Raw genomic sequence first — 72,089 nt, 5'->3', positions numbered from 1 at the left:
AAATTGAGGCATAGTAAAAGGACTGATGGTAAAGCTGAAACTCCAATACTTTGGCCACCTCATGTGAAGAGTTGACTCACTGGAAAAGACTCTGATGCTGGGAGGGATTGGGGGCGGGAGGAGAAGGGGATGACAGAGAATGAGATGGCTGGATGGCATCACCGACTCTGTGGACATGAGTTTGAGTGAACTCCGGGAGTTGGTGATGGACAGGAAGGCCTGGCGTGCTGTGATTCATGGGGTTGCAAAGAGTCGGACACGACTGAGCGACTGAACTGAACTGAAAAAGTTTAAGAGTTTATTTGAGTAAATATCAATGCTAATTGGGCAGTGCCAAACAGGAGCAGCTGGAGGTCACTGCTCATACAAATTCAAAAAGAGACTTTCCATAAAGAAATGACAAAACAAAGTAAGGAAAATTTGATTAGCTATGGCTTAAAGCCAAGTTGGCTGTTTGTTATGGTTTTCATTTTCTTAATCCTGAGCCATTTACAGTGTTAAATGGAAAAAAAAAAAAGTACAATGTGAGAGTTGTGAGTTAAGTTTTTTCTTGGGACAAAATTAGAACTATAGCCTGGGAGACAGCATTTCAGATAGCTCTGAGAAACTGCTCCAAAGAGATTGGGGGGAAGATTAGTGTAATACAGTATATGATTTTAGTGAAGAGGAGTGTATGTGCTTAGTTGCTCAGTCGTGTCTGACTATTTGTGACTCCATGAACTGTAGCCCACCAGGCTTCTCTGTCCATGGGGATTCCTCAGGCAAGAATACTGGAGTGGGTTGCCATGCCCTCCTCCAGGGGATCTTCCCAACCCAGGGATCGAACCCAGGTCTCCTGCATTGCAGGTGGATTCTTTACCATCTGAGCCACCAGGGAAGCCCAGTGAAGAGGACTGCATACAGTTAAGCACACATTTTGGCTTGCTGGTAGTCACCAGGGGCAGATGTCACTGTTAATGATTTTAGTGCTTTTCTAGATATGTAGCAGCAAAGGCAATGGGAACCCACTCCAGTACTCTTGCCTGGAAAATCCCATGGGTGGAGGAGCCTGGCAGTCCATGGGGTCGTTAAGAGTCGGACATGACTGAGCGACTTCACTTTCACTTTTCACTTTCATGCATTGGAGAAGGAAATGGCAACTCACTCCATTGTTCTTGCCTGGAGCATCCCAGGGACGGGGGAGTCCGGTGGGCTGCCGCCTATGGGGTCACACAGAGTTGGACACAACTGAAGCGACTTAGCAGCAGCAGCAGCAGATATGTGGAGATGTAAGAATTGGGCTCGTAAAGTCTTCTCCTGAAAATATCTATCTAAAGGCCTGCTCTGCCAGTTTTACCCAAAGCATAGAGTGCCTCATTCTTTATCTCCACCTGAACTCCTTGCAGGGTGTATTGAAGGTCAGTGGTCGCAGCAGCTCATGGTTTAACCATTGTACAGGTAGATGACAATTGCCAATTTTTAGTTGGCACAAGTTTAGATTTGGGGCTTCTTACAAGGCTGCTAGGGCATTACATCCACATTAGTCAAATGACTTCCTTGTTTAATTAATTTAATCCTTCCTCCCTCCCTCTCACCCCTCTCCCTCCCTTCTTTTTTTCCTTTGTACTCTCCTTCCTTCTCTTTCTTTCTTTCCATTAAGTACTGAAGATTTCCCAAGAAGGATTCTCTCTCCAGGAATGAAGCACAAGTCAAGATATACATTTGATGATGTATCCTCACAAACACAAAAAATAGTTGCTCTTTTCCTTGTGCTGGCCAAGAAAATTGACTCTTCATTCAAACTAAGTTCCATCTTATCTAAATAGCATCACAGCTGGTGCTGCTTTCTGTCTAATGAAAAAGAACCTCAAGGTATATATGTTTATGGGTTTTCCCATATTTTTGCCAGCTAATTAAAAGCTGAAAATTTTCTACAGTTCAACGAGAGAAAGAACTAAAAAGGTTGACTCACTACGCTTTTGCATTCTTTGTATTTTTTTAATGTTTTCAAAACCTACTTTAAAATTTTGTATTTGTAAAAATGCTTGGAAATGCTTAGAAATCTTTTAAGTTCTAATATGCCAACTATCATTAGTAATGATCACATTGTCTATAAACACGTCTTAGATTGGGAGAGTCACCAAGTACATTATTTAAACCATCTAATGGTATATTGCTTGCAAAGGATCAAGGTTTATTAAAGCATTGTTTTTTCATTCACCACACAATTTGAAAGCCGTGAATCCATGATTTTGAAATATTCTTCCCAGCAAAAAAAGAAAAAAAAAAATGGCCTTTAAAAGGACTTTGGTGTTTGGTGGAATTTAAAACTTGGTTTAAATTTGATTGGTGACCTCGAGAAACAGAAAAAACAATCTAGTTTTGACTTCTAATCAGCAAGTAATTAGCATTTCAGACACCGTCTTAGCTGATCTCTGGTAGACTGGACCTCTTTGAACAAAGATTCAGAAGGGCTCATTAGAGCTTTATCTTCCTAAAAGTGAAACTGTTCTCCAGATATGAGAAAAGGTACACAAAGAACCCTGGGGAATATGTGGTTGCCAAGTAAGTTGCCAATTGATCAAAGACTTTAAATGAAGTTGATTGGTATATGGGAAAAATGCATTACATTAATAAATACATCTGAAATATTAGATACAATGGAGAATAATATGTGTTACAGGATATACTAGTACAGTATTTTTCCATATATTCTCAGGTAACCTTATTAAGAAATCCAATAGGAAAGAATAAATTATTCTTATTGTCTCTGACTATATGTCAGTCAATAACTAGACAACAAAGTCAACTTGAAATTTTGAACAAAAAAGTAATTTTGCATTTTATATTCTCTTAAACTTAGTGATAAAAGATTCATGTCTATAATGGGATGATGGAAATATACCACCTCTTCTAAAGATACAGTTTTGTTAGAGGGCTGATATCAACAGTGGGTTGCCCAGGTAACTCAGTGGTAAAGAACCTGCTGGCCAAGCAGGATTTACGGGTTCCATCCCTGGGTTGGAAAGATTCCCTGGAAGGAGGAAATGGCAACCCACTTCAGTATTCTTGCCTGAGAAATCCCATGGACAGAGGAACCTCGTGACGGTCGATGGGGTTGCAAAAGAGTCAGACACGAAAGTGACTAAACAACAGCATTATTAACAGGAGTAGGATCTAACTCTTCTGCATCTATGGCCACATAGAAGACCCTCCATTACTAGCAGGTAGGTCTGGCCCAGTCTCTTATGGGGTCACTGCTTTTTGCCCTGGGTCCTGTTGTGCAACACACTTGGTATGCCCCCTCCATGAATGGAGTTTCTTTTTCCCCCAATCCTATGGAATTCCTGTGATCAAACTCCACTGGCCTTCAAAGCCAGATTCCCCCAGGGCTCCTCCTCCCATTTTCAGATGCCAGCCTGGTAAGGCTAACCTGTGCTCAAGGCTTTCACTCCCACGTCAGAACTTCTCTGGTATAATTATTTTCCAGTTTAAGGGTCACCCACCCAGCAGGTATGGGATTTTATTTTATCAAGATTGTGCCCCTCCTACTGTATTGCTGTGGCTTCTTCTTTGTCTTTGAGTGTAAGATATCTTTCTTGGTAGGTTCCAGCATATTTTTGTTAATGATTGTTCAGCAGCTAGTTGTGATTTCAATGTTTTTGTTTGAAGAGGTGAGCTCACATCCTTCTTTTCTGCCATCTTGCTGACAAGCCCCCTGAAAAAATCACCTTTAATATTCTAAACAATCCACAGCAAAAGTCCTTTATTTCCATTCCAAGTCTCAGAGTCTAAATATATTTGGTACATAGGGTAAAAGATCACTTTATCTCTCTACTATAGCCTTGTTTATCAAATTTGTATGAAAAGGAAGAAGTGGGGGTAATAGTGAGAAGAGAATTTGATGAGTCATGCTTATTTGAAAGATCAATTCTAATTCAATTAAGTGGAAAGAAAAAGAACAATCAGTTGAATATAATACTATCTTACTAAAAAAAAATGATGGCATTAATAAAAATTAAGTACTTATCTTGGGCTTCCCTGGTGGCTCAACTGGTAAAGAATCTGCCTGCAATATAGGAGACATGGGTTCAATCCCTGGGTTGGGAAGATCCCCTGGAGAAGAGAAAGACTACCCACTCCAGTATTCTGGCCTGGAGAATTCCATGGCCTGCATAGTCTATGGGGTTGCAAAGAGCTGGACACGACTGAGCAACTTTCACTTTACTTTATAAGCACTTAGCATAGCATTTTCCATAGTGGACAATCAGCAGTAAAACTCCTACCTTCACTTTCCCTTCTCTAAATTCTATAGTTTCCAAAACTTGGACAGAGGTAAGAAGTTTCAACTCTACTGGAAAAATAAACAAAAAATGTGAAATTCATAACTTTGTGATAGTTGCAATATCATAGAAGACAAAAGAAATAATGCAAAAAACTCTTACATAGAATATTATTCTGTTTAACAAGCAAAGTAAAACAGGCTTAAGTCAAAGGTACAGGAACTGAGTAGGAATGACAAGATTGACTTGGAGTTCATGATAATAAGCATAGATAAAGTTAGATGTGGTTAAACATATAAATAGTGTAATGAAGTGAGAGTATGTGACTTTGGAGTCAGCCAGATGAGGAAAATGTATTTAATCTATCATTAAATAAATTTAAAGATTAATTTTATCTTTCATCAGTGAAAGAAGAATACCAACTTTTAACTTTTAAGAATACCAACTATAAGGATTAAGTGAGATACTGTTGGTAAAAGCTAGGTAATACCTAGCAAATACTAGTAAGTCAATTTATTTTACTTTCCCTTCAGGTTAGGAACATACATTTCAAATAGTTTAAAGAAAAGATTAGTATGGCACCATGATAAAAGATTTGGGAAAGAATGTGGCTTAGTCAAAAGATTCTGGAAAATGGCACTGGGGCTACACAATTTCAACTGATCCATGAGAAAAACAAAACTATTCAAAGAAATGCTGCAATTGTTCACAGAGCTGTATGATCAGTTTAAATTTTATACGGACATGAATAATTTGGAAGAGGAACAGAAAACTGAGAACACAAACAAAAGTTTGGCATTAACCTAGGAATTATTTGGAAAGATGAACACTCAAAATGATCTGAGACTTGGTGGGTGAAGCATTCGAAGAGAAAAGAAAACAAGACTTTTAAATCCACATTCTCAGCAGGATGCCTAACAAGGAAGAGCGGGATGTGCCTGATGCTTAGGGAACAGAATCTTGGAACATCAGATATCTGGGAGGATGCAAACCAGTAATCACCTTCAGGAATGTGAAGGGCCTTCAAACTAGGTGTGGAAAAACAGGATAAAGAGGAATTATACCTTAGGTTAAGAAAGGAAAATCTTGAGAAGTAACATCCCATTTTAACTTATTCTTAAGTAGATATTTATCCTCTACCAGGCATGTAGAACTGTGCTGTTAATAAAATGGAAACAAGGTAGTTATAGCTGCTGTTTCTGTGGAGTTTATAATCTAGTGGAAAAACAATAGATAAATAATCACATAAATAACTGTCTGAAAACTGCCTGGCTAAAAACATTTCAAAATTCTTTTTTATTTTTTTTATAAAGGCAATATATGTATATTCTGTATATTAAAAAGAAACAGAAAACAAATAAAACATGTCCTGAGACACACCCCGTAATCAATGACATTAAAGTTTCTCCAACAAAATGTAGGAATAATCACCAAAAATCAGATTAAAAAAATATAAACATTACTATAGTTTATGTATACAGAAATAGGGCTTCCCTTTTGGGTCGGATAGTAAAGAATCCACCTGCAAAGCAGGAGACTTGGGCTCAGTCCCTGTATTGAGGAGATTCCCTGGAAAAGGAAATGGCTACCCACTACAGTATTCTTGCCAGAACAAGAAATACTTGGACAGAGGAGCCTTGCAGGCGACAGTCCACAGGGTCGCAAAGAGTCAGACACAACTGAGCAACTAAGTGCAGCCTGATATAGAAATAAATGATAAATGGAAAAGATAGAGATGATAAGCATTTTATTGCTAATTCTAAATTTTTAAAGTTTTACACATATATAGATTCAAACTAATTAAACTCGTGCTTTATATTCCATAAATGTTTACAGTATCTAAATGCATGAGAGCCTTAAAGAAAGGGCTACATTCCGCTACCCTTCAGAATATGCCACCCCAAAATATGCCATTTTGGCATAAGGATTATTTTGAAATGGAAGCAGTTAAGGAGAAAAAGATACAAGAACAACCTTCTACCCTTTATTTGTTTAAAAGCAGAACATAAGGTATCCTCCCTTGCCTCTCTGCCATGAAGGACAAAAGCTAATCTTATCAGCCCAGGGACTGCACCAAAGGAATTTGCCTAACAAACTTCAGTAAATAGCTTTTATCTTCGATTAGTTCCCCCATATATTTACCTTCCCATAATTTGCCAAGTTAGAAACTCAAAGTCCTTTGTCATATCAATTTTCTAAAAAATTATTATTTTGCTGTTGTTGTTGTTATATAAGCCTGAGTTCTAACTACCCCGTTGAGTTACTCATCTCTGAGAGTTCCCATCTTCCTCTTTGCTTTTTCTAGTTAATTTGTCTTTTGCCAGTCTAACTTACAGGGAATCAGCCAATCAATCTGAGTAGAGAAAAAATATATTTTTCCTCTTCTTCAAGTGTCACAGTTGTTCATTAATATTAGTTTGGAGTGGGGCAGAGTAAAACTCTTGTAATCACAAGGCTGAATGCCTCGTTGAGAGAAATTAAATGTCAGAGTGTTTATTTTTACAAGAAGTTAGACGGATTTGTGTCTAGAAGTGATAAAATTTCAGATTTTTTCCCCCCAGGTTAGCTTTCCTGTAATGGTCTTTTTTTTTTTAGTTCAGTCACTCAGTCGTGTCCGACTCTTTGCGACCCCATGAATCACAGCACGCCAGCCCTCCCTGTCCATCACCAACTCTCGGAGTTCACTCAAACTCATGTCCATAGAGTCGGTGATGCCATCCAGCCATCTCATTCTCTGTCGTCCCCTTCTCCTCCCGCCCCCAACCTTTCCCAGCATCAGAGTCTTTTCCAGTGAGTCAACTCGTCGCATGAGGTGGCCAAAGTACTGCAGTTTCAGCTTTAGCATCAGTCCTTCCAATGAACACCCAGGATCGATCTCCCTTAGAATGGACTGGTTGGATCTCCTTGCGGAAAAAAAATATTTCCTGTCCACATAATAACACACGTGACTATGCCAAAGCCTTTGACTGTGTGGATCACAACAAACTGTGGAAAATTCTTCAAGAGATGGGAATAGCAGACCACCTGATCTGCCTCCTGAGAAATCTGTATGCAGGTCAAGAAGCAACAGTTAGAACTGGACATGGAAAAACAGACTGGTTCCAAATCGGGAAAGCAGTACCTCAAGGTTATATATTGTCACCCTGCTTATTTAACTTAGATGCAGAGTACATCATGAGAAATGCCAGACTGGATGAAGCACAAGCTGGAATCAAGATTGCTGGGAGAAATATCAATAACCTCAGATATGCAGATAACAATAACACTACCCTTATGGCAGAAAGTGAAGAAGAACTAAAAAGCCTCTTGATGAAAGTAAAGAGGAGAGTGAAAAAGTGGGCTTAGAACTCAACATTCAGAAAACTAAGATCATGGCATCTGGTCCCATCACTTCATGGCAAATAGATGGAGAAACAATGGAAAGAGTGAGAGACTATTTTCTTGGGCTCCAAAATCACTGCAGATGATGAGTGCTGTCATGAAATTAAAAGATACTTGCTGCTCCTTGGAAGAAAAGCTATGACCAACCTAGACAGCATATTAAAAATATAGACATTACTTTGCCAACAAAGATCCATCTACTCAAAGCTATGATTTTTCTAGTAGTCATGTATGGATGTGAGAGTTGGACTATAAAGAAAGCTAAGCACTAAAGAATTGATGCTTTTGAACTGTGGTGTTGGAGAAGACTCTTGAGAGTCCCTTGGACTGTAAGGAGATCCAACCAGTCCATCCTAAAGGAAATCAGTCCTGAATAGTCATTGGAAGGACTGATGATGAAGCTAAAACTCCAATACTTTGGCCATCTGATGCAAAGAACTGATTCATTTGAAAAGACCCTGATGCTGGGCGAGATTGAAGGCAGGAGAAGAAGGGGACAACATAGGATTAGATGGTTGGATGACATCACCGATTTGAGGGACATGAATTTGAGCAAGCTCTGGGGGTTGGAGATGGACAGGGAAGCCTGGTGTGCTGCAGTCCATTGGGTTACAGAGTTGGACACAACTGAGTGACTGAACTGAACTGAATCTCAAAACTTCCAAATATCTCATGCTGGCTTTCTCAGTCCTCAGCATCTTCACTTGATGTGTCCCTACAGCATTGCCTTCTAGGAGATTTATTCCTTTATACTACTGATGTTCTCTCATGGGCTATGTATAAGGTTTTTGTAAGAATGAGCACTAGTCCATCAGCATTATAAACTTGCTCAGGAAGCAGAGTTTTTTTTCCATAGATAATCTGTCACATCCATCAGTGTGATTTTCAGCTGCATCATAATTCATGTAAACCTCTTTCCAACAGATTTTTTGAAAGTTTATGCCATGACACTCTTAAATTTTGTTTAGACAGCTTTCTAAATATTCCTTTCATCTTCAATTTTCTGTTTCTCTTGTCTCATTCTAGTTTGTTCATGACTAATAAACTAGTTAAAGGGAAAGTATTGGAGGAACAAGTTGGTGGAGGAGCAGGTGGACTTGTAGTACATCTCTCTCCATGGATACATCAGGAATACAGCTTCAAACACAGAAGTGCATGCAGAAAACCTGGTGAGAGTGGACACGAGTACCTGAGCTGTGGAAAAGAATATATAGAACCATGCAAAACTCAGTAGGATGAAGGAACTAGGAGGAAAAACAGGAGTGTTAGTAGGAATGGACATGCCTTCCACAGGTGGGGGAACAGGGGCTGATCCTCACATCAGGGCAATTGTCTGAGTTAGAGAGTAACATTTAAGGCTGAGAGTGAAACAGCTGATCTGTGGCAGCCTAAATGGAAGGAGAATCAGACAGTCCTTGCCACAGGATGCAGATCCCCCAGAAGGGATCAAGGGGATGTGAGGGAGGAGATTGTGGTGGGAAATGCCTGTGGAGGAAAGCCAGGTAGCCATGGAAGCAATGCAATACTGCTGAGTCACATGTAGTGGGTGGAGCCATCACCATAGTCTCTCTCTCCCCATTCACCAGCATCAGCAGCTGAACAATAGAAAGCCTGGCCCATCAAATGTCTGACACATTGAATTACAGAGTAGGACCCCACCCAGTGTGCCCCTTTTAGTGCTCAATGCACCAATTTACAGAGTAGGACTCCAGCCACGGGGGCCCCTCTATGTGCCTGATGTGCCAAATATCAGAGAAGGACCCCAAGCAAGAGAGCCTCTATATGCCTGTACAGGTGGAGCTACGGAGAAACACTGGCCAAAGAGGCCTTCTGATTGACAGCTACAAGAGGCTTGAAAAAAGAGTCTGATAGGGCCATAACTCCTGCAGTGGAGGCAATCTGTGTCCCTGAACACTTGGTACCACCAGGATCCCTGCTAACCAAACAGCTGTGCCACCTTCATGCTCAATTATCACTGGGGCAGAGCTGCCACAGGCAAGAAAATGTCTTGCATCTATGCACACAGGATTGCTTCAGTGGCGTCCAACTCTTTGCAACCCTGTAGACTGTGACCTGCCCAGCTTCTCTGTCAGGGGGTTCTCCAGGCAAGAATACTGGAGCGTATTGCCCAATACTGGTTGCCATACCCTTCTAGAGCACTATATTTCCTGCTGCCCTAGCCACCAACTTCCCTGTGTACCTGGTGCTGCCAGAACCCCTGAGACTCAAGCAGCTGCACCACCTCCACACCCAGCCTTCACAGGGGCAAACCCAAATCCTCCAGGGCACTCTCAGGAGCAAACCCCAATGAATGACTCACATGCAGAGGTGCAAATAAAACCACAATTGAAACCCAGGGGCAGTGTAGCTAAGGAAGAAGACCCAAAACCGTCCCACCATCTGTGCAAGCTGCAGATTAAATCCACACGATCAACTGGGCAGACTTTGTGTCCATGGAATATGTATAAGGACATTGAGAGCTCCCACAAAAGAAAATGCACTAGTTCTGATAGCTATGGATATTGAAGGCAAGAAGACACAGGAGTATGACCAGATTAGAATCTGAGATGCCCCCACAGCAGGCCCAGAGATCAGCACAGTGTTGGAGGGCATCCTAGGGAGGTTAGGTGGACAGTGACTCCAAGTGAGGGAAGGACTCTGATAGCAGTGACTCAAGAAAAACATTTATTATTCTTATGCTTTGACTTGTTCTGTAGATTCTTTTGGATTTTTTTTCTATTTTCTTTCCTTTTTTTCCCCCCTCTGTTGCAGTTGTCAATTTTATTGGCACTATGAAATTTAATTAAGCTTTTAAACTTTTTCATTTCTCAGCCATATTTTTTATTGTTGTTATAAACCTCTGCTTCTATGTTGGGCTTTTGCACTTCTCTGGAGTTTTTCTTTTTTTTCTCTCTCTTTTTTATAGTTTTAATTATTTTTAAACCTATTATATTTTTTCTACATCTATTCCTTTGTTTGCCTTTTCTACTGGTCTTTTCCCCTTGCAGTTAATCTTTAATGTATATAAATCTTCTTCATCTACCTCTATTTAACTTTACATATCTAGTCTTTCTTTCTGTTCTTTCTTTCCTTTCCTCTCAACATATTTGTTGGTTTTATTTTCATTGCTTTATTCCCCACTTGGCACCTTGTTTAGTTTTGTTTTCCAGTTTGTGCTTTAGTTAGTTCTGTTCCTACCAGTAGATATAATTTTTGGTTTCCTTTTTTCACCGGGTCAATCTATTGTACTTTATTTTTGTTGGACTGTTTTGACTTTGCTTACGGGTATATGTGTATAAGTGTATATTCCATTATTTTAATTATTATTTGCCTGATTTTGTAACTACCATTTGTCTGGAGTTCATCTTCGGTTTCTCATTTAGGGGTATTTGTTTTAATCTCATTAAATGCCATAACAAACCACTTGTGGAATCTTTGTTCCTGACCAGAGATCAAGACCTGAGTTTTTGGAGTTGGAGCCCTGACTCCAAGACCCTAGACTACCAGAGAACTAAACCCTAGGGAGTATCAAATAGTGAGAACTCACACAAAGGAAACCACTTGAATACAAGACCCAGCATTTCCCAACCACCAGTAGCACCCTGTGCAGGACGCCTCATCTGAACAACAAGCAAATCAAAAATACAAACCCAACCATCAGTAGACAGGATTACCACCTCATTCAGCCTTGCCCATAAGAGGAATAACAAACAAATAAACAACAACAACAACAAAACTCAGCACAAATCTCACCCTATAGGAAGCTTACAAAACCACTGGACCAATCTTAGGAGGGAAGAAACAATTTAACATTGCAACCTGGGAAAAGAAGACCTCAAACACAATAAGTTAAAAAAAAAATAATGAAAAGGCAGAGAAATACTACACAAAAGAAGGAACAAACTGGAAACACAGAAGTCCAAATAAATGAAGAGGAAATAAGCAAACTACCTGAAAAAGAATTAAGAATAATGATAGTAAAGATAATCAGGAACCTTGAAAACAGAATGGAGAAAATGCAAGAATCAATTAACAAAGACCTAGAAGAATTAAAGAATAACCATACAGAGACAAACTACACAATAACTGAAATTAAAAATACTCTGGAAGGAATCAACAGCAGAATATCTGAAGCAGTAGAACAAATCAGTGAGCTGGAAGATAAAAAGGTGGAAATAACTTCTGAAGAGCAGAATAAAGTAAAAAGAATGAAAAGAACTAAGGGTAGTCTCAGAGACCTCTGGGACAATATCAAAAGCACCAACATTTGAATTATAGGGGTCCCAGAAGAAGAAGAGAAAAAGAAAGGGTATGAGAAAATTTTTGAAGAGATAATAGTTGAAAATTTCCCCGACATGGAAAAGGAAATAGTCACAAGTCCAAGAGGCACAAAGAGTCCCATACAGGGTAAACCCAAGGAGAAAAACACTAAGACTCATACTAATCGAATTAACAAAGGCTAAACCCAAAGAAAGAATATTAAAAGCAACAAGGGAAAAGCAACAAGTAGGCTCAGAGGTTAAAGCGTCTGCCTCCAATGCGGGAGACCTGGGTTCAATCCCTGGGTTGGGAAGATCCCCTGGAGAAGGAAATGGTAACCCACTCCAGTATTCTTGCCTGGAGAATCCCATGGATGGAGAAGCCTGGTAGGCTACAGTCCACGGGGTTGCAAAGAGTCGGACACGACTGAGCGATGGAACGTAACGGAACATACAAGGGAAACCACTGTATGTTTAAGAGCTGATTTTCCAGCAGAAACTCTGCAGGCCAGAAGGGAATGACAGGATATATTTAATGTACTGAAAGGGAAAAATCTACAACCAAGATTACTCTACCCAACAAGGATCTCATTCAAAATTGATAGAGAAATAAATAGCTTTTCAGACAAGTAAAACTTAAGAGAATTCATTACCACCAAACCAGCTTTACAACAAATGTTAAAGGGACTTATATGGTCAAGAAATACAAGAGAATAAAAGGATCTACAAAAACAAATCCCAAACTATTAAGAAAATGGCAATAGTAACATATATATCAATAATTACCCTAAATGTTCAGTTCAGTTCAGTTCAGTTCAGTCGCTCAGTCATGTCCGACTCTCCGCGACCCCATGAATCACAGCACGCCAGGCCTCCCTGTCCATCACCAACTCCCGGAGTTCACTCAAACTCATGTCCACAGAGTCGGTGATGCCATCCAGCCATCTCATTCTCCGTCGTCCCCTTCTCCTCCCGCCCTCAACCTTTCCCAGCATCAGAGTCTTTTCCAGTGAGTCAACTCGTCGCATGAGGTGGCCAAAGTATTGCAGTTTCAGCTTTAGCATCAGTCCCTCCAATGAACATCCAGGATTGATCTCCTCTAGAATGGACTGGTTGGATCTCCTTGCAGTATAAGGGACTCTCAAGAGTCTTCTCCAACACCACAGTTCAAAAGCATCGATTCTTCGGCGGTCAGCCTTCTTCACAGTCCAACTCTCACATCCATACATGACCACGGGAAAAACCATTGCCTTGACTAGACGGACCTTGGTTGGCAAAGTAATGTCTCTGCTTTTTAATATACTATCAAGGTTGGTCATAACTTTCCTTCCAAGGAGTAAGCGTCTTTTAATTTCATGGCTGCAATCAGCATCTGCAGTGATTTTGGAGCCCAAAAAAACAAAGTCTGACACTGTTTCCACTGTTTTTCCATCTATTTCCCATGAAGTGATGGGACCAGATGCCATGATCTTTGTTTTCTGAATGTTGAGCTTCAAGCCAACCTTTTCACTCTCCTCTTTCACTTTCATCAAGAGGCTTTTGAGTTCCTCTTCACTTTCTGCCATAAGGGTAGTGTCATCTGCATATCTGAGGTTATTGATATTTCTCCCAGCAATCTTGATTCCAGCTTGTGCTTCTTCCAGCCCAGCGTTCCTCATGATGTACTCTGCATATAAGTTAAATAAGCAAGGTGACAATATACAACCTTGACGTACTCCTTTTCCTATTTGGAACCAGTCTGTTGTTCCATGTCCAGTTCTAACAGTTGCTTCCTGACCTGCATACAGGTTTCTCAAGAGGCAGGTCAGGTGGTCTGGGATTCCCATCTCTTTCAGAATGTAAATGGATTAAATGCTCCAACCAAAAGACACAGACTAGCTGAATAGATACAAAAAACAAGACCCATACATATGCTGTCTACAAGAAACCCACTTCAGACCTAAAGACACATATAGACTGAAAGTGAGAGGATGGAAAAAAATATATTCCATGAAAATAGGAAGCAAACAAAAGCTGGAGTAGCAATCCTCATATCAAACAAAATAAACCTTAATATAAAGAATATTACAAGAGACAAGGAAGGACACTACATAATGATCAAGGGATCAATCCAAGAGCAAGACATAGCAATTGTAAATATCTGTGTACCCAAAATAGAAGCATCTTAATACATAAGACAAACACTAACAGATATAAAAGGAGAAATTGACAGTAACACAATAATAGTAGGAGACTTTAGCACCCCACACACACCAATGGACAGATAATCAAAACAGAAAATTAATAAGGAAACACAAGTCTTAAATGGTACATTAGATGAGATGGATCTCATTGATATCTTCCAGACAGTCCATCCAAATGCAGAAGAATACACTTTCTTCTCAAGTGCACATGAAACATTCTCCAGGATAGACCACATCTTGGGTCACTAATCAAACCTTAGTAAATTTATGAAAATTGAAATCATATCAAGCATCTTTTCTAACCACAACACTATGAGTCTAGATGTCAACTATAAGAAAAAAACTGTAAGAAACACAAACACATGGAAATTAAACAATACGTCTCTAAACAACCAACAGGTTATTGAAGAAATCAAAAGAGAAATCAAAAAATTTCTAGAAACAAATGACAATGAAAACATGACAACTAAAAACCTATGGGATGCAGCAAAAGCAGTTCTAAGAGGGAAGTTTATAGCAATACAATCCTACCTCAAGAAATAAGAAAAACATCAAATAGACAACCTAATTTTACACCTAAAACAACTGGCTGCTGCTGCTAAGTCACTTCAGTCGTGTCCGACTCTGTGTGACCCCATAGACGGAAGCCCACCAGGCTCTCCCATCCCTGGGATTCTCCAGGCAAGAATACTGGAGTGGGTTGCCATTTCAAATCCCCAAAATTAGTAGGAAAGAAATCATAAAGATCCGAGCAGAAATAAATGAAAAAGAAAGGAAAGAAACAATAGTAAAGATTAATAAAACCAAAAGCTGGTTCTTTGAGAAAATAAACAAAATTGACAAACCTTTAGCCAGACTTAAGAGAAAAAGAAAGAAGAATCAAATCAACAAAATTAGAAATGAAAAAGGCGAGATTACAACAGACAATACTGAAATACAAAGGATTTTAAGAGACTATCGTGAACAACTATATGACAATGAAATTGATAACCTGGAAGAAATGAACAGATTCTGGGAAAAGTTCAATCTTCAAGACTGAACCAGGAAGAAATAGAAATTATGAAGAATACAATTACAAGCACTGAAATTGAAACTGTGATCAAAAATCTCCCGAAAAACCAAAGCCCAGGACCAGGTGGCTTCACAGGAGAATTCTATCAAACATTTAGAGTGGAGCTAATGCCTATCCTTTTAAAACTCTTTCAAAAAATTGCAGAGGAAGGAACACTTCCAAACTCATTCTACGAGGCCACCATCACCCTGATACCAAACCAGACAAACACAACACAGAAAAGAAAACCACAGGTCAATATCACTGATGAACATAGATGCAAAATTCCTCAATGAAATTTTAGCAAACAGAATTCAACAACACATCAAAAAGCTCATACACCATGATCAAGTTGGGTCTATTCCAGGGATGCAAGGCTTCTTCAATATATGCAAATCAATCAATGTGATATGCCATATTAACAAATTGAAAGATAAAAACCATATGATCATCTCAGTAGATGCAAAAAAAACCTTTGACAAAATTCAGCACACATTTATGATTAAAACTCTTCAAAACATGGGCATAGAAGGAACCTACCTCAACAGAGCACAGACCATATATGATAACCCTACAGCAAATAGTATTCTCAATGGTGAAAAACTGAAAGCATTGCCCCTAAGATCAGGAACAAGACAAGGGTGTCCGCTTTCACCACTATTATTCAACATATTTCTGGAAGTCCTAGCTACAGCAATCAGAGAAGAAAAAGAAATAAAAGGAGTCCAGATCAGAAAAGAAGAAGCAAAGCCCTCACTGCAGATGACATGATACTGTACATAGAAAACCCTAAAGATAGTATCAGAAAATTACTAGAGCTAAGCAGTGAATTTAGTAAAGTTTCAGGATACAAAATCAATTCACAGAAATCACTTGCATTTCTATATACTAACAATGAAAAATGAGAAAGAGAAATTAAGGAATCAAACCCATTCACCATTGCAACAAAAAGAATTAAATATCAAGGAGTAAACTTACCTAAGGAGACAAAAAACTGTACACAGAAAATCATAAGACACTAATGAAAGAAATCAAAGATGACACAAACAGATGGAGAGATATTCCATGTTCCTGGGTAGGAAAAAATATTGTGAAAATTATAGTACCACACACAATCTACAGATTCAATGTGATCCCTATCAAATTTCCAATGACATTTTTCACAAAACTAGAACAAAAAATTTCACAATTCATATGGAAACACAAAAGACCCTGAATAGCCAAGCAGTCTTGAGAAAAAAGAACTGAGCTGGAAGAATCAACCATCCTGACTTCAGATTAAACAGTCATCAAGATACTATGGTACTGGCACAAAAACCGAAATATAGACCAATGGAACAAGATAGAAAGTCCAGAAATAAACCCATGCACCTATGAGTACCTTATTTTTGACAAAGAAGGCAAGAATATACAATGGGGCAAAGACAGCCTCTTCAATAAATGATCCTGGGAAAACTGGACAGCTACATGTAAAAGAGTGAAATTAGAACACTTCCTAACACCATACACAAAGATAAACTCAAAATGGATTAAAGACCTAAATATAAGACCAGAAACTATAAAACTCTTAGAAGAAAGCATAGGCAGAACATTCAATGACATAAATCACAGCAAGATCCTCTATAACCCACCTCCTAGAGTAATGGAAATAAAAACAAAAGTAAACAAGGAGACCTGATTAAACTTAAAAGCTTTTGCACAGCAAAGGAAACTATAAGCAAGGTGAAAAGACAACCCTCAGAATGGAAGAAAATCATAGCAAATAAAACAACTGAAAAAGGATTAATTTCCAAAATATACAAGTAGTTCATACAACTCAATACCAAAAAAACAACCCAATCACAAAGTGGGAAAAATACCTAAACATGCATTTCTCCAAAGAACACATACAGATGGCTAACAAACACATGAAAAGATACTCAATATTGCTCATTATTAGAGAAACGCAAATCAAAACCACAATATTTCACCTCACACTGGTCAGAATGGCCATCATCAAAAAGTCTACAAACAATAAATGCTGGAGAGGGTGTGAAGAAAAGGGAATGTTCTTGCACTGTTGGTGGGAATGTAAATTGATACCACCACTATGGAAGATGGTATGGAGATTCCTTAAAACACTAGGAATAAAACCACCATATGACCCAGCAATCCCACTCCTAGGCATATACCCTGAGGTATATGAATTAATCTCAAAAATATACAAGCAACTCCTAAAGCTCAAGTTATTTTTCCAGAAAAATAAACGACCCAATCAAAAAATAGGCCAAAAAACTAAACAGACATTTCTCCAAAGAAGTCATTCAGATGGCTAACAAACACATGAAAAGATGCTCAACATCACTCATTATCAGAGAGATGCAAATCAAAATCACAATGAGGTACCATTTCACGCCAGTCAGAATGGCTGCTATCCAAAAGTCTACAAGCAATAAATGCTGGAGAGTGTGTGGAGAAAAGGGAACCCTCTTACACTGTTGGTGGGAATGCAAACTAGTACAGTCACTATGGAGAACAGTATGGGGATTCCTTAAAAAATTGGCAATAGACATGCCACACGACCCAGCAATCCCACTCCTGGGCATACACACCGAGGAAACCAGAATTGGAAGAGACAGGTGTACCCCAATGTCCATCGCAGTACTGTTTATAATAGCCAGGACATGGACGTAACCTAGATATCCATCTGCAGATGAATAGGTAAGAAAGCTTTGGTACATATATACAATGGAGTATTACTCAGCCATTAAAAAGAATACATTTGAATCAGTTCTAATGAGGTGGATGAAACTGGAGCCTATTATACAGAGTGAAGTAAGCCAGAAAGAAAAACACCAATACAGTATACTAATGCATATATATAGAATTTAGACAGATGATAATGATAACCCCGTATGCGAGACAGCAAAAGAGATACAGATCTATAGAACAGTCTTTTGGACTCTGTGGGAGAGGGCGAGGGTGGGATGATTTGGGAGAATGGCATTGAAACATGTATATTATCATATGTGAAATGAATCACCAGTCCAGCTTCAGTGCATGATATAGGATGCTCGGGGCTGGTGCACTGGGATGACCCAGAAGGATGGTATGGGGAGGAGGTGGGAGGGGGCTTCAGGATGGGGAACACATGTACACCCAGGGCAGATTCATGTCAATGTATGGCAAAAACCAATACAATATTGTAAAGTAATTAGCCGCCAATTAAAATTTTTTTAAAAAAGAAAATAACAGGAAAAAAATGGAGAAAGACACTTGTATCCCATTGTTCACTGCAGCACTATTTCCAATAGCTAGAACATGGAAGCAACCTAGATGTCCACCAACAGATGAATGGTACATATACACAGAAGTATATATACAAAGAAGTGGTACATATACACAATGGAATATTCAGTTCAGTTCAGTTCAGTCGCTCAGTCGTGTCCGACTCTCCGCGACCCCTGTCCATCACCAACTCCTGGAGTTCACTCAAACTCACGTCCATCGAGTCGGTGATGCCATCCAGCCATCTCATTCTCTGTCGTCCCCTTCTCCTCCCATCCCCAACCCTTCCCAGCATCAGAGTCTTTTCCAGTGAATCAACTCGTCGCATGAAGTGGCCAAAGTATTGAAGTTTCAGCTTTAGCATCAGTCCTTCCAATGAACACCCAGGATTGATCTCCTTTAGAATGGACTGGTTGGATGTCCTTGCAGTCCAAGGGACTCTCAAGAGTCTTCTCCAACACCACAGTTCAAAAGCATCAATTCTTCGGCGCTCAGCTTTCTTCACAGTCCAACTCTCACATCCATACATGACCACTGGAAAAACCATAGCCTTGACTAGACAGACGTTTGTTGGCTCTCACATTACTCAGCCATAAAAAGGAACACATTTGAGTCAATTCTAATGAGATGGATGAACCTAGAACCTATCATACAGAGTGAAGTAAGTCAGAAAGAGAAAGATAAACATTGTATCCTAACATAGAGAAATCTAGAAAATGGTACTAGAAATCTAGAAAATGGTACTAGAAATCTAGAAAAATGGTACTGAAGAATGTATTTGCAGGTCATCAGTGGAGAAACAGACATAGAGAATACTCTTACGGATGTGGGCAGAGGGGAGGAGAGGGTGAGGTGTATGGAAAGAGTAACATGGAAACTTACTTTATCATATGTAAAATAGATAGCCAATGGGAATTTGCGGTATGGCTCAGGAAACTCAAGTGGAGGCTCTGTGTCTACCTGGAGGTTTGGGATGGGGAGGGAGACGGGGGAAGTTCAGAAGGGAGGGAATATATGTATGCCTATGACTGATTCATGAGGTCTGACAGAAGACAACAAAAATCTGTAAAGCAATTATTCTTCAATAAAAAAAATAATTTTGTTTTTTTAAAAAAGGGAAAGTATTAGTTGCTTAGTCACATGTGACTCTTTGAAACCCCATAGACCATAGTCTGCCAGGCTCCCCCTTTCCATGGAATTCTCCAGGCTAGAGAGGGTAGCCATTCCCTTCTCCAGGGGATCTCTCTGAACCAGGGATTGAACTTGGGTCTCCTGCATTGCAGGCAGATTCCTAACTGTCTGAGTCACCAGGGAAGCCTGATAAATCAGTTAATACCTATAGTTGTCTAATGTCAATCTCACTTGATACACAAATGGTTAAGATATTTTAGGTTTTGCCATATGCATTTTATTTTATTAGTTTTTATTTATCATGGACACTAAAATCCTTCAGCAACTTGTCTTTCTGTATTTTTTTAGTCTCATATAGTACCTTACTATTCAATAATATGCTTCATAGCTATACCACCCTGAAGCATCTACAGTAACTCCAATCTCTATGTGACTGATATTGACAGATGCTACTTTTCTTCTTCTCACTGTTAATCATGTCACTTAATGCAATTACACACAAAGTCACAAATTAGAAAAAAAGAATGCAACAAAATATTCATTCTCAACAAAGGCATCTGTTATATGGTAGTAGCCCTGAGTCAAAACTAATGGCTTATATCAGTTAAGATTAAAAGAGGAAGTTAGCACAAACTTTAAGAAAAAATTTAAGTAGTTCAAAGCCTTTTAGGTCTTGGGATTTAGGGATGCTATAGGATCTTTTAACCAAGCTGTTTACGTATCTAGGTCCATATGAATTATATCTTTTCAGCTGAAATAATTTCAATGCCATCTATGTTCACTATTTAGGATATTTGAAAAATAATAATTATTTATAATTAGGACTATAAATGTGCAAAAGTGTCAGTCTCTAAAAGGAGGAAAAATATATTGCAGAAAAAAATTACAGAAAAGAATTTTGAGTGTCTACTCTTGACCACACTCTCAGTTTTCTGAGGACCAACAAGTCCATGATCTCAGGGGATGCTGGAGCAGAAGCTGATTTGCTCATGATGTTTTGGACTCATCTCCAACTGAATGCTCCCTTCACTCTGCCCACTGTCTTGCTTCTGTCATTTTCTAGATGTGGACACTCTATTCTCCTACATCTTCAACCTCTTACAAACCACTGCATCGTTTCTGCAGTCCAGGTTATTCCTTTGTTTACTATTCATGTGTTTCAGACTGAATGATCACTGCTTAGCCCCAGGACTCTTCTTAGATGACTTTTCCCCCATTAACAGACCCAGACTTGAAGCCCATTGTGTCCTGACCCTACCGCTCCACTTAGGCTGCAGCTTCCAGTTGGTCCTATGTCAGAAAGCAAACACACTGACAGTCAGCACAAATGTGCTCAGGTACTCATACCAAACTCCCTTCACCCCTCTACCCTGTTCCTTTCTTTGGATTGCTATGGCATTATCAGGTGGCAGATCAAAGAACTGTGATGAAAATCAATGACAAATCATCTAAACTATCTTATAGAATAAAAGAGTAAAATGCATATTCAACCATTGTTTCCTTTATGGGTTTTCACATGCTACCCAGTTTAGAGTAACAACTGGAGCCCTAAAAATGTGACTACCCATGTTTATATCAATAACTTAAACAAGAACATAAAAACAACATTTATAAAGAATGCAAATGATACTGCTTACAGGACATGACAAAGTAAAGATTGGGCCGAAGTAATAAAATAACATCTAGTGAGGATAAATGTTAATGTTATTTGGTTCCAAAAATATGTATAAACTCATTAATATAAAAAAATAATTTAGCCCAGGCCCCATCAGACTAATTCATTCCCTGAACAGTATCTTCTGTCAGTAATTTTTCCACTGTTTAAACCATTGCTCACTATTGCCCAAAATAGCCTATGTCACTTTTGAAAAAAATCTAATTATAAGAGAATTCTTCCTATTATTGCATTAAATTTTGCCTTGTTTTAACATATAGTAGTTTAACTTCTACCTTTGGATATCAGCCATTCAAAGGTTTGAGGAGAGCTCTCAGAAGAAAAAGCTATCACATCACTTTTTCTTTATGCTTCTTCCCACTTCCTTTGACAGTTCCTCATAAGATATCTCCTTAAATCCCCTAAGTATTCTTGTCCTTCACCCCAGATACTAAAGTATATCACTACATCTCAAAGTGCAGGATGCAGAAATGAACACATGAAGAGGATGTGATTGCCAGTTAACCCAAGAGCTGGACTTGGACAGTGGGGATCTCTGTCCTTCCCCACCCCCGTTTCCTTCCCCATCCCCTGTCTTCCCCATCCCCTTGTCTGACCACTGTTATAGTCAGAGCTGCTTCAAGAATGCAGCCTTGAGAGAGTAGTGTGTTTTGACACCATCTGGTGACTGAACCCATTTAAGACCTCTCTGGAAGCAGAAGTGTTAGTTATTTCAGTCGTGTCCAACTTTTTGTGACCCCATGGGCTGTAGCCTGCCAGGCTCCTCTGTCCATGGAATTCTCCAAGCAAGAACGCTGCAGTGGATTGCCATGTCCTCCTCCAGGGAACCTTCCCCACCCAGGGATTGAACCCACGTCTCTTATGTCTCCTGCTTTGGCAGGTGGGTTCTTTACCACTAGCGCCACCTGGGAAGAGGCCAGGGAAGCCTATAAACATCAAAATAAAATTTCTCTTGTGCCCACCTAAGACAAGCCTTGTATGTAAATTCTTTTTATTGAAACGGCCCTCTGCCAATCTGGAGTGGTCTACCTCTTTCTTGTGACTTCCTTGCTGTCTATGTGGACCACTTTTAGATTTCACCTGGAGAACTCTCAAGGTTATGAACAAACACAGATACTTCAGGTGGAAGCTTATAAGCACATAATAGCACATAAACCATATCCAATACTTGATCTATTAATATAATCTTGGCAGCCCACTCCAATACTCTTGCCTGGAAAATCCCATGGACGGAGGAGCCTAGTAGGCTGCAGTCCATGGGGTTGCTAAGAGTCAGACACGACTGAGCAACTTCACTTTCACTTTTCACTTTCATGCATTGGGGAAGGAAATGGCAACCCACTCCAGTATTCTTGCCTGGAGAATCCCAGGGACGGGGGAGCCTGGTGGGCTGCCGTCTATGGGGTCGCACAGAGTTGGACACGACTGAAGCGACTTAGCAGCAGCAGCATGACACAGTAAGGCAGGGTAGGAAAGACCTAGTTGGTAAGTCACTTTAGTTGTGTCCAACTCGTGACCCTATGGACTGTAGCTTGTGGGATTCTCTAGGCAAGAATTTTGGAGTAGATTGTCATGCCCTTCTCCAGGGGATCTTCCTGACCCAGGGATCAAACCTACAACTCTTACATCTCCTGCAATGGTAGTGAAATGCTTTATTCTTTCCCTAGCACCCTCTGGAAAGCCTATATATAAATGAAAGTGTCTGAAGTTCTTGACTGACTTCAAGCTTACTGTGAGCCAATCCATGATACAGCTAATCAAACATTTAAGCAAATTCAATGGCTTTGATAGAGGTATGATATCTAGGCCTTCAGTTGAGTTCGGTTTAGTCACTCAGTCATGTCTGACTCTTTGCAACCCCATGGACTGCAGCACTCCAGGCCTCCCTGTCCATCACCAACTCCCAGAGCTCACTCAAACTCATGTCCATTGAGTCGGTGATGCCCATTCAACCGTCTCATCCTCTGTTGTCCCCTTCTCCTCCCACCTTCAATCTTTCCCAGCATCAGGGTCTTTTCAAATGAGTCAGCTCTTCACATCAGGTGGCCAAAGTGTTGGAGTTTCAGACTTCCAATGAATATTTAGGACTGATTTCTTTTAGGATGGGCTGGTTGGATCTCCTTGCAGTCCAAGGGACTCTCAAGAGTCTTCTCCAACACCACAGTTCAAAAGAATCAATTCTTTGGCATTCAGCTTTCTTTATAGTCCAACTCTCACATCCATTCATGACCACTGGAAAAACCATAGCCTTGACTAGATGGACCTTTGTCTAGGCCTTAGAAATCAATATTCTTATTATACACTGCATTGATTATACCATATCTGGAATACAGTTTCCATTCTTGGTAAATATTTACTGTTGTGATCTTGACAAACCAGCATGTATTCAGAAAACAGTATCCCAGAAGTTAGGGCAGTTTCATAACCGTGTGATCTGAAGACCTGCGATGTAACATGGCATCTCAGGTCAAGAGAAAAAGAACTAACCAGGGATGGCTGCTGTCAAAACTCTAAAGTGTGACACCTGGAAGAGAGCCATTCACTGTGGTTGTTCCATGGAGCAGACTAGACAAATGGTGAAAGCTATAGGGAGGCAGGATTTGGAATACTATCTACTTTGGCATGTGCTGTATTCACAGTCACTACAGGTATTCCTTTAGAGGTAGATTTCTGTTCAGCAAGAATAATGTGTTATAGATTCAGACATTAGGTGACAGTTTGAGTAAATATCTAATTTCCCTTCAAAAGCGAAGCTACAGTGATTTCTAATACCAAAATTCCCCACCAGTTCAAGAAAAAAAAAAAAATGGGCATATTGGTAGTGAGATAATATACAGGCAGAAAAAGAAAGCTGTAAGTGCATCATGCAACACTCTTGTGAGACAGAGAAGAAGGACTTGCCTATAGCATTAGTGCATCATTTCCCTGATGGCTCAGATGGTAAAGAATCCGCCTGTAATTCAGGAGACCTGGGGTTCAGTCCCTGGGTTGGGAAGATCCCTTGTAGAAGAGAATGGCTACCCACTCCATTATTCTTGCCTGGAGAATTCCATGAACAGAGGAGCCCGGCAGGCTACAGTCAATGGGGTTGCAAAGAGTCAGACATGACTAAACAACACTTTCACTACTTTTACCCCTGGTCCACTATGATGCTTACCTCTGGCGGGTCATTTTCTACCAACCTAAGACCACTCTGCCCTGTACCTCCTGGTGTCTGCTTCTCCCAGAAGCTTCAACTGCAAGAAGCAACAGGGAGGGGGAGTTTAATTCTATCCATTAATTATCTTACATCTAACCCCTGAAGGCCCTTTGGAAAGTGTTTTTTCTACATTAAAGTATAATTTTTGATGAAATATTAGATGTCATTTAAATCACTAAGAAAAATTATGTTAATATACATCCATACATGCATTTAATCAAGCATATACAAACATTTATTTCAAGTGTCACCCTTAACTCATTTCTCAAAGCAGGCAGAAGGTAAGACTTTTCATTTATCTGCTCTTATTTAGTAAGTTAGGAATTAAATTAGTAAAAATGTAAGTTAGGTGTAATAAAAATGCAAGATTCTAAGTAGATGATAAATTGGTAAGCCAGTGAAGAATGAAAGTTCTGAGAGACACTTGTGTACCTAACGGTCACTATGATTGGTAATAATTTTAAAATATTAGGTATTAAAAAAGTATTACAGTTAGTATTTGACACCCCTATTCTTTTTAAAAAACTTACAGTGTGCTTGGTGAAAAGCAAGAACTATATAGGTGTTGCTTTCTTCTTTCCAGAAAAAGGAAAAAAGCAAAAAAAAAAAAAAAAAGTAGTTGGTAGATTTAACATTAGATAATAATTTAAGAATTTCCATAAAGTGAGAAAGGCTGAAATCATTATTGTAAGTGGCCTTCCTCTCTCTTACCAATTTAGCCATGTCTTGGTATGTAATTACTAATAACAAGGAGACTATAAATATCCTCAAGCATTATTCACATAGAGAGAAGTGCTTGTGGGTGCAGGTCTTTGGTACTTGACCATCAATTTCCCAAAAGTAGTGTTGGTGAGAAATGGAGAGTTAAGATTGCTGAACACAGAACTCAGGTATGATTTTCATGCTCTGGCAGCTCTGCTTCTCTTATTTAAGGCAACAACAAAGAAAAATGCCATTACTCTGCTACATGCCTCTCAAGTAACAGGTGCTCTCTCTCTAGATGAACAATAATGATGCCCCAAGAATTAAATAATGACAACACTACGTGATAGCAAATAAGAAATGGAATGGAATGGGATAGCTATGAGTTAGCTATTACAAAACCTATGTGCTAATATTTGGTTTCTAAGATTATGCATCAATAGTTCACTCTCAGTTGAATTACTAAATGTGAATAAATTGCATTGGAATGCTAACTCACCAAACTAATTGTGTGCAATGACAAGGATTGCATGTTTTTGATATATTTGATAAAAACAGTGGAGCTAACTGATCATGTGGTTCCAATGAGCAGACATATTTCCTGAACAAACACGGCAAAGAGAAATAAGTATGTCTGTCTGATTAAGGACCTGTAACAAATTTGAAGATTGAGATGCATCAGAATGAAACTCTTCATTTCGGTGACAGGTATGGCTGTGCATGCACTAGTTAAACATCTTAAATTACTGAGAATTGTTATGCACGGACTGCTTTTGTTACTTCAGAATAGGATCGTCTAAGATATCTATGGCTAAAACTTAGAGATTGTTTTTTTAATACTAGTGATAAATAACTTTAAATATTTATAAGTGAATACAATTATTTTTATGAACAATAAGAAAACAGGAAAGAGAAAGGGTCATCTGCTAACATTCTGCTCAAAATTAGTAACATAAAAGTCTGCAGCCTTATTTGCTACATAGGGTGACCAACAAGATGAGGTTTAGAGCTAAATTATGTTGTAAGTACACTACATAACAGTATAGAATGTACAGAACATCAGTATCCTCTACTGTACATTCCATTTTACCTGGGTTTTTTTTCCCTTGTCTTCTCCAAGTCCTGAATGCTTCTGATGTGTGGCAGAATCTGTCTGTAATGTATTTCAAAGCCAGAAGCACATGTCTGCTCACTGAAGCACGTTAGTGTCCTCTGAGTCCTTTATTACCTTTCAGTTCCCTTCTGAAACCATTACCAAATATCCCTTCCAGCTCTTGACTTTTCAGCTCCACTTTCGCTTCTGCTAATTTCGTCCCAAGACAAAGACAGACGGTGATCTAATGGTTAGAGCACAAAGTGTGGCAGGGTCTCATTTGGGGTCTCTGGTTCCCACAAAGGGACTGATTCACCGCATGGCCCTGGGTGAGTTACTTAGCCTCCATTGCCCCTCATGAACCTGAGTCTTAATAACACCTACCTCACCGGGGGTTATGAGAATTCATTAATAAGCTATCATTATCGGTCTTCATTATGCACCTGTGTGCAACCCGAAACAATCCCTCTTGTTCTAATTGAGCAGTATAGTGTGTTTTTTCCTGTGGTTTTATTTTTTTTTATGTGTGGGGAGGAACCATCGCACACTCCCTCTACTCCTGCTCGAGAAGGCCATTAGGACCAGACCACATACTTTATCTGGGTAATTCAGCCTCGTGGAATTTTTCAAGTCATACAGCAACCTAGATGTTGACACTGAGAAATTAAAATGATGATTATTAGGCTGGGTTCCCATCCATTGCAAAGTGACAGGCTCATTTTTCTCTCTTCACAACTGCCAGCTAGCTGGCCCCTTTGCTTCTCAAAGCAGCAAAGTTTTAAAGAAGCGAGGAACATTACCAGAGCCACAGTGCAATAACTCTAATAAACTGCACCTGTGGATGACTCGCTGGTTTATTTATATACTGTATCACAGGTCATTAACAGAAAATAACCCACTGAGATACAACATTCTTGTTTACAGTGAGGTTCTGGTGGTGACAGCAGGAATATAAAACACAAAATCAACAGGGAACACTGAACTAATAAAAAGACAAGGGTCTATAAAGCATAGGAAAAAAAACAAAGCCAACTGTGCAGGCAAAAATAAAATAAAATAAACTTCTATCATAAAACAATCAAAAGCTATGGTATATTTATAGAGACCGGGGAACCCAAAGACCTACTGAGCTGGAATATTTATGGGTGTCAGATTCAAAGTCAGGAAATCTGTGTACTGTTGGGAATGAAAGCTTGATCAGTTGGATGTATCCTTAGAAAAGCAGACTTGTTTCTCCTGCTTTCAGTTGTCTTTATCAAACTTTCCAGCCAATAGGCTTTTAGTCATCTTAGTAATGAGGTTCTGCAATTAACCTTTCAAAAAGTTAACGTATGTTGAGTTTAGAAAATGCTTGCCAAGAAATTCTTATTCTAAAAAGTAAAATTTTGACCACACTTTCACTATCATGCCACTTCTCAGCCTTTATTGCTAAGAATGATGGAACCTTTCTTTACAAGCAGTTGATCATTGGTAGGTAGTATAACCTTAAGTTTTATTGAGACCGTTTGCCTCGATAAAACTTTCCTAGTCCTGAATCACAGTATTTGATATTTCATACTTTGATTTTATATTTAAGGCTGTATCCCTCTACCATTCATCTCTTAAACGCTAATACTTTTTAAGATGAATGATGCAAAATTTACAACAAATGTTATTATAAAAAGCATTCAGGTGATTCTGGAAGAAAAGGAGAAGAATAAAGAAAGGAAGGGATTAGGGAAGGATGGAGAGAAGGGAGGCAGGAAGGAAGGAAACCAGAGGGAGAGAGAGGAGGAGGAAGGGATGGAGGCAGGCAGGTGAGCTGGACTCTTAAAAGCACATGTTTTGTTATCAGTCACTCCTGAGACTACTTTAACTATAGTCCTTTTGATGTGGATACAGTGACAGTGATACAAACAGCACTTAATTTAATCAAATCATCTAGAGAGTTGCTGCACAATAATTCTCAACCATCCCATATCACAGCTGAAATTAGTCTTTTTGCTTCCATGCTTCTGTGTTTTTGCCTCTTCACCACAAGTCATCTAGTTTTGTAACAAATATTTATTTCTGCTGCATGCAAAACAAGTGAAAACAATAAGATGAATCTCATCTTCTATGAACTTATCTATTCAGAAGCTAAAAATCCTTGAAGGCAGTGACTGTTTTGCTCACCAGTGTATCCCCAGCACTTAGAATAACTCCAGGCAGGGGTCCCCAAACTCTGGGATCTAATGCCTGATGATCTGAGTGGAGCTGATATAATAATAATAGAAATAAAGTGCACAATAAATGATATACACTTGAATCATCCACAAACCATCCTCCCCTTATCCCCAGTCCATGGAAAAACTGTCTTCCACGAAACCGGTCCCAGGTGCCAAAAAGATTGGAGAGCACTGTGATAAGTGGGCAAAAAATATGTGTTAAGTGAAGAAATGAGTGAGTGAATGAATGAAATAGAGATGAGAAATGACTTTAGGGCTACAGAAATAATGTTTGTACATAAAGAATCTATTTCAGTGTCTGTCAAATAGAATTGCTCAATTAAATAGTAGTTGTTCACCTTTCAAAGTGGAAACTAATATTATTGGAAAATTCTTTGTGATGGAAGTAGCAAACTTTCTGAGTCAACAAGAGATGTCTGGTTTAGGATGGATTAAGATTACCAAAGGAAAGTAATCTAAGTAGAGAAAAATCATATTACCTGGGGAGCCAAGAGGTCAAAAATGCATAGTGCATACTCTGTGCAGGTAAGTGGTACTAACATCTCTAAAATGATCACTGGTCACACCATCTCCAATACTGGAAGCTTTTATGAAATGCTATTTGTAAGATGTTATGGAATCTTTAGCTAATAAAAACCACAGATACTGAAACTAGGCCAATCCTTTTAAATTCATTTATTATTTCCCTGGTGGCTCAGATGGTAAAGAATCTGCCTGCAATGCAGGAAACCTGGGATTGATCCCTGGGTCAGGAAGATCCCCCTGGAAGAGGAAATGGCAACCCACTCCACTATTCTTACCTGGAAAATCCTGTGGACAGAGGAGCCTGGCAGGCTTTAGTCCATAGGGTCAAGAGTTGGACATGATTGAGCAACTTAACACTTTGGAAACAATTTCAGCAAGATTAGCCACAGCTTTGAAATATCAGAAGGAGCAGTTCATGCTGACTTTTGGCAGTCTTCACAGTTTTGAGAATAATCAACCAAGATTGTCAATTTATTTTTTTTAAAAAAGAGCCAGAAAACCAACTTTAGTGCACCAGAGTACAGGCTCTGTGATTTTCCAGTAGGAATCCCAATGGTTATCACAGGAACTGGAAAATTGCAAATACTCAATATATTTTGATAAATCAAAGAGTAGCCAGTTCAAGCTGCTTTCCTTTACACAGGCAGCAGTTGAAGCCCAGAGAATTTAGGAGACTAACTCCTAGTCACAGAGTTTGTTAGTGGCAATGTTAGGCCAACACTTCTGATCCTTGACTCAGCGTTTGGTCTGCTTTCCTTTGTTTATTTTAGCTTATAGTGATTCCATTAAAGGAACTGGACCCACTAGCAGCTGCTATCTAGACATTTTCCTGATTTGAATCTTTAGCCATGAGACATACATCTCTATTCTTGTTTCTAGTGAGAGATGAACTGACATCCTGCGCTTGTTTCTGAGGAGGAAATCATTTTGAGCTGAAACACAGCCAGATTGAGGAAGTCCTGCTGAGTCTGAAGGAAGTTCACTCATCCTTTGCAAATGCTCTGGAAGGAAGAAAAAATAATTCTTGTCTTTGCAGTTTTAGCTAGCAAATATTGGGCAACAATCCATTGGATTATTTCCTATGCACCTGTATGTAAATAATCCGAATGGAACTGATTAACATTTAAATTCTAAGTTACTGAAGTATCCAAGGGGAAATTGATTAGATTGACTTGATTTAGTGCCAATGTGGCAAATGCCTTAATGTTTTAAACAAATTGAGGCAGCAATCTGTAATGATTTTGAAACATTATACTTTAAAAAATCTTCATTTGGAAATCTATAAGAAAGTAATGATCTCAGTTTGTTTTTCTTCTCCTTTGTATCAAATAAATTTTGTTTTTATTTTTACAAACATGGAGATACCAGCAATGGATCACTGTTGTATCCCTCTAGTGGATTACTTCTAACCCAAATGGCTTTTTTGTTGTTTAAAGAAACCAGATGTCTTTGGGGGCTTAATGTGCTTGGAAAATATGTAAATGATGGCTTTCCCCTGTCAATCTGGGAGTGACAATTCAGTAAACCCTTCATCCACATCATCTGTAGCATAATAGCATTTTAATTTAGAATGAACCTTTTTGCTTAGCTCATATGTATCTTGCACATTTTAAGAGAAACTATTTACAGAGAAGTACAAAAGTCCCTAGAGATGCAACATCTCATTTTCAATTCTGTTGGCAGGAATACTAATTACATTATCACATATTCAGCAGCGTTCAGCAAAGTTATTTATTCATTCATCCTTAAGACCTGGGATGCCCACCAGGTCAGTTTCAATAAGCAGTACCTTGAGAATCTCGGCTGATGGTACATACAGATAATTAGGTGTAGAGTTGTGAGAAAAATCTCACCCCCAAAAGCTCAGCCTGGAGATTTGCCTGCTTCTTATTTCTTTGAGTGAAAGAAAAAAATCCAGTTGCTAGAGATGAAGAAACATTTATCACTCAGCTCTCTCCTCTGTACTGATATGGTTTCTTAATTGAAGTTTGATTTTAGTTCTTAGAATAGCAAATGGAGCTGCTGATGGTTAATACTAAAGTCCAGGTGAATGGTCTTTTAAGAATATTGTCCTCAATATGGTAAAAAATACTGAGAATTTGGAACAATATTGCTCCTCAGATGATTTTTGAAGTATTTTTTTAATGCTGCAAACCTTTGAATAATCATTGCTTAACAATAATGATTTATACTATAGACCATCTTTTAGTGAGCTTGCTCTACTGAGATGTTAAAGGAACTAGAGAACTGTATAATAAATAGGCATATTTACATTCACATATTTACTAGAAGTACTAACTCAAATGTCTAGAGAAAATGAATACCTGACAATGACTAGAGCTTGGAAGGAGACAGTCCCATGGCATACATACAATGTGATCCCAGAAGTTGCCCAATTTCATCAACTAACTGCGGTGCTGGAGAAGACTCTTGAGAGTCCCTTGGACTGCAAGGAGATCCAACCAATCCATTCTAAAGGAGATCAATCCTGGGTGTTTATTGGAAGGACTGATGCTAAAGTTGAAACTCCAATACTTTGGCCACCTCATGTGACGAGCTGTGTCGCTGGAAAACAGTCTGATGCTAGGAGGGATTGGGGGTGGGAGGAGACGGGGACGACAGAGAATGAGATGGCTGGATGGCATCACCGACTCAATGGACATGAGGTTGACCGAACTCCGGGATTTGGTGATGGACAGGGAGGCCTGGCATGCTGTGATTCATGGGGTTGCAAAGAGTCGGACACGACTGAGCGACTGAACTGAACTGAACTGAATGATAGCTTTGTTATTAAGCCAGGTTTGCAGCAGTGAAAGTTACCTTCTGGCCCACTCAAAAGGTGGAGAAACAGTGAGGTTATCATACATGCACAAACTAAATTCCTGGGGGTATCTTTAGAGTTTGCTTTTGTATCAGGTGTGGATTTTCTACCTTTTTGTCTCAGAGATTTGTAAATGACCTTGGATTCGATGTCACATCTGGGCTAGATTCCATCTCATCTTGTGTCCAAGCATCCCTTCCCTTTAGTATAAGAGAGCCCTATCTTCCTTCCCTACCATAAGACTTAACATAAATTCAGACGTAGGAGAGGAGTTTCATTCTCAAGGTATTGCTTCACAGTCAATGTCAAAAGCAACTGAGAAAAAAAAAAAAAGCAACCAGAAGCCCAGTTAGAAACCTGACTTTTTGCATATCCATAATGTCACTTTTCTCCAGAAATAGAGGGTAAAAATGGGTAGGCTGAACAAGCCCAATGGGAAATATTTCTGAAACCTAAATGCTACAGAATGTTGTAACATTACAAATCTATTCCTTAGAGATTTAAGATTCTTAATAAAGATTCCAGAATGCCAAAGATTTCTTACTAGCAGGAGGTAACAATGGGGAAAAAATGCTCACTTTCTAAATTATCTTTTTTAAGTGAAAGCCGTTTTATTTAGAGAGATACAACTCCACAGACAGAGTGTGGGCCATCTCGGAAGGCAAGAACAACCCCAAAGTGTGGGGTCAACCTGGAAAGTGAGATCAGCCAATAATATTTTTACTAGAGATTATAATGACTTAGGGGTTTCCCTGGTGGTTCAGATGGTAAAGAATCTGCCTGCAGTGTGGGAGACCTGGCTTCCATCCCTGGGTCAGGAAGATCCCCTGGAGGAGGGAATGGCTACCCACTCCAGTATTCTTGCCTGAAGAATTCCATGGACAGAGGAGCCTGGTGGGCTACAGTTCTCGGGGTTGCAGAGAATGGAACACTACTGAGCGACTAACACTTTCACTTTTCATGGTGGATTTAGGGGCCCAGTTGTCAGCCTCCTAATTGCCATTCTGTTCTCCAGGGGATCTTCCCGATCGAGGGATCAAACCCAGGTCTTCTGCATTACAGGCAGATTCTTTACCAGGGAAGCCCCAGTAAGGCCAAGGATAATTTGATTTGGATGAAGAATATATTCAACTTATCCTCGTAAATACTCTTAACTTTTACAATGGCTTTAGAAAAAGCTTCTTTTGGTTCATTCCTCTGTTTTGAATGTTGTAACAGCTCACATACACTGGTTATGAGATGAGTAAGCTGTACTCTCTCAAGCTACTGAGGACAGGAGGATATTTATGTAATTACACAGTCCAGATTCCATCAGGAAGCTCTTTTCTGGTCAATAGGGTGGAATATAATCTCTTCCCAATCCTGTAGTGAAGTCAAAAACATAGTGATAAGAACTGAAAGAGCATAAAAGCCATTCTGGAGAGACAAAGGTGTAGGGCCAAGCAAGCAAGCATGCCATGCCTGTTGTAGTAGGTAGGGATTGAGAAGATTTTAGAGTTCATTTAGGAAAAACAAAACTTCTCTTTGGCAAAAGGATCAATTCTTGATATATGAAGTGAACTTTCAGTGACTACAAATGGATGTTAAAAATATGCAAATAGCAATAATTGTTCTACTAGACAAAACTGGTGTCCAAGCACAGATTGGGGTGGGGTAAGGAGCTGTGCGTAGATGGGCAAAAAATGAGCAGAACTTAGGTATTGCAAAACCAGGGGGCATCCAAATGGAACTCACAAAAACAGGGGGCATCCAAACTGAGCTCACACTGAGATCTTTCTCTTGGACAAAAACTACCTAAAGGTTTTCTCTAATTTTTTTGGTGTGGAATGATATAAAAATAAATATACCTTTTTCTAATCTGTTGTGATTGTGCTTGAGCTCACAATTAAAAGTTTATTGTGCTCATTCTATGGTATAGGTTAGACCATACCAGTAAATCATTTTGCTATTCGCATGAAATCCTAAAGCTATCTGGACTAACAAGGACCCCTAATTATTGTGGTGAAGGTTCTGATGCTAGAATTATATAAACATGGAAACAGTTCACCTTTCAGAGGGCCCTACATTGCATGTGTATACTTAGTTTATGATACCAACCAAAGAGACTCACAAGAGCTACACAAGACTGACTCTGGCTCATGATTCTCCTTACAGGAATAATGACTTTTCCAATAATAATACTTTTCAGTATGCACTCATTTTTTGAATTACTTACTTTTTGATGCATTTTCTAAGTTCATTTGAGACAGAACTATTAAGACACAATATGTACATTTACGTATGCCAGTGTGTATGTGTTTGAGAGAGAGAGACCTTGTTATTAATGATATCAAACAAATGAGCTCTGTATATATTAGCCTAGAAATAGAAATAAGAAAACGGTACTCACCTCTTGGATTTCTTTTTTACTATTTTGCTTTGGTTGTACGTAAATATGAAGATGGGCTATGTCTAATGTGACCTATGAGCTATTTTTTCAATGGCATTGACTTGTGACTACTCTAAAAACCAGTTTCTGAACGTCATAGTTAAGCATGTGGAGTGGAACAACATCAGAATGGAGTAATAGTCTGGATGGAATTCAGGTTCCAAAATCAAAATTACCTTTGAAAATCCCACAGAATATTAGTATCATTCCCTCTCTTAGTAAGGCCAACACAACCATTTCCTTTCCATTTTAACAGTAAGTCTGTATTTCTTTGGGTGGACATCATATGAAATAATTTACATGCATTTTTAAGGACTATACTGAATAGGAATATGTATCTTTAATCATAAGAAGCATGCTTATAAAAGTGAGATGCTTGCCTTTGGAGAGGTCTATGGGGACTATAGGCTCATGAAACACTTGCATGAAGGTATTTCTACATCAAGAAGAATGCCAGGTGAAATGTTCTGTTCAGTTCAGTTCAGTCACTCAGTCGTGTCCGACTCTTTGAGACCCCATGAATCACAGCACGCCAGGCCTCCCTGTTCATCACCAACTCCCGGAGTTCACTCAAACTCATGTCCATCGAGTTTGTGATGCCATCCAGCAATCTCATCCTCTGTTGTCCCCTTCTCCTCCTGCCCCCAATCCCTCCCAGCATCAGAGTCTTTTCCAGTGAGTCAACTCTTCACATGAGGTGGCCAAACTATTGGAGTTTCAGCTTTAGCATCAGTCCTTCTGATGAACACCCAGGACTGATCGCCTTTAGAATGGACGGTTGGATCGCCTTGCAGTCCAAGGGGCTCTCAAGAGTCTTTTCCAACACCACAGTTCAAAAGCATCAATAGGCAGTTATAAAATGTAGGTAGTTATAAAACTATGTGTGTCTGTGTTGTCTTTAGCTGAACATATACAGTAAGTACACAGTGTAAATGCAACCCCACCATAATGAATTCAGTTTGGTCACTTCAGTGGTTAGACTCTGGCACAGACTGTTTTCCAATCTGATATTTGTTCCTGAACCACAGAGACATTGCCTAATGTTTATTCAAACTTATCAAGCCCAAGAATATTCTTTAACCTTCTTCTTATGGTAGCCCCCACTGTTCCACCTGCTGAGACTCAAACAAACATCAGTGTGTCTTAGGATGCTTTCGTTGCTGCTGCAGTTAGATGCTTCCTCAGGGACCCTAGGAATAGCAGCAACCCTGGAAATTCCATCAGCGTTATAGCTACCTGCCTGAGCTTTGGTTAATCTTCTAGAACTTGGAGAAGAGGTAGAGGGAATGGGTGGTAACACACCTGAAATTTTAATTTGGAAGAGATCAGAACATTCTTTCTCTGTCTTACCATAAAGCTCCCACAATGCTGAACCCTTTCAAAGATCTCCAGTCCTGTTCAAAATAAGATCATGACATAGCACCTTTTTCATGGAATACTTTCTCACTGTTTCAGAGGTTCAAACTTAAAAAAAAAAAAAAAAAATGCCACCAGGGTTGAGTCACTTGAATTGTCTGAAAACAATTACAGGAGTTTTATCTAAGCAAATTTTTTAAAATGTCCATTAAATCTTATCATTAGTGGCCTTGATGGTAATGTAGTCTAAGCCTCTAAATAGGGAAAGGTTCATTTTCTAAACAGGCCTTTGTGGGGAAACTGTCCCTTCATAACTGATGACTGATAGAATTCAGTGAAATACAGCTTGGTGTAATCTGATAGTGTGTACTGCAGGGCTTCTGACAGTTATGGTAAGAGACGCCACTCATTTATATTAAAAATAAAATGGTAACTTTTAAAATTTTTTACTTTTTCTGAGTGATTGCAGAACTAAGAACTACAAGTCAGTTTTGCATTTGACTTGAACAATGATTATATAAAGAACAGTCTGTAAGACTCAATAACCTTTAGAAGTTAACAGATATTAAATGAGGTGCCAATAAAGAACAAAAACTGTGTAGACATTTTTAGTAGGAATGGTGCAAGAAATAAACATGAAAAGGACAAGTTAATCTTTAGGAAGTATTATTCCAAAAAAGAAGTACAAAAAAGAAGAAGAAAGGGGAGATAGAGGAGGCGGAGAGGTAGGGGGAGGAGGAGAAATGAAGGCAGGAAGGAAGAGGAAGAGGAAAAAGATTTGATTAAACCAATGTTTAAACATGAGTTAAATTGCACTAAGATTTGTGTGAAAAAAATGTAGACATATTCATATTTTTTTAATTTGGGAAAGAGCAGATTAATAAGGGAAATGCATTAATCCAAAGGAAACTTTTATTACCAAGCAATCTTGGTTTTAATACAAGCAATATACAATGCGGTGAGCAAAACACGGAACTTGGAATCAGTGGAACCGGATAGCAGTTCACAACTTGCCTGAACATTAGACAAGTTGCTTTGCTGCTGGGTCTTTGTTGCTTCGCTTGTAAAATGTTCCCCATCAATCTGATTATGTACAAAGTAGAAAGTACCTCTCAGTATATTTCATAAATTATCCTTTTTTTCAGTAAATCGTATTTGATGGAATAGAAGTGAGCTTTCCTTCCTGCTCTGCCACCATGTGTGATCAGAGGCAACCTCTTACTCAGTAGGCAGATGGAGGGGAGTGGGAGTGTGACACAAGGCAGTCCGCATGGTCCCTTCAACATTAGAGTCCTGATTGTATAATAATGCAGAAACTACAGGCCAGTAGCTGTTCCAACAAATTCTCCCAGTAAGTGGTAAATTTCTGGAAAAAAAAAAATTTCTAAAGAGGCTTTTGGTGGCTTGAAAGAGTTAATGCAGATTCCTAAAGAGCCTGGTGACAGCCTGGGAATAGTGATATTTGGTTGACTATGACAAAGAATCTGATCTCCCTGTATTTGTAGTGCCAAAATAGCATTGCATAAGCTGTCAAGCCTCAAGCACCAGGAGCCTATCACCAAATATTAATTTACCTGTTGTGTGCATCTAATAACTGACAGCTCTGAATCCCATATCATTTTTGGTGGCCTTCCCACTGACATGTTCTTTGATTAAGAAAATAGTCAGCCAGAACGCCAGTGTGTCCCTAATGTGGCCACCTCCATTTAGCCTCCTTATTATGCTGGAATATTTTTCTCTAAATTAGATTTCTTGTCTTCATAGTGGCAGTTTACATGAATTTAATACATTATAAAATGTGCAGTCCCCTTGAGATTCTGTGATAGATTGTGGTATTTGAAACCCATATTTCCATGGGAAATAAAAGCGTAGGCCATGGCCAAATATTTTATCAGCTTAACATTATCTAGAGATAATGGTACTATTAATGCTTGTCACCCCTGTCTGTTTCTCAGGGCTTGTGTTGCTTCCTTTCTTGCCTCTGAACAAGGTGCTGAAAGTTTTAGTGCTTTCAGTTCAACTAGTAATATCCAACCCAGATAGGTACCTTTTGTTCTACGTTGTCTGGGAAAAATCATGCATGATGAGCCCCTTATTATTTTCCCCTCACTGATAGTGAATCTAATTACCAATTATGGCTACATGGGATGGGACCTCTGTATATTACAGCTTGGCTGAGATGAGCCAGTGATACAGTGTCAAGGATAGCAGCACAGCTGTGATCTCTTCCTGTAGGATGGCTGGAAGAAGGGAAATAGTGTGAGGAAAGATAGAATACAAAACCCAAAGACTCAGCAAAATGAAATCTAAAGCTGGTATGTGTGCATGCTAGCTAGGTTGCTTCAGTCATGTCCAACTCTTTATGACCCTATGGACTGTAGCATGCCAGGTTCTTCTGTCCATGGGATTCTCCAGGCAAGAATACTGGAGTGGGTAACCATTTTCTTCTGCAGGGGATCTTCTCAACCCAAGGACTGAACCCTGGTCTCTTATATCTCCTGCCTTGGCAGCAGGGTTCTTTACCACTAGCACCACCTGGGAAACCCATAATCAGACTACCAGTGAGGAAATATCAGACACTCCTAGCCAAACAGAAAAGGGAAATTGGAGATAAGTTTTTCATTGGTTTATTCAGCTGCATTGAACTAAATGGAAAGTAAACAGAATCAATAACTATAGACATATTTGCATTGAATATTCTACCTTCTTCTCTATTCATTTTCATGAAATTCTAGTTATTTATCTAGGATTTGAGTTCCTACAGGTGGAAGGTTGTTTCTGACTTGCCAACTACATCAGTCTTTTTTCTTTTCCTACATTTACTGATTGCAGCCATGAAATTAAAAGACACTTACTCCTTGGAAGGAAAGTTATGACCAACCCAGATAGTGTATTAAAAAGCAGAGACATTACTTTGCCAACAAAGGTCCGTCTAGTCAATGCTATGGTTTTTCCAGTGGTCATGTATGGATGTGAGAGTTGGACTGTGAAGAAAGCTGATCGCCGAAGAATTGATGCTTTTGAACTGTGGTGTTGGAGAAGACTCTTGAGAGTCCCTTGGACTGCAAGGAGATCCAACCAGTCCATTCTAGAGGAGATCAATCCTGGGTGTTCATTGGAAGGACTGATGCTGAAGCTGAAACTCCAATACTTTGGCCACCTCATGTGAAGAGCTGACTCACTGGAAAAGACTCTGATGATGGGAAGGGTTGGGGGCGGGAGGAGAGGGGGACAACAGAGAATGAGGTGGCTGGATGGCATCACCGACTCGATGGACATGAGTTTGAGTGAACTCTGGGAGTTGGTGATGGACAGGGAGACGTGGCGTGCTGTGATTCATGGGGTCGCAAAGAGTCGGTCATGACTGAGCGACTGAACTGAACTGAACTGAACTGACCCAAGATAGAGCTTGTGTCTGGGCAAAGAGTTGGTCCCTAAGGCATTCAGAAAGTAATACTGCAGTACACATTTCTGCTTTGCCCTTGTGCTTAAATTTCTGTGCCTTAATGGGCATAAGCTAACATCTGTCAGTAGATTGTGCCTTACATAGAAATTGAAAAACAAAAAATGACTTTTCTGGTTTTAGTAATGTTCCATCCACAGTCTGAATAGTAGCTGCACATGCAGGGTAGCATCTGGGTGGAGTGAGAGTGTTCTCCTATGCAGATACCACAAAAGCATGAAAGAGCTGAAATCAAAGAACTGTGAGATTCACAAGCAATGACTTTTGGATTTTTTAAAAAATTTGCCTGTGAAAAGCACATTTTAATGTCTAGTGATATGCCAGTTTAATGTCTAGTTATATGCCAAAATAAAAACTCAAGAATGTGGAATCTGGTTTTAATCAAAGGCATCAGGATTGGAAAAGAACCAGGGTAAGTATATAACTGCAGTCAAAATAATTCCCCTCATGTGTTCTGGATGTACAAGTGTGCTCCGTTGCTCAGTTGTGTCTAACTCTTTATGACTCCATGGACTGTAGCCCACCAGGCTCCTCTGTCCATGGAATTTTCCAGGCAAGAATACTATAGTGAGTTGCATTTCCTTCTTGAGGAAATCTTCCTGACCCAGGGATCAAACCTGTTCCTCCTGTGTCTCCTGCATTGCAGGCAGATTCTTTATTGTGTTCTGGATAACCTCAAAGGATATGGACTACAATTAAACATCAGTCTTCTGGGAAAATTGCTCACAAATATTATCAACAATAATAGATGTATGATTTGCATACATTTAAGAGAGTTACTTTATGGGAAGAGGACAGCAAAGTCTATGCTGTCCTGTTCATGGTAAGAACATTTTTGCTTTGAATTGGAAGCAATGAGGGAGGAAAATATAATAGTGGTAACACCTTAGAGCTAACTTTAGCACTCATGGTATTTATTGAACGCCTTTGGAAAGAATTTTTCTTTTGTTCCATGATTAACAGACAAGAACAGGGCATGCTCTCCTAGCAACTACCTTGAGACATGACCTAAGTTGCAGATTAGTTCTTGGGAAGCAGAGATGCACTTAGAAAAAGTTTATTGAGAGGAACTTCTGAGATAAACATAGCGGGTAGCATAGTGAAGAAAGTAGGATTGGGAATAAAGAAAGGTTACACTGCAGTGTAGCCCCAGGTTTGGTCAATCCTGTTGAAAGCTATGGCATTGGGATACCACTCAGAGTAGTCTCAACATGGACTAGTCACTGCACAGGGACTGCCCCTAGAAAGGGTGCATCCTCTCAGGTAAGGCTGCTCTCTTTAGCTGAGGGCAAGTTCCTGAGAGGGACACAGCTGATGCCCTCAACCACCAGTTGTCTCAGCTCCTGGGAGAATAAATGCCTCATTCTTGGAGGGAGAATCTAGCCAGCACCTCATAGCATCCACTATAGGAAGTGGATAGTAGTAAGGTAGTAGTATGGTGGATTTGGCAATACATGGGCTTTGAATTCAGACAGATATAGGTTCAAAGTTTATATCAAAACAAATTATTGCAATTCTGGACAAATTATTTAACTCCGAGAAGTCTTTGCTTCCTCATCTGAAAACCAAGAAATAAGAATATCTCTCTCACTCTGCTTTCACTAAGATTAAATTAAACACACACACAGAGAAAAAGAGAGTGATTGCTAGTACTATGCCTGCAACATACTAGGTGTACAGTAAGTATTTGTTCTTTGCTTCTCTCCATTCCTTAAAAACAAATACTCATCGGTTAAAAAAGTATTTGTTTAGCACCTTCTACCCTCTAACCACTGTGCTATTAATGTCAGAGGATAAGAGTAAGTACAAGACATAATCTCCACCCTAAAGAGTACTTACTACATTGCCAGAAAAGAACAAGATTAACACAATGAAATTACTGCAAATAATTACATAAGAAACAAAATCATTGCAAATAATTACATAAGAATCGCTTTTCTAAGGAGTGGAGAGAAACAGAACAAATAGTTTTTGTACACCTAATATGTCTTGTAATCATCTATGAAATCAAATATATGGTTATGAGAAGGTCAGTGATAGCAGAATAATCAGAAAAGCAACAAACAAAACGTTTTGTGGAAGAAATAACTCTCAAGCTGGACCTTAAAGGAGAGGTTAAATTTAAGTGCTTGGGGATTTTGCTGGTGGCACTGTGGATAAAAATCCACCTGCCAGTGCAGAGGCCATGGGTTCCATGCCTGGTCCAGGAAGATTCCACATGCTGCAGAGCAGCTAAGCCCGTGCATGACGAGTACTGAGCCCGGACTCTAAAGTAGCCACAACTACTGAAGCCCGCGTGCTCCAGGGCCCACAGACCACAACTACCGAGCTTGCGTGCTTCAACTACTGAAGTCCGTGCACCTAGAGCCTCTGCTCCCCAACAAGAGGAGCCACTGTGATGAGAAGTCCATGAATCCCAACAAAGAGTAGTCCCCCACTCACTGCAACTAGAGAAAGCCTTTGCACAGCAACAAAGACCCAGCACAACCAAAAAGAAAAAAGATCAAGTGCTTGGTTGAAGAAGTAAACGATTGTGAGTCACAGAATCCTTACTGAAGACGTGAGAAAGAGCAAGGCTTTCTCTGACTGGAGTGTCATTTTGTGTGTGGAGCTACACAATGTTGAATAGCGATTCATAAACTCTCACCCCTGCAGTTCAACCTAATCCCTCTAGAGGTGTTGCAAAGCTGACTCTTTTTAACCTATTAAAACAACATTGGGCTAATAAAAACTGAGATTTTGTGTGAGAAAGAGAGAAGCCAAGCTTTATATCTGTGGTCACACATTGATTCCTGACTTCTATTGACCTTAATATTATACCCTACTGCCCCATCAGACAGTCACTTGCCCACTAAAATTGGTTTATATGAGTACTAAAATACTTGGTCATAGGCTGAATTGTATGAGCATGAGTTGTGTTTAGGTAAATTCTCCATCTACTTCCTGCATGTCTGGTACAGATCTGCTATTGCCAATATAGAAAGAGCAGGGTATATTGTCTGGTATTTTTCATTTGTATAATCCCAGCACACACAAAAAATTACCTACTTTGGACTAGATAAAATGAACTATGACAGTAAAGAGATTTACCTAACCAGAGACTGTTGTAAAGTAAAAGGATAAAAGGTCGGACAGTTGGGAAATAGGTAGAGTAGCTTATACTCAAAGTGCTTGTGATCTTGGACCAGAAAAGCTAAATAATCAAAATTGTTTAATGTGGAATAGTCTAATAGCAGATTACGAGATTGCCAGCCAGAAGCCACGGGGTAAAACTGACTACTTTTTAGGAATTGGATTAAGAAATACAATAGTAACAAGACACATCCTAGATAAGAGGTCAAAACATAAGAAAATCCAGAAGTCATAGACAGCAACCTGACAGATAAAATCAATATAATAGATATGTTCCCCAAGATTGAGAATTAGAAGGGGAGAACCCAGAACTAATAACTAAGCCTTGGAGGATGCTCACAGCTAGTCAAACAGGCAGGAAGAAAGAAGGTTTGACATTGTGTAGAAATCAAAAGGAAAGGAATGATTCCTTGAGGGTGGAAGTAGTCAAGCATACCAAAAGGTACAGGGAGTTTAAAAGCCATGGGAATTACTAATAAGGAATTAATAATACTAATTACTAATACTTTATGCCCTTTGAGGAAGCTGTGTTTCAGGTTAGAGATGGGACTGGAATGTAGATTGCCAAAGGTTGAATGAGGGAGCAGGTGGAGAAAATATGGAGGTCATGTACATTTATTGCAATGATTAATTTTGTCAATTTGTTTAAGCTATGATGCCCAGTTGTTTGGTCAAATACTAGGTGCTGCTGTGAAGGTATTTTCAGATGTAATTAATGCTTAAATCAGGAGACTTTGTGTAAAGCAGATTCAGTTCAGTTCAGTTCAGTCGCTCAGTCGTGTCTCACTCTTAGCGACCCCATGAACCACAGCACGCCAGGCCTCCCTGTCCATCACCAACTCCCGGAGTTCACTCATACTCATGTCCATCGAGTCGGTGATGCCATCCAGCCACCTCATTCTCTGTCGTCCCCGTCTCCTCCTACCCCCAATCGCTCCCAGCATCAGACTCTTTTCCAGTGAGTCAACTCGTCGCATGAGGTGGCCAAAGTATTGGAGTTTCAGCTTTAGCATAAGTCCTTCCAATGAACACCCAGGATTGATCTCCTCTAGAATGGACTGGTTGGATCTCCTTGCAGTCCAAGGGACTCTCAAGAGTCTTCTCCAGCATCACAGTTCAAAAGCATCAATTCTTCGGCGATCAGCTTTCTTCATAGTCCAACTCTCACATCCATACATGACCACGGGAAAAACCATAGCCTTGACTAGACAGACCTTGGTTGGCAAAGTAATGTCTCTGCTTTTTAATATGCTATCTAGGCTGGTCATAACTTTCCTTCCAAGGAGTAAGCGTCTTTTAATTTCATGGCTGCAATCAGCATCCGCAGTGATTTTGGAGCTTAAAAAAATAAAGTCTGACACTGTTTCGACTGTTTCCCCATCTATTTCCCATGAAGTGATGGGACCAGATGCCATGATCTTCATTTTCTGAATGTTAAGCTTCAAGCCAACCTTTTCACTCTCCTCTTTCACTTTCATCAATAGGCCTTTGAGTTCCTCTTCACTTTCTGCCATAAGGGTGATGTCATCTGCATATCTGAGGTTATTGATATTTCTCCCAGCAATCTTGATTCCAGCTTGTGCTTCTTCCAGCCCAGCGTTCCTCATGATGTACTCTGCATAGAAGTTAAATAAGCAGGGTGACAATATACAACCTTGACGTACTCCTTTTCCTATTTGGAACCAGTCTGTTGTTCCATGTCCAGTTCTAACTGTTGCTTTCTGACCTGCATACAGGTTTCTCAAGAGGCAGGTCAGGTGGTCTGGGATTCCCATCTCTTTCAGAATTTTCCACAGTTTATTGTGATCCACACAGTCAAAGACCTTGGCATAGTCAATGAAGCAGAAATAGATGTTTTTCTGGAACTCTCTTGCTTTCTCCGTAATCCAGCGGATGTTGGCAATTTGATCTCTGGTGCCTCTGCCTTTTCTAAAACCTGCTTGAACATCTGGAAGTTCACGATTCACATATTGCTGAAGCCTGGCTTGGAGAATTTTGAGCATGACTTTACTAGCGTGTGAGATGAGTGCAACTGTGTGGTAGTTTGAGCATTCTTTGGCATTGCCTTTCTTTGGGATTGGAATGAAGACTGATCTTTTCCAGTCCTGTGGCCATTGCTGAGTTTTCCAAATTTGCTGGCATATTGAGTGCAGCACTTTCACGGCATCATCTTTCAGGATTTGAAATAGCTCAATTGGAATTCCATCACCTCCACTAGCTTTGTTTGTAGTGATGCTTTCTAAGGCCCACTTGACTTCACATTCCAAGATGTCTGGTTCCAGGTGCGTGATCACGCCAGATTACCCTGCTTAATATGGGTGAGTCTCATCCAATCAGGCAGAGGCCATAAAAAGGACCTCCTGTCACCCTTCAGACTCAAGATCAATCTCCAGTCTCCCTTCAGACTCGAGACTGCATCATTAATTCTTCCCTGTTACTCCAGCCTGCCAATCTACTCTACAGATTTTAGATTTGCCCAGTGTCCCTTCCACCCACCCACTCAATCATGTGAGCCACTTTCTCAAAATAAGAACCTATACCTACATCTTATTGGTTCTGTTGCTCTGGCAAACCCTAACTAATATAGACAATATCATTCATTTTAGGAATATTAAAGTGAAAAAATACGAGAAACAGCAGTAGAGAAGAAATCAACATATTGTCATTTCTGAAGTGCAGAAGACAAATTTGAGAGCAAGATAATTTCCAGTCGCACCTTGCAACTTTTACTGCTGCCCAGACACCGTGCAACAATTGATGACCAAAACTGACTTCAGTGAAGTCAGATTAAGCCCAGACCTTCCTAAGACAACGATGATATTCAGACATCAATCCAGGCTAAAGCGATGGACTGCTCTCACCACAAGGCTTCTGTGGCTACTTCTTTAGACAAAACGTACACTCCCTGTCATTGCCAAAGTGGAGCATCATCTATTTGTGTACTAAATTTCTATATCCTCCTCTGCATGTCCTCAGTGCTTTCTTTCGCCTTGTGCCAACTCCACATTGCATCCCTGCGAATCATGTCCAGGGCAGGTGTCACTGCTACATAGCCCTGTGCCTCTTATACTTCTGTAATATCCATTACACTGTGTTCTCTTCGCTGTTTACTTGTGTGTAACTTGTGTTTGTTCTCAGTCACTCAGTCAAGCCCGACTCTTTACAACCCCATGGACTGTATCCTGCCAGGATCCTCTGTCCATGCATTTCCTCGGCAAGAATACTGGAGCAGCTTGCCATTTCCTCCTCTAGGGGATCTTCCTGACCCAGAGATAAATCCCATGTCTCCTGCTTCTCCTGCATTGGCAGGGGGAGTCTTTTCCACTGAGCTACCTGGGAAGCCATACAAGACTTTAAATTCTGTGAGACCAGAGGGAGTGTTAGAACTGCTTTACAAGCACTCAACAGATGTTTATGATAGAATAAATAAATGAATGAGTAAAGTCTTAATACAGCAGTCAGTACTTATCAGTAAATTTCTAACAGGAAGCATAAAGTGTACTAGAATCAACAAAACTCTAGGACAGTTTACTTACAAAAAAATGAATTACAGTGGTGTAGACAGAGCATGGGGAACTTATGATGAGACAATGAAGGAAACTAGAACTCTCAAGGGAAGATGCATGGCCACCCTTAGGCCCACAGCAATAAAGTTAATAGAAGGAGGTTACTAAAACCTGGAAAGAAAGCAACTCAGAGGCAGAACAGATCAAATTATGTATAGTAAAGATCACTAAACCATGGGAATAGGCAGTCCAAGACTACTTCCCAGAGAGGGAACCAGAGGAATAAATATCTTGATCTCTCTCTCTCCACTCCGTCTTCTATATTCTCGGGGTTTTTCATTGCCTGGACTTAAAGCCAGAAGGCATAAGACTGTCTAGTTGTAGTTCATACAACTCAAGTCATGACGTAAAGAGCAAGAGAGAAAAGATCAGAGAATGGAGCTAGAAGGAAACCAGATATCCCTATGGCCCAACATTATTTACAACTGATATCTGGTCTTCCTAACTATGTCTTCTAGTATTCAGTGTAGTAAATAAAATCTTCCAAACATGTTTCCTCATTTTTTTTTTTTTTTTTGCTAGAAATACCTTTGCCTTCCTCCACATTTAGAAAACCTTAATTTTTCTAGATGTGGGTCAAAAATATTCTTTCCAGTATATTCTCCAATTCCATTGCAGATGTTGTATAATTATATGCTGATGATGCCATAGTATTTTTCTTATATTCATTGAGTTGCTATAGTAGTAGTAACAGTGCAAGCAGTCATCGTAGTTAACCACTTGTAAAGGAGGTATTACGTACTGGGCACTATTTTTGTATTTGTTTTTTGTGGGTTTTTTTTTTTAGCTTTACAAATATGTGTGCTAAGTTGCTTCAGTTGTGTCCAAATCTTTGCAACCCTATGGACTGTAGCCCGCCAGGCTTCTCTGTCCATGGGATTTCCCAGGCAAGAATACTGGAGTGGGTTGCCATTTCCTTCTCTATCTACATATATACATACATTGTATTAGTCAACTTCACTGTCATAACAAAATATCACAGATTGGTTGGCTTTAATAACATTTATTCCTGTACAGTTCTGGAGACCAGAAGTTCAGTATGAAAGTGCCAGCAGGATTAGTTAGTTACTGGTAAGACCTCTCTTCCTGGTTTGTCAACGACTGTCTCCTGACATACTCTCCGTGCCCTTTCCTCTGTGTGCATACAGAAGAAGAGCTCTGATGTCTTCCTCTCTATATAAGGACACCAGTTATATCAGATTAGGGCTTCATCCTTACTACCTCAAAGGCTTTATCTTCAAATGCAGTCACGTTGGGTATTAGAGCTTCAACCTATAAATGTTGGGGGTACCCAATTCATTCCATAAGATACATAATCTCATTTAATATTCACAACAACTTGTGAGATACCTTCAGATTTTACAGATAAGGGAACTGAAGGTTGGAATTTACTTATATTAGTTTTTATAGATAAAAATGATAGAATCAAAATTTAAATCCCAATCTATTCCAAAATCTATGCTTTTTAACTACTCCCTGCTATTACCATGAGTTGTGTTGCCATTCACTAGGTTCCCACGTGGAAGGGGCCAAGTCCTATTCATTTTTAAATTTCAGCACCTTATGTAATGTCTGCTCCATGATATGCATCCCATAAATATTCCTAGAATTAAATATGAATGATACAGAGAAAATAAAAAAGGGCTTATAGTTTCAAACCACATGTATCAACCATAAATAATAGAAAAATACAAAATATAAAACAAAGGAAAAGCAAGAAAAAGGTAAGTATAAGAAACAGTCATTTGTTTTACTCGACATGCAGTAGGTTTACTTTGATCCCCTGCTCTCAGCTGGGTTCTAGTTAATATTTCTTTTCAACTCACTGTTTTGCTGAGAACCATGAGATCAGATTCTTTTTTTTTTTTTTTGGTTTGAAACAGCCAGTTTCATTTTCTTGGAACAGTCTCCTCCTGAAGCAAAAACCTCTGTTTTGGAGCAAAGCCTCTCTCCTGGGGTTCTTTGTTCCGCCAGTGCTGAATTCCTTTGAGTTTCTCTCTGGAGCAGGTCTGGAACCAGTAGCTCTCCCTTCTTTTGAACCACTGAGCAAGTCGTCTCTCATTTTGGTTTCCCTTGCTGTGCTGGAGGTCTGTTCAGTCACACTCTCTGTTTCAGCTCATTTTAGTAAACCCCCACCAGCAAAATCTGGTTGAATACCCAAGCATGTTGACTTTTTTAAGATAAAATTATTTGATATAGCACTAATATCTTGCATAAAAAGTGGTATATCACTTTTCTATAAGAAAGTCAACTTCTTCACAAGCAATGCAGACATAGGATCAAAACTTTAATAAGTAGAGAATGAATCCAAAAGATTATACCCTGTTAAGATTTGGAAAGGATTTTAGTCATCATCACATCAGACCAACTGCCTATCTAATGAAGAATTCCTACTATAATAAATTGAGAGATAGCTTTCCAGAATGAAAACTTTTTGCATTTTGAAAGAAAAGCCTAATTCTGTGTAAGACAGCTCTGCTAATAAAGTTGCCTTAAATTAAACAAACATCTACTTCTCTTGAAATTTTGTTACTCATTATTTTAAGTCACTGTGGATGGTGACTGTAGCAATGAAATTAGAAGATTGCTTCTTAGCAGGAAAGTTGTGACAAACCTAGACACTGTGTTAAAAAGCAAAGACATCACTTTGTCAACAAAGGTCCTTATAGTCAAGATTATGGTCTTTTCAGTAGTCATGTATGGATGCGAGAGCTGTACAATAAAGAAAGCAGAGTGCTGAAGAATGGATGCTTTCCAACCGTGGCACTGGAGAAGACTCTTGAGAGTTCCTTGGAAAGCAAGGAGATCAAACCAGTTAATTTTAAAGGAAATCAACTCTGAATACTCTTTGAAAGGACTGATGCTGAAGCTGAAGCTTCAATACTTTGACCACCTGATGTGAACAGCTGACTCATTGGAAAAGATCCCAATGCTGTGAAAGATTGAGGGCAGAAAGAGAAGAGGTTGGCAGAGGGTGAGACAGTTGGATAGCATCACCAATTCAATGGACATGAATTTGGGCAAACTCCAGGAGATGGTGAAGGACAGGGAAGCCTGGCATGCTGCAGTCCATGGTATAGCAAAAGGTCGGACAAGACTTGGTAATTGAACAACAATATTTTTAAAACATGTATTAACTCCTTGCTCAATTAACAGGCGCTGTCCTAGGTGCTAGAATTTCTACTCATTTATCTACCAAAAGCAATATGCAGTGGTGGTGGTAGTTTATTTGCTAAGTCATATCTAACTGTGTGACCCCTTGGACTATAACCTGTCAGGCTCCTCTGTCCATGGGATTCTCCAGGCAAGAATGCTGTAGAGGATTGCTATTTCCTTCTCCAGGGGATCTTCCCAACCCAGGAATTGAACCAGGGTCTCCTGCATTGCAGGCAGATTATTTACCAACTGAGCTATGAGGGAAAACCAGTATTCAGTAACTCCTCCCAATTGTCCGTGTTGTCAGTTGAGGGGACCGAAAATGAAGCTGAAGTGAAATAAGATGGAGATCACATTGGTGAAAACTTGGAATTATTTTCACAAGGTGGAAATAGGAAGCCATGGAATAGTAGATCAAAAAGGCATAGGAGTAGAGAAGACATGTGGATATGAATGGCCATGGATATGAATGGATATGAATACATATGAATGGCTGGGTGTGAATTGGATGGTAAGGACCATATTCGAAAAACAAAATAAAATTTCCCCAAAGTTACAGACAAATTATAAAAGTAGAATGCATATTGGAACAAAAAGCAAAATAAATCTCTACGTAACTATAGATCCTTAATAGAAACATTTCATAACTTCTCACCTCTCTTTTTCATAAGGTAATGGCATTCTACTTGTTTTATAGGACTAGACCTACAGAATGTCTTTTGTCATTTCCTCATCGGCTCACAATCCCAACCAGCACCTATTATGAATATTGGTAAAATCTCAAACAGGAATAACAGGGTGGATATAGTATATCATACGCCTGACCCCACCAGGATTATCTTTTCCCATGACCATGCAACTTTGTTCGAACGATTCAATTATCCTCCTCACCCCCTTTCATCATAGAAATAGATATTATGATTGCCACCAAGGAGGAGTGGTCTTAACAGATAGCAAGTACATTTTTTAAGACAAATTGTCTTGAATCGTATTTGTTTATTTATTTTTGGCTGTCCCGGGTCTTCGTTGCTGTGTGGGCTTTTCTCTAGTTGTGAAGAGTAGGGGCTACTCTCTAGTTGTGGGGCATGGGGCTCCAGGGTGTGTGTGCTTCAGCAGTTGTGCTATGTGGGCCCAGTAGTTGTGGCTCCTGGGCTTAGAGCACAGGCTCAACAGTTGTGGTGCATGGGTTTAATTCCTCCACAACTTGTGGGATCTCCCCGGATCAGGGATGGAACTCATGTTCCATCCTACATTGGCAGGTGGATTCTTTACCACCGAGCCACCAGTGAAGCCCAGTAGCAAGTACTTTTATCTAATTCTTATCAGGAAAAAAAAAAATCTAGTGTTTCATCTCCCAACAACATGAAAACATGTTGTAATATGATCTATCTTTACAATTATTATATTATCTATATTTATCTTATTGTCAATCCTTATCTATTACCTTTCTTAGAAAAAAATCCTCCTAAAAGAGAGTTTCAGAAAAACATCTATTTCTGCTTCATTGACTATGCCAAAGCCTTTGACTGTGTGGATCACAATAAACTGTGGAACATTCTAAAAGAGATGGGAATCCCAGACCACCTGACCTGCCTCTTGAGAAACCTGTATGCAGGTCAGGAAGCAACAGTTAGAACTGGACATGGAACAACAGACTGGTTCCAAATCGGGAAAGCAGTACCTCAAGGCTATATATTGTCACCCTGCTTATTTAACTTCTATGCAGAGTACATCATGAGGAACGCTGGGCTGGAAGAAGCACAAGCTGGAATCAAGATTGCTGGGAGAAATATCAATAACCTCAGATATGCAGATGACACTACCCTTATGGCAGAAAGTGAAGTGGAACTCAAAAGCCTCTTGATGAAAGTGAAAGAGGAGAGTGAAAAGGTTGGCTTGAAGCAAAACACTCAGAAAACAAAGATCATGGCATCTGGTCCCATCACTTCATGAGAAATAGGTGGAAAAACAGTGGAAACAGTGTCAGACTTTATTTTTTTGGGCTCCAAAATCACTGCAGATGCTGATTGCAGCCATGAAATTAAAAGACGCTTGCTCCTTGGAAGGAAAGTTATGACCAACCTTGATAGTATATTAAAAATTAGAGACATTACTTTGCCAACAAAGGTCCGTCTAGTCAAGGCAATGGTTTTTCCCGTGGTCATGTATGGATGTGAGAGTTGGACTGTGAAGAAAGCTGAGCGCCGAAGAATCGATGCTTTTGAACTGTGGTGTTGGAGAAGACTCTTGAGAGTCCCTTATACTGCAAGGAGATCCAACCAGTCCGTTCTAAAGGAGATCAATCCTGGATGTTCATTGGAGGGACTGATGCTAAAGCTGAAACTACAATACTTTGGCCACCTCATGCGATGAGTTGACTCACTGGAAAAGACTCTGATGCTGGGAAAGGTTGGGGGCGGGAGGGGAAGGGGACGACGGAGAATGAGATGGCTGGATGGCATCACCGACTCTGTGGACATGAGTTTGAGTGAACTCCGGGAGTTGGTGATGGAGAGGGAGGCCTGGCGTGCTGTGATTCATGGGGTCGCGGAGAGTCGGACACGACTGAGCAACTGAACTGAACTGAATTAATCCTATTGCACTCATCTAGAACCTCAAGCACAAACCTATTAAAAACATGTATGTTTCTACATTTATGTTTTACAGTTTTTTCTCCAATGTCTCTCTCGCCCGGCATTATCCTCTCAACCTGTTCCATTCGAACCATTCCAGAGAAACATTTTCACTGAGAATACAAATGAACATTTCAAATTTTTCTTTAATTTAAATTTAATTCATTCTAAAGGAAATAAATACTAATCCTATAACATTCAAGAATGTGCTGCTGCTGCTAAGTCACTTCAGTCGTGTCCAACTCTGTGGGAGTCGACTCCGACTCTGGAGTGGGTTGTCATTTCCTTCTCCAATGTGTGAAAGAGAAAAGTGAAAGTGAAGTCTCTCAGTCGTGTCCGACCCTTAGCGACCCCACGGACTGCAGCCTACCAGGCTCCTCCATCCATGGGATTTTCCAGGCAAGAGTACCGGAGTGGCTTGCCATTGCCTTCTCCGCAAGAATGTGCAAAAAGGGTCTAAAAGGAATTTCCCTCCCTACTTATAACCCTAGCAACAGTTCTCCTCCGTAAATTGTTACCTAGCTTTTCACTCTGCATCTGGAGAAGTAAAATAGACATATATGCATTTTGTTGTTGTTTTACATTTTTTTCTTCAAATGGTAGCATGTACTCTTCTGATCGTTTCATTTTTCACTCATTGTATATTGGACATCTTTCCTTATCGATACATAAAACAAAATTTTCACCAGTCTTTCCTGCTTCCATTGTGTGCCTCTATATTATGTATTTAATTGGTCCCCTCAAACAATTGATCCCCATCAACATTTTGATGTTTTTAATCCTCTGCTATTATAAATGATGCTATAATAATAATCTGTACATATGTCATGCATGTTGCAATTTGCAGAAGAAATATTTTGAACACAATTTGTAAGTCAAGGGATATGGGTATTTTTTATCTTTGCTATATGACTATACTATAATGCCCAGCATATAAATCATACTTTTATATTGTTTCCTGACACAGTTACGGGTATAGTGCATTGTCAATCTTTTTAATACTTAACCAGTATAAATATCGTATTCCTCTGCAATAATAATACACCTTTCTCTCATCTTACACAACTTTGTAGAACTATTTACATATTTACAGGCCATTTAGATACCTGTTCTGTGAGTGCATATAGAATATATGCACTCTAGTTTCCATTTTTCTATTTTCATTTTAATAATAACTTGCAGGCATTCTTTATACAATAGAAAAACTGGGTTTTTTGTGATATGAGTTGCAAATTTTTTTCCCAAGTTGGTCTTTATTTACTTTAATTAAGTCATTTTTAATTTTACAGGGGCAAATGTATTAATCATTTCTTTTATGATTATGATTTTTCTGTGTCATACTAAGACATTTCTTCCTTGATAAAAGATTACTTAAAATTATTTTCCAATGGGTTGTCGTTTACCTTTATGGTTTTATTTGTGCCTTCAAATTTCACCCTTTTAGATTTTACTTAGCTACGAGAAATGGCAGCCTAATGGTTGTTCAGGCATTGTCATGTCTGCCTCTTTGCAACCCCATGGACTATTGCCCACCAGGTTCCTCTGTCCTCCACCATCTCCTGGAATTTGCTTCTTTGTGGTCCAGGTCTCACATTCATACATGACTACTGGAAAAATCATAGTGTTGACTACACAGACCTTTGTTGGAAAAGTGATGTCTCTGCTTTTTAATATGCTCTCTAGGTTTGTCATGGGTTTCCCAGGTGGCTCAGTGGTTAAGAACCTGCCTGCCAATGAAGGAAATGCAGGTTTGTCATAACTTTCCTTTCATGGAAGGGGGCTATCCTGGTAGCTCAGACAGTGAAGTGTCTGCCTGCAATGTGGAAGACCTGGGTTAGATCGCTTGTTGGGAAGATCCCCTGGAGAAGGAAATGGCAACCCACTCCAGTACCCTTGATGGAAAATTCCATGGATGGAGGAGCCGAGTAGGCTACAGTTCATGGGATCGCAGAGTTGGACTCAACTGAGCAACTTCACTGGTTGTTTCCTTCCATGGAACAAGCATCTTTTAATTTTGAGACTGCAGTTACTGTCTGCAGTGATTTTGGAGCCCAAGAAAATAAAATCTGTCACTGCTTCCACTTTTTCCTCTTCTATTTGCCATAAAGTAATGGGACCAGATGCCATGATCTTCATTTTGGAATACTGAGTTCTAAGTCAACTTTTTCACTCTCCTCTTTCACCCTCATTAAGAGGCTCTTTAGTTCCTCTTCACTTTCTGTCTTAGAGTGGCATCATCTGCATATCTGAGGTTGTTGATATTTCTCCCGGCAACCATGATTCCAGTTTGTGGTTCATCCAGCCCGGCATTTCACATGAAGTACTCTGCATATAAGTCAAATAATAAGCAGGGTGACAATATACAGCCTTGTCGTACTCCTTTCCCAATTTTGAACCAAACAGTTATTACATGTCCGCTTCTAACTGTTGCCTTTTGACTCACAGGTTTCTCAGGAGGCAGTGAGGTGATCTGGTACACCCATCTCTTGAAGAATTTTCCATAATTTGTTATGATCTATACAGTCAAGGCTTTTGCATAATAAAGCAGAAATAGATGTTTTTTTGGAACTCCCTTATCTTTCCATGATCCAACACATACTCGCAATTTGATCTCTAGTTTCTCTGCCTCTTCAAAATGCAGCTTATACATCTGGACATTTTTGCTTCACATACTGCTGAAGCCTAGCTTGAAAGATCTTGAGCATTAACTTGCTAGCATGTGAAATGAGCACAATTATGGTAGTTTGAAAATTATTTGGCATTGCCCATCTGTGGGATACAATATCATTCACTGAATAATCTTTCTGTCTTTTCCCCATCAATTTGAATGGCACTTTTAACATGTATAACATACATATCTGTCTATCTGGATATTTATTCCTTTCAACTAACTGTCTATTCACATAGCATCATCACACTGTTTCAATTATTGGAGGTTCATAAAATAGTTTGTCTAGAATGATTAAACCTTTCTTATTACTTTTCATTTTCAGAGTATGCTTAACAACTACATACATATATATTATTCATACATTATATATATTATTCATCTTTTGATCGCCAGAAGATCAGCATCCCATAGTGTCTTGAAGGCCTCACAAAGATTATACCATCTGAGCTCTTGCATGCTCAAAAATGTTTACTCTTTATTTTAGGAAATGGATGCTTCTATGCTATTTTCTATTGATAAATATTGACATGGAGAAGTCTGATTGAATGACTTAGGCCAGATTGCTAAAAAAGAAAGAATGATTGCTATTGACAATTACATATATTTGGGAATACAAACTCTCTGTGGGACTATTTTTTGTTTTGCTTCTGCTGTTAAAATATTTACTCTTATTTCATACTTCCATGAATATTGGTGTACATTAGATATATCATACAATGCCAGATAGCAAATGTTAAGCAATGGGCATTCAAGCATTATATATTTAACATTTGACAAAAAATTCCATCCCCTCTGGAATTCTTGCTATTAAATAGAGCGAAGGATATAACTTGGGATTTCTGTCACAGATTTCATAAGCAGCCTTTTCTGTGCAGTGAGTCTGCCTTGAGCCACTCTATGCCTTGACTTTGGATGAGGTAATATTTTTCTTCCACTGAAAATCAGAGATTGTTCAACATTTCTAACATTTATCAATTTTATTTTCTTCTGTAAGTAATATCATGCATTACTTTATTATGTTTTAGCAAGTCAACAGGTATCTTTGCTTCAATCACTAAAGAGGTTGTTCTGTATTTAGCATCTTCAAAAAGCATGTATGAACATGAACCTTCAATGCTAATGGACTTACTGTTCTTCTGGACATAATTGTTGAATCCCTAACTAGGATTCTCTAATGAGATGTCAGTCAGTTGTAAAATCTTTAGTGAGACTTTGCTTAATGATATTAGCTAATTTTACTGAGTATTAAGTGTTTGGAGAAGGAAATGGAAACCCACTCCAGCATCCTTGCCTGGGAAATTCCATGGACAGAGGAGCCTGGTGGGCTACAGTTCAAAGGGTCGCAAAGAGTTGGACACAAATGAGTGACTAAGCCCTTTACACATTTTATAGCTGAATGGTTCAGCACATTTAATTCCAATAACAAAACTAGGGTAGATTTTGTCAATACTCACATTTTATGGAGAAAGAAATTGGGTTCCAGAAAGGTTAAGTAAGTTTTCTAGGGTCACACAGCTAGAGAGGGGGCAGAGCCATAGTTTGTATAGAGGCATTCTGATTCTAGAACCCACATACTTCACTGCAATTGTTAACAGTCACCCAAGTGATGTCTGGGATGACTGTGCTCCCAATATGCTATAAACCTTTCATACGATCTAAATTTAATACCATTGAGAGAGGGATGTTTTGGTTTATCATTCAGTTCAGTTCAGTTGCTCAGTCATGTCCGACTCTTTGCGACCCCATGAATCACAGCACGCCAGGCCTCCCTGTCCATCACCAACTACCGGAGTTCACTCAAACTCATGTCCATCGAGTTGGTGATGCCATCCAGGCATCTCATTCTCTGTCATCCCCTTCTCCTCCTGCCCCACATCTCTCCCAGCATCAGACTCTTTCCCAGTGAGTCAAATTGTTGCATGAGGTGGCCAAAGTATTGCAGTTTCAGCCTCAGCATCAGTCCTTCCAATGAACACCCAGGATTGATCTCTTTTAGAATGGACTGGTTGGATCTCCTTGCAGTGCAAGCAACTCTCAAGAGTCTTCTCCAGCACCACAGTTCAAAAGCATCAATTCTTCAGTGATCAGCTTTCCTCACAGTCCAACTTTCACATCCATACATGACCACGGGAAAAACCATAGCCTTGACTAGACGGACCTTGGTTGGCAAAGTAATGTCTCTGCTTTTTAATATGCTATCTAGGTTGGTCATAACTTTCCTTCCAAGGAGTAAGCGTCTTTTAATTTCATGGCTGCAATCAGCATCCGCAGTGATTTTGGAGCCCCAAAAAATAAAGTCTGACATTGTTTCCACTGTTTTTCCATCTATTTCCCATGAAGTGATGGGACCAGATGCCATGATCGTCATTTTCGGAATGTTGAGCTTCAAGCCCACCTTTTCACTCTCCTCTTTCACTTTCATCAAGAGGCTTTTGAGTTCCTCTTCACTTTCTGCCATAAGGGTGGTGTCATCTGCATATCTGAGGTTATTGGTATTTCTCCCAGCAATCTTGATTCCAGCTTGTGCTTCTTCCAGCCCAGCGTTCCTCATGATGTACTCTGCATATAAGTTAAATAAGCAAGGTGACAATATATAGCCTTGAGGTACTGCTTTCCCGGTTTGGAACCAGTCTGTTGTTCCATGTCCAGTTCTAACTGTTGCTTCCTGACCGGACGTGAGAGACACCAGCCCCGGCAGGGCAGATGCAAGAGACGCCGGGCTCGGTGCAACCGACCACTCGCAGAAACGTGGCTGAGAGGAGCTACCCCACGTCCAGGGTAAGGTACAGTGGCTGTGCTCTGCTGGAGCAGCTGTGAAGAAATATTCCACGACCAAGGTAAGAGAAACCCAAATAAGAGGGTAGGTATTGTGAGGGGGCGTTTGAGGGCAGACACACTGAAATCATAATCCCATAAAACTAGTTGATCTGATCATATGGACCACAGCCCTGTCTAACTCAATGAAACTAAGCCATGCTGTGTGGGGCCACCCAAGATGGACAGGTCATGGTGGAGAGGTCTGACAGAATGTGGTCCACTGGAGAAGGGAATGGCAAACCACTTCAGTATACTTGCCTTGAGAACCCCATGAACAGTATCAAAAGGCAAAATGATAGGATACTGAATGAGGAATTCCCCAGGTTGGTAGGTGCCCAGTATGCTACTGGAGATCAGTGGAGAAATAACTCCAGAAAGAATGAAGGGATGGAGCCAAAGCGAAACAAATACCCAGTTGTGGATGTGACTGGTGATAGAAGCAAGGTCCAATGCTGTAAAGAGCAATATTGCATAGGAACCTGGAATGTTAGGTCCATGAATCAAGGCAAATTGGAAGTGGTCAAACAGGAAATGACAAGAGTGAATGTCGACATTCTAGGAATCAGTGAACTAAAATGGACTGGAATGGGTGAATTTAACTCAGATGACCATTATATCTACTACTGTGGGCAGGAATCCCTTAGAAGAAATGGAGTAGCCATCATGGTCAACAAAAGAGTCCGAAATGCAGTACTTGGATGCAGTCTTAAAAAGGAGAGAATGATTTCTGTTCGTTTCCAAGGCAAACCATTCAATATTACAGTAATCCAAGTCTATGCCCCAACCAGTAATGCTGAAGAAGCAGAAGTTGAACGGTTCTATGAAGATCTACAAGACCTTTTAGAACGAACACCCAAAAAAGATGTCCTTTTCATTATAGGGGACTGGAATGCAAAAGTAGGAAGTCAAGAAACACCTGGAGTAACAGGCAAATTTGGCCTTAGAGCATGAAATGAAATAGGGCAAAGGCTAATAGAATTTTGCCAAGAGAACACACTGGTCATAGCAAACACCCTCTTCCAACAACACAAGAGAAGACTCTACACATGGACATCACCAAATGGTCAACACCGAAATCAGATTGATTATATTCTTTGCAGCCAAAGATGGAGAAGCTGTATACAGTTAGCAAAAACAAGACCAGGAGCTGACTGTGGCTCAGATCATGAACTCCTTATTGCCAAATTCAGACTTAAATTGAAGAAAGTAGGGAAAACCACTAGACCATTCAGATATGACCTCAATCAAATCCCTTATGATTATACAGTGGAAGTAAGAAATAGATTTAAGGGTCTAGATCTGATGGATAGAGTGCCTGATGAACTCTGGACGGAGGTTCGTGACATTGTACAGGAGACAGGGACCAAGACCATCCCCATGGAAAAGAAATGCAAAAAGCAAAATGGCTGTCTGAGGAGGCCTTACAAATAGCTGTGAAAAGAAAAGAAGCGAAAAGCAAGGGAGAAAAGGAAAGATATAAGCATCTGAATGCAGAGTTCCAAAGAATAGCAAGGAGAGATAAGAAACCCTTCCTCAGCGATCAATGCAAAGAAATAGAGGAAAACAACAGAAAAAGAAAAACAAGAGATCTTTTCAAGAAAATTAGAGATATCAAGGGAACATTTCATGCAAAGATGGGCTCAATAAAGGACAGAAATTGTATGGACCTAATAGAAGCAGAAGATATTAAGAAGAGGTGGCAAGAATACACTGAAGAACTGTACAAAAAAGATCTTCACGATGAAGATAATCACAATGGCGCGATCACTCACCTGGAGCCAGACATCTTGGAATGTGAAGTCAAGTGGGCCTTAGAAAGCATCACTACGAACAAAGCTAGTGGAGGTGATGGAATTCCAATTGAGCTATTTCAAATCCTGAAAGATGATGCTGTGAAAGTGCTGCACTCAATATGCCAGCAAATGTGGAAAACTCAGTAGTGGCCACAGGACTGGAAAAGGTCAGTCTTCATTCCAATCCCAAAGAAAGGCAATGCCAAAGAATGCTCAAACTACCGCACAATTGCACTCATCTCACACGCTGGTAAAGTCATGCTCAAAATTCTCCAAGCCAGGCTTCAGCAATATGTGAACCATGAACTTCCAGATGTTCAAGCAGGTTTTAGAAAAGGCAGAGGAACCAGAGATCAAATTGCCAACATCCGCTGGATCATGGAGAAAGCAAGAGAGTTCCAGAAAAACATCTATTTCTGCTTCATTGACTATGCCAAAGCCTTTGACTGTGTGGATCACAGTAAACTGTGGAATATTCTGAAAGAGATGGGAATCCCAGACCACCTGTCCTGCCTCTTTTGAAACCTGTATGCAGGTCAGGAAGCAACAGTTAGAACTGGACATGGAACAACAGACTGGTTCCAAATAGGAAAAGGAGTATGTCAAGGTTGTATATTGTCATCCTGCTTATTAGGCCCACATATTTTTCTTATTCTAGCTTAAGCTAGCAACATTAAAACAATGAAAACATTAAAGCCAGTACAATTGGTTCACTGGAATCAAAACAATTTTTGTTTGTAGTTGTTTGAATTTTTCGCTTCTCAATCCACTGTTAGACATAATATGAACATCTCTAGAGAGATTATTAAGGAATAAAAAAGTGCGCACACACACACATCCCGCTACACATATAGAGTTTTGAGAATGATACTATAAATCCCAGATCTGTGCAAGGCTCCTTTATGCTTCAGATTATGTTGAAGGCAGGACTCAATGTGTGACCTGATTGTTTACTTGCTTTGCCTCTCACCTCTGCTCTGTGGGAAACAGTAGTGACAGCATCATTATCACATCCTCATGCATTTCAACTTAGGGCATGCTAAAGTTGCAGTGAGTGCAATTTCTTCTGGAAGAATAAAACTTCTCCAGTAATTTGCAAAAATGAATAAAAGCAAAACAAATCAGAAGGAAAAAAAAATAACAAAACCCATGAGTGAACTGCTCTGAAAAATACACTCCAATAGAGAAAAGTTTAAAAAAAGACATTGTTATCGGGTGAAAAATAGTACATTTGAATAAATATTTATGTATGGTTTCATAGTTTTCTGGCTTATGATCCTTCATGTACCTTGCAGGCCGTTAAAGAAACAACTATAAATCATAAATAAGGAATGAAATGAGCTCTATGAAAGCCTCTGATTACTCCATTACTGAAATCCAGCTTAGCAATCATTTCCTTTCCTTCCCAGTATGTTTCTATAAACAATCCAAAACAAACTTATAGGATTTTTAGGATGTATTTAATATAAATGAAAGTAGGACTATGCACAGAACTGGCAAGAAATTAATTCATATTTCCTCTCTAGCAAAAAAAATTAAAGTGTGTTGGGAAAACATATTCCTAATGAGAAACACCATGGAAGAATTTCAAATAACTTGATATAAACAACATATGATGTTTCTGTGGATTATGAATCAACCAGGAAGCTAGTGGACTGAACATTTTACTAATTTTTTTCCTATCACTGACTCTTGTGTGAACTTAGGCATGTCATTTTACTTTGGTTTCTGTAATGATAAATGATTAAATGAGCATGAGCCAGCTCAGCTGCAGGAATGACAAAAACTAATGTAACAGAAACCAAAATGTGTAGTTTTAGCTGAGAAATGCATTTTGAAAATAATCTGTTAGGGCTACAAAGATTTCATATTGTAATTGGAATCCCTGAAAATAGCACAAAAAAACTCAATCTTTTCCTTCATCCATATATATCTGGTCAAAACTGATTTTGTTATTCCTATTTCTTCTAGGGAATTTGCACCCCCATATTTTCTCATGTTGGAGAATTTCCTAACCATCTTTACCCAATGGACATCTGCAACTAATCCTATGTGCATCGCATTCATTGTGGATATCCATTCTCCAAATTTAATACAAAAAAATCAAGTGATCTGTAAATCTGGATAACTCTGGATTATAACTTTATAAAAACTTGATCTAGTATTAATAAAAGATTGTATATAATTTTAAGTATGTTCAAAATGTATCAGAAAGCCTGATATTGCAGGATTATCTTCATGCTTCTTATTATAGAAATATAATTTCAAATAGATTTCAGTTACTGACAAAAATATTTTTAAAGTAACTGGATATTGTCTTTGTTTTTGAAAAAAGGAAGTTGAGGCATCCCAAGTGATTTCACAGCAAGGTGGAAACTAATATCTATTTTTCTCAAATGTGTTAGACAAGGCCACCACAAACTATGTTAGGGGCTAAAATTAGCCTTTGTAATAAAGCATAAAGCAATAGTGTTATGTGCTGTCACTGTGTTCCAATATATGATATGTTTTGATGGAATTCAGTAGTTTTTATAAGTTGGAATGATTCAAACAACTCTTCTTTTGCCTTTGTCTATATGCTAAACAGTCAGTATCATGAGGTTAGCACTTTTTAATCAAATGTTTTGGTATAATATAGGCACAGTCTTCATATAATTATTATGGACAACTGAACGTTAGCTATAAAGTATATATGCCATGAGTTTTTCAACTGAATATAAGTCAGTTTTATGCATGCTGCTGCTGCTGCTGCTGCTGCTGCTAAGTCACTTCAGTCGTGTCCGACTCTGTGTGACCCCATAGACGGAAGCCCACCAGGCTCCCCCGTCCCTGGGATTCTCCAGGCAAGAACACTGGAGTGGGATGCCATTTCCTTCTCCAATGTGTGAAAGTGAAAAGTGAAAGTGAATTCGCTCAGTCGTGTCTGACCCTTAGCGACCCCACGGACTGCAGCCTACCAGGCTCCTCCATCCATGGGATTTTCCAGGCAAGAGTACTGGAGTGGCTTGCCATTGCCTTCTCCGAGTTTTATGCATAAGAGTTAATGAATATCTCTGTAATTAAAAGCAACTTTAAGGCATGATCAATTAGTCCAAATAACTATACCAACCCAGAAAATTTCGAATCAAAGTGGCAAGCTTAATTTATTGCAGAACACATGCAAAGAAGAATGCATAGTAAGGAATAATTCCAAAATCCCACATCAAAATAACTGAAATTAAGTTAATCACAGGAGCAACTCTGGGAAAAAATATTACCATTAAAGTTCTCTTTCAAAGAGATTTTCAAAACCAATAAATACACTCATATGAACTTAACCTTGGTCTTATCTGGAAATTAAAAATTTATAACTTCATACTTCAATTCTCTTCTAGTTAAATAGTGTTATTTGATATTGATAGACAATATGAACCCAACTTATCAGCAAAATCCTGATACACCACAGTTATTGCAAGAGACTGATGAATTTGTATGCCCACCAAGTTTTGTAAGCTAAATAAATCACACACATGTATTTATTGCTATTTTTTCAAATATAGATAGTATTGAGAGTTTAGTTAAGCTAATCCATGGTGTCACTGGCTCTGCATCTACTTTGTTTGGTTTAGTAAACTTCAGAATCCTTAAACTGACACTAGTCCCACCCCCACCCCAATACGAGCTCATGCACTAGATAGCAGCCCTCAGAGTCACAAACAACTATAGGTTCCTGATATGACTCCCCCAACACTGTCCACTGACCCCTGATCACTGTTGTTATCAATAGACTTTCATGCCTCCCAGCACTTGCATGCCTTATATGCCCCTTAGGTAAGATGCCTCCCACCCCCCATGGGGCTTACCAAAACCTAACTCTTTTGGTTTGAATTGACCCATCTAGCATTATCTGGGAAACCCAAAAGCAGTATACTCACTGACTTTGATGAAACCATAAGCTGCAGGTCCTGCCTTTTTCTCTCTGCACTTTGCCATTGACCTCCCTGCGTGGCCTCTGGAGGTGTGCCAAGTACCTCCTTCAAGAAGTAATAACCATCTCTTTTTCAGCTCCTCATGTGGTCTCTTTTTGAACTTTGGCTCACCATCCAACACCTTGTGCTCCACTCAACAAATGTTAATTTAATAAAGTCATAACAACTAGTCACTGTTGTGTTTAATAAAGCATAAATTCATTAAGAGGAAAACAACAGAATAGGAAAAACAAGAGATCTCTTCAAGAAAATTAGAGATTCCAAGGGAACATTTCATGCAAAGAGGGGCTCAATAAAGGACAGAAATGTAATAGACCTAACAGAAGGAGAAGATATTAAGAAGAGGTTGCAAGAATACACAGAAGAACTGTACAAAAAAGATCTTCACGACCAAGATCGTCACGATAACGTGATCACTGACCTAGAGCCAGACATCTTGGAATGTGAAGTCAAGTGGGCCTTAGAAAGCATCATTACGAACAAAGCTAGTGGAGGTGATGGAATTCCAGTAGAGCTATTTCAAATCCTGAAAGATGATGCTGTGAAAGTGCTGCACTCAATATGCCAGCAAATTTGGAAAACTCAGCAGTGGCCACAGGACTGGAAAAGGTCAGTCTTCATTCCAATCCCAAAGAAAGGCAATGCCAAAGAATGCTCAAACTACCGCACAATTGCACTCATCTCACACTCTAGTAAAGTTATGCTCAAAATTCTCCAAGCCAGGCTTCAGCAATATGTGAACCGTGAACTGCCAGATGTTCAAGCAGGTTGATCAAATTGCCAACATCCGCTGGATCATGGAGAAAGCAAGAGAGTTCCAGAAAAACATCTATTTCTGCTTCATTGACTATGCCAAAGCCTTTGACTGTGTGGATCACAATAAACTGTGGAAAATTCTGAAAGAGATGGGAATACCAGACCACCTGACCTGCCTCTTGAGAAACCTGTATGCAGGTCAGGAAGCAATAGTCAGAACTGGACATGGAACAACAGACTGGTTCCAAATAGGAAAAGGAGTACGTCAAAGCTGTATATTGTCACCTTGCTTATTTAACTTATATGCAGAGTACATCATGAGGAACGCTGGGCTGGAAGAAGCACAAGCTGGAATCAAGATTGCTGGGAGAAATATCAATAACCTCAGATATGCAGATGACACTACCCTTATGGCAGAAAGTGAAGAGGAACTCAAAAGCCTCTTGATGAAAGAGAAAGAGGAGACTGAAAAGGTGGGCTTGAAGCTCAACATTCAGAAAACTAAGATCATGGCATCTGGTCCCATCACTTCATGGGAAATAGATGGAAAAACAGTGGAAGCAGTGTCAGACTTTATTTTTTTAGGCTCCAAAATCACTGCGGATGCTGATTGCAGCCATGAAATTAAAAGACGCTTACTCCTTGGAAGGAAAGTTATGACCAACCTTGATAGTGTATTAAAAAGCAGAGACATTACTTTGCCAACAAAGGTCCATCTAGTCAAGGCTATGGTTTTTCCTGTGGTCATGTATGGATGTGAGAGTTGGACTGTGAAGAAAGCTGATCGCCGAAGAATTGATGCTTTTGAACTGTGGTGTTGGAGAAGACTCTTGAGAGTTGCTTGCACTGCAAGGAGATCCAAATGGTCTATTCTAAAGGAGATCAATCCTGGGTGTTCACTGGAAGGACTGATGCTAAAGCTGAAACTGCAATACTTTGGCCACCTCATGCGACGAGTTGACTCACTGGAAAAGACTCTGATGCTGGGAAAGGTTGGGGGCGGGAGAAGAAGGGGACGACAGAGAATGAGATGGCTGGATGGCATCACTGACTCTGTGGACATGAGTTTGAGTGAACTCCGGGGGTTGGTGATGGACAGGGAGGCCTGGCGTGCTGTGATTCAAGGGGTCGCGGAGAGTCGGACACGACTGAGCAACTGAACTGAACTGAACTGAACTGAAATTCATTAAACATGTATCACAAAGTCAGCACACACACCCAAAATTCCATGAGCCTTCCTATATTTCTGTGTAAGTAGGCTTCTCCAATAAAGAGTGGCATGGGTCACCTCAGGGCCAGCTGAGGCAGTTAGGAGCCTAATTGCTATTCCATTCTTCATTTCCCAACCTTCACTGACCTTCAGTTCAGTTCAGTCACTCAGTCATGTCTGACTCTTTGTGAGCCCATGGACTGAAGCACTCCAGGTCTCCCTGTCCATCACCAACTCCTGGAGTTTACGCAAACTCATATCCATTGAGTCAGTGATGCCATCCAACCAACTCATCCTCTGTCATCCCCTTATTCTCCAGTAACCTTAGATACCATGAATTCTAAAGGGTATAACCATGAGATGTAGGAAGATCACTGACCCATAATTGTCTCTATATAAATTATAAAATAAGCATCTCATTGTCGAGGAATGAAGGTTTCAGCCTAGTCTGCTACAACAGCTAGCATTAATCCTGCCGATCAGTGCTAAGTGAATAGTGCTTGCTTAGTCATGTCCAACTCTTTGGGACCCCATGGACTGTAGCTCACCAGCTCCTCTGTCCATGGAATTTTCCATGTCCATGGAATTTTCCATGCAAGAATACAGGAGTGGGTTGCCATTTTGTACTCCAAGGGATCTTCCCAACTCAAAGATCGAACTTGCATCTCCTGTATTGGCAAGTGGATTCTTTACCACCTTGCCACCAGGGAAGCTGGTAAGTGAAATAAGCTAATCATAAACACCATATGACTCCACATATGTAAAGTATTTAGAACACTCAAATTTATAGACACAAAAAGTGATTGACAGGGGCTGGGGACAGGAGGGAATGGGGAATTGTTTAATGCAATACAGTTTCATTTTTGCAAGTTGAAAAGAGTTTTGGAGACTGGCTGCATAACAGTGTGAATATACTCACTGTGAGTACCACTGAGCTGTGCATTTAAAAATAGTTATGCTGCTAAATTTTATATTAGGTACATTTTATCATAATTAAAAATAAAAATAAAGAAGGAATAATTAAGATGTCAGAGTAAAAATGTATTTCATTTTTGTTAATAAAAAAACTTACAAAAACTAAGCCTCAGTGCCACAGAAGTCCAAGGTGATTCCCTCAAGAGACTTCCAAAAGAGATCGAAACTGTGGGTGTACAACTAGAATAAAAATAAAGCAGTTTTACCTAAAATGACTGCCTAGGTCCATGAGCTGTCTGAAAACAAACAAGCTTCCTAGCCAAATATTCCATTTTTGGACATAACAACATCTTTTAATGAGTTAAAACTCTGAGAAATCCTATAGAGGAGAAAAAAAGGTTTTCAATTTGTGTAAGCCAGCCTTTCTTAATCATTTAGCTAATGATGTGGTTTTTTGCATAATATCTATTATTATTTGAAATGCCTAACTTTCTCCACAGCATTCTTTTCAAAATGCTGAAATAGCATCTCCAAAATGACACGCTAAACTATTATGTTTGCTTACAAAGTGTCTTATTTTTTATACATGTTTATAATTATGCTTTGAAGAGCTAAGTGCTATCTGTCATAATCAGTCCTAATCCCACATCACAGAAATAAAGCTAAAAGTGGTTCCTGGCAGATAAACACATAAACACACATATAAGCATACACACACATGCACAAAGTCGACGTATAGGTGAGTATTTGCTATGAGCCTGCCACTATGCTAGCGCATTGCACATTCTTTACCTCATTCAATCATCACAATAGCATTATGATAAAGTGTTATTAATATCAGGATTTTGAGGGATGAGGCAACTGAGGCTTCACGAGGTTAAGGAACTTGCCCAGGGTCACACGATTAGCAAAGGGGTATAATTTGGATTTAAACCAGAGCTACAGAATTCTAGCACCAAGCCCTGAGCCCCTGTTTTATATTAATCTAGATCTGAGCTTAATTAATCTTTTCTAGAAATCTAAATCTGAGTTTATAAAATGCTTCTCTATGCAGTAATAAAATCTCACTGTGAGGGAAGATGAAAACAACCAACCAACCAAAGAAACAAGTAAAACACACAGCACCAAAAGAAATATGTGGACTTCCTAAAACTCCCCTTTTTAAGACACTTAAAATGGATTTGATAGCCTGTGAGGACCTAAGAGTTGGAGAGAAGTTAAGAATTTTGTTTGTTTGTTTAAAAGAGTTCTTACAACAAATGGCTTAAAATGGCAGAGAGTCAGGAGAAAGGCTAGGCTGAGAATTGGAAGGACTTAGATTCTAGACCTGGTTCTTCCCACATCCAACTGGCCCCTACCTGGCAACATCCGCCAACCTTTTCATGCCTTAGTTTTCTCTTTGAAAAGCATAGAAAGGGGCCAAACTAGCTGATCTCTAAGGTTTTTTTGAAAGACCCATATTTAAGTGCAGCTCTGTGCATATGTTTGATGACAGGGAAGGGGAGTCTACAACATGTAAAAGATACTCACCTTAAATATGACAATATCAACTTGTGAACTGGGGGACAAGCTACCCATTGACTGCACTTGTGGGTACATTACATTTCATTTTAATAAAGTTATATAACATACTGTGTGTATATGTGTGTGTGTGTGTGTGTGTGTGTGTGTGCATGCTCAGTCACTTAGTAGTGTCAGACACTTTGCAACTCTATGGACTGTAGCCCGCAAGGCCCCTCTGTCCATGGGATTCTCCAGGCAGGAATACTGGAGCAGGTTGCCATTTCCTACTCCAGGGGATCTTCCTGACCCAGGGATCGAACCCAAGTCTCTGGCATATCCTGCACTGGGAGGCGGATTCTTTGCAGGGGACAGAACGGCTCTCTAAGAAGACAGAGTACAGAGGAAGCCCATTTTCTTCTCGTATCTCTCCGCTTCAGTTGTGCTAATGATAACTAAGCTTCAGCTGGAAAAGGAGTCCTCTCTGTGTTCAGTCTCCTATCTCCTCTACGGCTGGCATCTGGTTTGATAAATTTCCCCAACTCTCTAACTTAGAAGAAAAGAACAGGAACAGCACTGACTATGGAAGCCAGACTATAGGACTCAGAAAGAAAAACAGGTAGCTGGCCTCTTGTTTCTAAGTTTCATCTAGAATTGTTAAGAACAGTAGAAAAGAGGTATATAGTTCATCTGTCACCTTTGTACTTGTCCTGCTGATGTTAAAAGGAGAGAAAAAAAAAGATTCATTGAGATAGCTCATACTCTCATGTTTCTACTGAGGCAACAGGTTCAAAGACAGGCTTCAAAACAAAAAAAATAGGATCCATATGAGACATGAGGTGTCACACAAAGTAACAGGCATTTGACATGAGGGTAAGCTTACATTTCTGGCCCCAGATTATCTTTGTGTGTGCGTGTCTGTATATTTAAAGGTATCAATTATATTGCATATAATCACCCATCAGGGGTAGATGAATGCTTCTGTAGTTTCCTTTACTGTAAAGAAGTTGCTGCCAATATGAGTCCTGTTTATTTAGAGTTCTTCCCCACCCTGTCGCACCTCTTTCCATAGCTCTGCATTACAAAATCAATTGGTCCCATCCTCTCCCAAGTTTCTGCTGGCTGACATGTGGTACTTCCACACCTCTAAAGGGAAGTCAAGCCTTCATACTGCATCTAAATGGTGGTCTGTAGTGATTCTGTTCTCTTTCTCCCTTCCTCCCTCCCTCCCTCTCTCTGTCATTCTGTCTAGTTATCAATCAATTGATCGATATATTTCCTTACTTTTCTCTCTCTACCTCTCCCCTCTCCAACTTTTCCGAGGCCTAGTTTTATTATTGAGCTTTTGTCAAACCTCAGAATGATTCCTGAGCCTTCATGTTCCTATAGCTGTAAATCTTCTCATGTCAGATGATCTTTGTGCTCCTAGCATTGCTCACCAAATGCCTTCCACTTTTCTAAATGAAGATGTCTTTGCTCCCTGTTCAACTCTCTGAAGCTCCTGTCATGATCATTTTAGTCAGTTTGAGGGTAACTATTTACAAACCAAGAAACCAATGGAATCAACTAGGATTTTTTTGCTTTTTTTAAAAAAAAATTTCCCCTCCACTTTCTCACATCAGTCATGAAAATTCACACTAGAAATAATAAAAGCTTTTAAACAAGTAGCCTTCCTAATTCCTAATAAGCTCCAAATCGTCCTCCTTGTCAACCTTTATAGAGCATTCTTTCCTTTTCTCCTTTGACTTGGCAAAGTCTTTTAATAACTTCACACTGTTGCTTTTCCATAAGACAGCCACAGAAAACAGACTCAGGGTTCAAGCTACCCGTCAGATAGTAGGAGATGCATGTGTTCCAGGGACCCAGTGGGCATCGATAAGTCATTTCTAAAACACAAGTCTTTAGATAATAGTATACATCACACTCTTTCTTCAGACCCAATATTGCTTCTTACATGAGGCTGATTATGAGAACTAGCTCCTCAAATCCTAGACAGTAACATCTGGAGAGTGAAATATCAAATTTTCCAATAAAAGGAGACAGCACTTAATGTTATGTCACTCAAGGTCCAGTGAGGAAGATTTGGGTAAGTCTCAATGAATGTTAACAATTACTATGGTTCTTCTGTCTCAGGTGTTATGACCATGGGTCAGTTGGTGAACTGTTGTGGGCTCCATGGCTTCACCTGTTTTATGAAGGCTATAGTTCCAAAGTATCATATCCTAGGGAGAGTTTAAAATCCCAATGAGAGAAATAGGACCATCACCAACTTTATGGACTAGGCACACTCTCTCAAGTGTTTTTAATTGCAATTATGCTTCAGTGCATAATGTCTGTGTCTTGCAATGTTCAGAATTACTATAATTGGAATTGAACTATATGTCTCTATAGGTCAATGGAAGCATAGCTTCTGGCAAAGGAAAATGAATTTCCTTATCTATATGCCATTCAAGGTCACCATTCTTTGGTGGCACAGTGAAGGATGCTGAGGAAGTAAAGTAGAAATGAGATTCATGAATTTAAAAATGCTTTGTATAAATACAGACAACCTCTCCCAGGTAATTTTAGTCACAAAGAAATGCTTTGAAACCAGTTAGCCAGAAAAAGAGAATGACAAAAAGAATAAAAGGAAAAGGAAAGGGTAACAGATCATGAGAATCTAGAAAACAGGCAGAAAAGTAATAGGAAAAAAGAGAAGGAAGAAGTGGAGGGAAGGAGAAAAGTAGGAGGAAGAAGAAAAAGTCTCTGGACATCTTTACATATACTACATACTAATTAAACAATGTGAATTTGAAAATGCAGCATCATACTTTATAAAGACAAACGTATCTATGAAAACAAGAGTCAGCTTTGCGTCTTTTAACCTGAATGGGTCCTATGCCCTGGGGAGTCCAATCCTAATTTCTGAAACGTTCTCTTCCTTGTCTCTTCAACCCATGGAGCTAACAATTTCAATCCCATAAAAAGGTCATCAAAGTCAAGAAACTCCATGCTAGGCTTTATTTAGAAGATTAGAAAATTTCTTCGGAACGTTCAAATCCATTTGCAGTCACATTGAGTATACACACTATTTGTAGAATTAATGGTAAACCTAGTTAATGGGAAGGAAAAGACTTAGATGATGTTCGAACAAGCATAATGAGTCTACCATAGTCAAATGCTCCTAGAGACAGATAGATAACTTTAATTTTGTTTATTTCAAGAATTTTTAAAATATGCCAACAATAAATTTACTAGCATGTAACAAAATATTAATAGAAAAATTTGGTGACTATTTAAAAGTTAATGTTGAAGATATTAAAGTTAGAATGAACTCAGACTGGCAAAAAACAACAATAAAATTAGGAACCCACAAAGAATTGTGTGAATCTGAACCTGTATGAATATCTGTATAGGAGAGTTTGTGTGTGTGTTTCAAACATAAAAGTGAACAACCACAAGACAATTTATTTGATAAAATATGTAATAATTTTCATGGCATAAAACTGATTTCTTCAATTGGTTTGTATCTTCTCAGTAAAGGCAAGTGACATTTTAATTCAGGAGATTAGAACATACAGTACAGGAATTTTTTTATTGAAGTATAATTGATGTACAATAAGGCAATGGCAAGCCACTCCAGTACTCTTGCCTAGAAAATCCCATGGATGGAGGAGCCTGGTAGGCTGCAGTCTGTGGGGTCACTAAGGGTCAGACACGACTAAGCGACTTTACTTTAACTTTTCACTTTCACACATTGGAGAAGGAAATGGCAACCCACTCCAGTGTTCTTGCCTGGAGAATCCCAGGGACGGGGAGCCTGGTGGGCTTCCGTCTATGGGGTCACACAGAGTCGGACACGACTGACGTGACTTAGCAGCAGCAGCAGCATTGTGTTAATTACTGCTTTATAGCAAAGTGATTCAGTCATGCATCTATATATATATACATTCTTTTAAAAATACTCATTTTCATTATGGTTTATCATAAGATATTGAATATAGTTCTCTGGAGTATTACTCAGCCATTAAAAAGAATGCATTTGAATCAGTTCTAATGAGGTGGATGAAACTGGAGCCTATTATACAGAGTGAAGTAAGACAGGAAGAAAAACACCAATACAGTATACTAACACATATATATGGAATTTAGAAACATGGAAATATAACCCTGTATACGAGACAGCAAAAGAGACACAGTTGTATCGAACAGTCTTTGGGACTTTGTGGGAGAGGGTGAGGGTGGGATGATTTGAGAGAATGACATTGAAACATGTATGTTGTCATATGTGAAACGAATCAGCAGTTCAGGGTCAATGCATGTTACAGGATACTCGGGGCTGGTGTGCGGGGATGACCAAGAGGGAGGATAAAGGGAGGAGGGAGGTGAGAGGGGGGTTCAGGAGGGGGAACTCATGTAAACCTGGGGTGAATTCATGTCAATGTATGGCAAAACCAACCAATATAATATTGTAAAATAAAAAAAAATAAATAAATTAAATTTTTAAAAAAACTAGGAAAAAAAAATAAAGTCTTTATTGAACTTGAAAAAAAAATGAATATAATTCTCTGTGCTGTACAGTAGGACCTTGTTGTTTATCCATTCCACATACAAAAACTTATATCTACTAATCCCATCATCCCATTCCATCTCTTCCCCAGTCTCCTAACTCTTGGCAGCCACCAGTCTGTTCTCTGTGTCCATGATTCTGCTTCTGTTTCATAGAAAGGCTCATTTGCATCATATCACATATAAGTAATATCATATGGTATTTGTCTTTCTCTTTCTGACTTACTTCACTTAGTATGATAATCTGTAGTTGCATCCAGGGTAGAAATTTTCTGAAGGAATTTCCACACTGCAGGAAAACTGGAACACAGCCTCAGAGAAACATGGGACATCAATTAGCTAGCCAACATAAACATAATGAGAGAACCAGTTCACTGCTCTGTCTCCTCAATTTTACTCTTAAGCCCCTTAGTAGTTTTCA

Source organism: Moschus berezovskii, chromosome 21 (genome assembly GCF_049115385.1).
Source record: "Moschus berezovskii isolate FMDL1 chromosome 21, NW_MosBer_1.0, whole genome shotgun sequence".
Lineage (NCBI taxonomy): Eukaryota > Metazoa > Chordata > Mammalia > Artiodactyla > Moschidae > Moschus > Moschus berezovskii.
This window is presented reverse-complemented; position numbering follows the sequence as displayed.